This window comes from Sitophilus oryzae, unplaced genomic scaffold, assembly GCF_002938485.1.
Source record: "Sitophilus oryzae breed Bouriz unplaced genomic scaffold, Soryzae_2.0 scaffold_850_pilon_pilon, whole genome shotgun sequence".
Taxonomy (NCBI): domain Eukaryota; kingdom Metazoa; phylum Arthropoda; class Insecta; order Coleoptera; family Curculionidae; genus Sitophilus; species Sitophilus oryzae.
This window is the reverse complement of record NW_022147473.1, coordinates 303,219-375,307: the sequence shown is the minus strand read 5'-3', so window position 1 is coordinate 375,307 and position 72,089 is coordinate 303,219. Positions and strand designations below refer to the sequence as shown.

Here is a 72,089-nt window from a genome sequence, read left to right as displayed (position 1 = left end):
TATCTTTGAAACTATGAAAACATGTTTAATACTATCTTAGAAATATGTAATGCAATCAGAAAGGAAGCCAAAAATGCGATAATATACAGGGTATTCCATTTAAAAAAAAACCAGACGATCCACTACACTTTTTACACTTTTTTGAGCCATCCTATAGAAGTTAAAATATTTTCCTGAATTACATCCTCGTACATACTTTAGGTTTATACTTAAACAAAATTTTTAAGTTGTTTATTCTAGTGGCTACAGATGGCCGACTACGCATTATTGCCAGACCCTGTATATATGTACATTTGTATAGGAAATACCCTAAAATCCTATACCTAGTATATAATTGCCCTACTTTGAGAAAAACCACATACATACGTGCATAGTAACTAGTAGTGGGAACTATCGAATGAATACTATCGAAACATTCGATAGTTGCAATTCATTTGAATAATTCGATAGTAAGAAAACATTCGTTGAAAACTATTCGAATAAAAATTATCGAATAGATCCGTCATCTGCCTTGAAATATTGTATTCTAGTAATTCGGCAGCAAAAACCATTCATTTATAAAATTCATTCATTTATGAAATTCATTTATTCGTCAGGATCGATTATAATAAAATATAAAATCCTTAAGTGACTGACATACTGATTAATCACGATCCTGCTCAAACCACTCAACGTAAGAAGCTCAATTTTGGCATACAGGTTGATTCTAGGGTGTTCGATAAAAAGGGATTTTTCGAAATTCCAGTTCCAAGAGGGTGAAACCACCCCTCAAATATTACAATGTTTTGTATTTAAAAAACGGTCAAGTTTTCGAAAAAACGCTTAAACACGTATATTTTATTTTGTTTTTTTACATATTTTAAGATATTTTATAAATGTATACAGGGTGTTTCGAAAAATCTGGTCATTGATTAATCACGATTCTGCTTAAAGCGCTTGACGTAAAAGGCTGATTTTTGGAAAACAGATTGACTTTAGGGTGTAGAGGTTCGATAAAAAGGGATTTTTCGAAACTCGAATTCTAAGGGGGTGAAACTATCCCTCAAATATTAAAATATTTTTTATTTAAAAACCGGTGAGTTTTTCGGAAAAACTCTTAAACACGTATATTTTATTTGTTGTTTTACATATTTTAAGATTTTTTAAAAAATTATACAGGGTGTATATAATATTAAATATAATATAAAAAATCTTGACATTAACCAAAACGAATATATGTCGTTGGCAAACAAACGAGCTAGTTTGTAAAATATGCGAATTCTTTCAGAATAACAGCACTTTCAGTTAGTTTTTAAAATAGCTGGTTAATTTTAAAACTAACTGGTATCAATTTTAGCCGTAACATATACAAATAATTCATACCTCGCTCTTTAACACTTGCAAATTGACATTTTGATGACCTTTAAATTAATCTTCCTGTTCCCTTAAATCTGCGAAATACTTTCTCACCCTTCTGACCCTGTAATCCACTGAAATAATGCTTTATTTCCTTACTCTGTTCCGGCCTGCGATATTGCCTTTAATTTGACATCGATTGACATCGTTTGCTCTTAAATTTGCTCCGGTTTTGTTTGCCATTTGCATGTTTATTGCTTTTATTCAGCTCTGTCTGTCCTTTGCCAAGCCAAGGGAGAGAGTAGGAAAGGGTGCATTGTATTGGAAGATACTGCATTATATACTTCGCATCTTCTGGAATTTATTTGTTTCAAATTGGCTACTATGTATTCGATTATTGCCTTGAAATAGCTTAAAGTAAATCTGCGATATTTTACTTACAATTTAATTCCAAATAGGGTAATTACAAATACTGCTACTACTGCCATTACTCGCGGACGAGTATTTGACACGCATCAGAATATGGTTACGCAAGGCATTTTCTTTCATGAGTTTTTCTGTGACTGAAAAGCGTGATACGTGATGTCTCTCTGTTGCAGTCCGGACATTCAAAAATCTCATTGCTTTGTTGCGTCTTTACTTTTGGTTGTAACTTCTTAACTGAGTTTACAGTTCTTCTCCATTGTGTTCTGCTATCCCGTACTTCTTCCCAGCGCTGCTTTTTCCCACTGATTCTGCATATTTTCGTGGAAAATATCCTTGTACCTTTTGAATTGTCCACCTGGTTTCCTCTTACCGTCCATAAGCTCACCGTAAGGAAGATATTTCGGTAGGCGGTTATGTTGCATCCTGCATACCTGATAAGCCCTAGTCCCTCCAAGAAACCTTGTCCTAAAGTTTTAAAGCGTCGATATTACAGTTGTGACGACTTTTCTGTCGTTACCCAAATAGAATGAAAAAAGAATCCGTTGCTCAGGGTTAGAGGAAAGCTGGGTTCGTAGGTAAGGCTTCTGACTCACAGTGACTTTCTAATGTTGTTAAAAAATAAAAAAATGATAATATGTAGGTTGCAGAGATTTTAATATTGATGTTAAGAATTCAAATAGGTATAGTCAAAGACAGTGAAAAGGGCGCCACTTCGATAGTGGTAAAGTAAGAAACCAAAAAGAAAAATACGATATCACAACATAGCTAAAATAAAGTAATCAACAGCATTAAGGGTCTATTATGTTTATCAGGAATAAAAATCAGAAATAACTATCCTACATTAATCATTTATTGAAAACGAACACAAGTATTATCAATTAGAGTCAGTGATCCCAATAAAACCGCAAGTTATTTTAAATAGAATTGAATTTAGTAACTGTATTCTTTGAACTAAGTAAGCTACTTAATAAAAACAGGTGAAATTTATGTATGTCTCAATACGATGATGTTTCGAAACATGTCGTGTACAAAAACCTTTAGAATGAATACGTGTTAATAATTTTCATATAAAATATCATAGCTAAGTAAGAGTGTACTGTACGAATCAAATTATAACTTATAACGTTAAATAAAAAATAATTTTGACTACAATATGTGGGATAGTGTGGGATAGTGATAATTTACCAGGTTATTAAATCTGTTGTCTCAAAAATTATAAAATAAAAGTGTACCTTGTGTATCAAACTTAAGACTTATCTGTATATAGTTTCTCATGATGTAAACAGGTAGTTAGGTATTCTCCAGACTAACAGAAGTGGATGCAGATGACTATGGCAGGAGAAGTCTTCGATATCAATCAAAAGAACGATTGTAATGTCAGGAACACTGTCTTAAGGTCTTCATAGGTCCACACAAAATGAAAGTGGGTGAAACATACAATAATTACTGCATTATTACTGCATACCATGTGGTAATTACTGAGTACCATGTGGTAGTTACTGAGTACCATGTAGTAGTTACTGAGTACCATGTGGTAGTTACTCTATAAATAAAAAATAGTTCTCAGAACAGATACTCAATAAAAAAAAACAACTTACGGTCTGAAAATCAGCTTTACATAAATATATTCAAACCATATGCCGATCCAAACCAGTAATTAAATACTCAAATAAACGAAATAAAAAACGAAAATAACTGAAATAGAATTTAGTTAGATAGGGCTATATAAAATGGCGGATAAACTTACGGTGATCATTCCAAGAAGAATCCAAACAAATACGATCTATACCCTGAATTGCATACTTTACAAGGTTTTCAAATCTCCAAATCGGACACCCATGCAATGGAAATCGAAAAGTGGATTCAGAGTGCTTTTCACTGGAAAATTTGTCGGACGCCGACACACGCGTTTTTTCAGATCCAAATTCCCAGCAAGAAAAAGAGAGAGAAAAAAGTGATATCATATGATCGAAATCATTAGAACAGAAAATCGCAATCCACAGCGAAGTGAGATTCAGACAAGTGAAATGCAATTAAGGAAGTTTGGCATATAGCGAATAGATGGCGCTAATAAACAAGACAAGTAAACTGTAAGAAATGAAGTTTGACATCTAGCGAATAGATGCGCTAATACTAAGAAATTTAAATAAAAATAGATTTTTAAATTCAATTTTATTAAAGGAAATAAAAAATGCTACACAGTGCCAGACAGCACAGCAGGTGCTTTCTGGTTTCTTCTTTCCCTCCGTATTCTCTACAGTAGTCATCGTTGGAAATTTTCCATTTCACGAGGTTTACCCCCGTGGGGCAGTTTCCAGTGATGACACCTACAATTATACGTACTAGGTTCTTTTTTCCTGTAGTAGTTTTTTTTGGCCATTTTGATATCTTCCACTGTCAGTCCTGTGTTGCCACGTCTCTTGCTGCTTGGCCTTGATGGTAGTTCCTATAGCTTCCTACAGTGTGTTGATCGTCACAAGTGGTGGGCCATCTGCCACGCCCTCTCCCCTGGCCCCCTCTCTTCTGCTTCTTGGTTGCCCAGCACTTTGCTGTGGCCTGGCACCTAGCACAGAGTATTCGTGGTATTGACGCAGCTAGGACAGTGCTTCTCGACTGACGCAGCCAGGACAGTGCTCACCATTACAGTTTTCGATCTCACTGATTGCATGGTGATGTTTTTTAAAGCGCTCAAGCTGTCAGAGTATATCACGATATCTCCTATTGGTCTATCAGCGATTTTCTCTCGTATACACCTGGCCTCTTCCTTTATGGCCTAAACCTCTGCTCATAGAACATTACAGACATCCGATAGCCTTAAATATCGTTGGATGTCTAGTTCCTCTGAAAAGATGCCTATACCTGTGCCTCCTGAAGTTACTGAAGCCTTTGTGTAGACTGATATATATCTTTAGTGTTATTACTCGGTTGCTTTTTCATTCTTACTCTTAAAATCGTGTTTGGTGAGCATATAGTCCGTTTTCTGGTCTAACAGATGTGGACTCGTGTTCGCCATGATTTTCGCTATTACTAGCAATATCCCGTAGTTGGTTTGGTTTGGTCACAGATCGGATTCCCTTAATCTTAGGGCACCCTTAGCGGCCATATACTTCACAAGCCAGTCGATTGATTGCATGTCCAGAATTACTTCTAGCGCAGCTTGCGCTTTGTTGTTCCTTGCTCCACTTATACCTAGAGCTACTAATCGGTGCACTTTTGTGAGGCTTTTTCTGATTAATGGCAAACTACCAAGAAAAAGGTATATTGTTTCATTTACTTTTATTAATTAATCATTATTTACCACTATCAAACCAATATGACAAAAACTCTCTTGACTCCTAATTAACTTAGAAGTAACAGAAAGGAACCCAAGCAAAGAAACAAAGTCCAATATACTTATTGACCGAGCTTCACAAAAGATGTAAGCGTTTTTTTTGCTTGTACATTTTCCCTTCTTATTTCTCATATACGTTACACGTTATTGCCCACTTTTGTTGCTGCTTATAAAGATTGCCCGAGCACAAAAAGGAAAAATGAAGAAACTCGTGGCAGCGACGTCATTGGAGAGAGAGAAAAAGCAAGGAAAGAAAGTAGACATAAAGAAATGAAAGGCATCGAGGAAAAAGATCTTAATTTCAGATAGGTTACTATTGAAAATATTTCCAAAGGAGCTTATTATGAGCGAGTGGCTGGTTGACGATGTAATCATGGACGATTTTTAGTTGCATAAAGGAAAATGAGTTGAATTATGGGAAATTAAATGTAATGTAATACGTAACCGCGTGTTTACAATGCTGCATTTGCAACGGAAATTTGCTTCAATAGTTAAAAGTTATGACAAATATAAAGTTAACCAAAATTAAGATTATTTTGAATAGTCATTATCAATGTCATTAATTCATGAGTTTTAATTTTTTAATTAAAAAATTGTTGAAACTTCTTACTAACAGCTATTAAGCTGGAGGATTTGAAGCACATGTTTGAAAAAGTGACATATAATTCTGTTTTAATATAAATGTTATTTTCAATTTATTTCTGTAATCTGTACAGGGTGGCCCGAATTCGACGCTCATTATTTGGATTTCGGAAACCGTAAGAGATACAGGATCGGTTAAATAGAGGCAAAGTTGCGCAATTTGATTGCATTTTGAAAAATTCCGAATACTTCCGAATATATTCGAAAAAAAAAACCGGAATTTTCAATTTTGTTTTCTATTGTTTCCTGGCTTTATTTATTAAGATAACTCAAAATGAAAAACATATTTTCATCGTCAACTTAATTTTTTTAAATACGGACCTGATGTTTTTTTATTTAATTAAATCCTTTCATCACTCTTAAAACACTATACAGGGTGTCCCAGAAATGAGTGCAAATATTTTAACAGGTAGTATAATTCAACCGCAAAAAAACGCCTATAAGGTTTTTTTGCGAAAAAAAAATGTTGAAAATTTTATGTTTTTCTTGACATTTTCCGGAAAATTTTGAAAAACTTTTGAGTGCCACTGTTCACCCTCCGGAAATTCGTTTACCGTGCATAGAGAGAATCTCGGAGAGAATGCAATGTTGCCACTTCCTACCATACCCACATTCGAAATGTTTATAAATTCACAGAAATAAGTTTAATGGGCTACAACATAGTGGTAATCATAATAATAATTTTTGTCTTAAGCATAAGCACAGTCACAATCACAATTTTAATATGCGTTTATACAACATAGTCGCATAACTTGGAAGTACAGCTGATAAAGTAACCTAATTTTCTTATTTTTCTTCTTCCATAATCATTTTAGAAGTGTATTTTTGTTTAAATTTTATTACTCAGGTTTTTTAAACACGAAAATTATCATAATTATTATACATAAAAATGAAAAAAAAATAATGCCCCTAACCGATTTTTGTCGTAATCACAATCAAAAAAGTTACAATTTACGAACTTCAAGGTTATTAAATTATGCTTATGATTACGACTGCGATGTATAAACGGTCGTATCTAAAATAATGGTTTTAACTTTTATGATTGTGACTAAAATTGTGATTATAATTACGATTATGTTGTAGAAATACGAAAACTAAATTTATTCATATTAGTGGACATTGATAATACTAATTTTAGGAAAATGCTCAATGTTTTAAGTACTTTTTACAGTCGAGTAGGCTGAAAATTTAAATTATAACAGCTTCTTTTTTCGCCATATTAGGAATTTTTTTCAATCGTTTCAATCAACAATTATAATCTTTAAATATTAAGTTAGAGCTTACACTTTTGATGAAAATTGATCAGTATTCTTATCCAACATATACCATTACACATACACCCCAAATATCTAATAATCTGAACCGCACAAATCTATCACTTGCAAAATATTATTTAAAATGTTTCACATTAAACACTAAACTCACAAATACAACAAAAAGTGTTAAAAAAACTTGCTTTAATAACTACTTAAAACCTCTACTGAACTCTCCCACAAAAGAAAATTAATGATTTTACACCAAAAATGCCAAAACTTTACGCGATACACTTGTACATTACAATATACGTTGATTTTGGTTTGTTTACATTCCTTAAATGATTTTGGGAACCCCCGAGAAACCGTAAATACCGTTAAGAGCACGACTTGCCTTGCGCACCACAGTGCCGATTTTGTCCGTTCACAAAAAAACTTAATCCGTTATTCTATAGATGTCGCTGGTTTATCGATTTGAGTTAAATTTTGGTTTGGTTAATAAATTATAAAGATTTGTGATCAGCACGTTCGACTATCAGAAATCGTTCTAATAGTATCGAGCTTTTAAAACTCCAGAAAGTTATCGGAGATTGTCTTTAAAATGTTCGTTAGTGCATATTTTTGTGTCGGTAATCGTTATCGGTATCGGTAAATCGCGATGGCCTATGCAAATTCGAAGAAGGTGAATATGCTTCTAAACTCTACCTAAAGTGTGAATTTTGCATACTTCCTCCTGGCAGGTGAAGGGGCTGCGGTAAGTTTTTTTCTTTTAATTTAATTTGGGAAATGTGGGAAGTATGGCTACTAGCGATAATCCACTTAGTGTTATGGAATTTTGCAAGTAGTTTTTAAGACTTTCTAGTCGCGGCAACAGCGGGCGGCGAAAAAGGCGAGATCCGGGAAATTGCCGATTTCCCCCGGCGCGGCGGCTCTCAAAATGTGGCCATTTATTTTTAAAACTTTCAAAGTGAAATAACTCGGTTATTTTCAATTTATTTTAAAAATGGTAAAGAGAAAATATGTTTATTTTGACCAGATCTACCACCCCTTATAATATTTGCACTCATTTTTGGGACACCCTGTATATAGTCACTTTGATATTTGCCGACGCGACGTTTTGTAGAGAAAATTTCATCACCAGAATATTTTATACAAAAAAAAATAACGCAATACGGCATTTTATTGAGCATCAAATTGCGCAACTTTGCCTCCATTTAACCGATCCTGTATCTCTTACGGTTTCCGAATCCCAATGATGAGCGTCGAATTCGAGACACCCTGTACATTTTCTGTTTCCTCGATAGCCTGCAAATTTTGTGGAGTACCACCCAAAATACACACTTTTATGCAAATGCCCATAGAAAATGCCTATTAATGTTAACGCTTAAATTTATAAGAAGAGAAAAAAAATTGAACCTAACCAACAATTCTTGTTTATCTTTTTATTTAAAGGTATTAGGAAAAGTAGCCCTAAAGGAAGCCAAAAAAGCAATAATATAGAGGGTGTTCCATGTAAAAAAAATCATATCGATACACTCAAAAAATACATCTTCAACATATGTACCTTAAGTTTGCACTTACATAAAATTCTCAACTTATTGTTCTAGGAGCTACAGATGCCCCACGCACTATTGCCGAACCCTGTATACTATGAAATAAATATGCAAAAAAATGTACAAAAAAATGAAATAGAGCCTATAATTGAGAAAATTTGTCTGGTAATTTTAAATAACAATTATATATATTAAATACACTTTTTTTCTATGCAGTTGACATTAAATTTAAAACAATACTGCATGTTACACAATGTTATCGCTAATTTCAGTTTAAACAAATCCGCTCGAGCGTAAGATTTTTATTCGGCTCTTTGTTGGAACTGTAATTTCCACTCTGGATTTAATTAATTAAAAAGAATTGCAGCGGGAAAAATATGATTTGAAAAAGGCCCATTTTTATAGTTCTATTAATCAGTAGGTTCCGCTGGGCAGAGCAAATACCGTTTAATTTAGCGATAGGAATTTGAAGCGATTGCAGGGAATTGGAGCAGTTAAAGTTGGTAGTATTTAATAAAAAGTAGTTAAAATATGTATTTTTTTTACAAATTGGTATGAATGAGTGACACTTTTTTTATTATAGAATCGACAAGCGAATTATTTTTGTAGAAAAAGTATAATTTCTAGTGCATGCTTTTAACATTTGAAATGTCATTTTATTGTTGGATTAGTTACAAAAAATAGTTAGCTCCCTACCTTGGGTATTAAAATAAATTTAAACGTTTTTATAACGTTGTGCCGACGTTGGACTACTATTACAGCAAAGTAGGAAGCTTCTCCGACGTCGAATAAACGTTGTCTTGTAACCTTTTTTGCTTAAGTGAACATTAGGTGATTCGGACAATGTAGTTACAACGTTGGACAATATAGAGTTTTCCGACGTCAGTTTCAGGACCTATTCCAACGTTATGCAAACGTCGTCTGTTTTACTAATTCCAAAGTTGTTTAGATTTCCTTATTCTTACGTTGGTAGGACGTCGAGTCACTACCTTTTTGCAACTGTATTGAACCTAACCTTAAATCTTAAATTTTCACTTCATGGTTCTGTTCAGTCAGGTTCGGTCAGACAGTTCAGTGCTGTTTTTGTTTTTATAAAAAAACTTAATTAAGATGGGACATAAGAAAGGTTCATATAAAACTAAATTTAAATATACATCGACATATATTACCGATAGTTTGTCCACTCCCTCGTTTATTTAGATTATAGAGGGCGGCACAAGCTAGACTCTAAGATGACTAAATTAGGCAATCTTGCGACTAGTATACTACCTGTTAAGGCCGAACTGCGACTTTATTAGTCCAGTATGCGACTACTCGAACTACTCCATCTTAATCTCCAAAACAACAAAGTGAAACCCGCCATGTTGTTAAATAAGAAAATGTTTCGTTCCTAAAATATCAATTCCTGCTTTTTGAATACATTAACTTGAAACATTTGACCCTAAAAAACACGCGGAAACAATTTTTTTGACTGCGAATAAATTATTCTCATTTTACTAAAAAAAAATTCAAGAAAATTGTTAAAACTTCTTTAAATTTAAGGCCCATTAGTATTTTTCAAAGTAGAAACAATACATTTATCAATAAAGTTGTTTGTGTTTAACTTTTTTGCCTTGGGTAACGAGTTACAGAGTCGGTTAAAGTGTTTCAATAATTATGATCATCAAACATCCTCCACACTTAAATACTTTTGTTTTGTTTTCCTTCACTGCCATCTGACATATGTCTAACTAAATCATAAAAATAATATGTTTACTATAATTATCCCAATTTAGGATAAAACGCGACTTAGACGCCATATTAGTTTTGTATTTCTGTAAATTAGGATTTTAAACAACGTTGCAGTTTGTACTAAATTAGGCTTCTAGCCAACGTCGGTATCCAATGTCGTTTCGACCCAAAAATTATTCTCCAAACTAGTGCAGACTAGGGTTGGCACGAGGTTGTGCCGACGTTGCGCAATCGTTAAATCCCGAATAACTTATGACAAGGAATACAAAAATTTTCAAAAATGGAAGCAATTAATAAACGTGCCAGAAGAAATAAAGTTTTTAACCTATCCTCGCTGTTAAAGTATCATTTAATCTATCCTTGGTGTTAAAGTACTATCTTATCTACTATATTTGATAGATATAAGGCAATTTTAAGAGTTGCTACGGAAAAAAATATATATTTTGCTTCATAATATTTCTTTTCAATTAAAAAAAATAATCTCCTTTACTAAACAAACCTATAAAACTATAAAGCCTGTAAGTAACGACCAGACAAAATCTATCTATTAGACAAAAGCAAATAAAGCCAGGAACTTTGCAAAATTAGATTACCCAGGTTTCTCCATTTCCTGCCGGCGAGAGCCATAACGATCTGGACCGGAAAAATGCGACTTTTTCCGGGCGTATGTTAAAAAGGGCGTCCTGGGGGAACAGATAAAATTTGATTGGCACTTGGTTCGTCACGTCGGGTCTGTTTTTCCTTTTGGGATAAATGCCGGCAGCGGATAGAATGTGACAGATCCAGGTAAGAAGATTGGATAGTTGTCCTCTATTGCCCTCTCTTTTTTGGTCGATGTTAGTTTTTTTTTGTTTAATGTGTTTTTTAATTATTATTTATCCGATCTAGAGGCTTCAAATTTCACAATTTTGAGTAGTATATTTCATATTTTTTGCACATGATAGACACATTCTATCAATAAATTATTTTTTGTTATTCTTGTCGTAGGATTTTTGTATCTCTTTTAATCTATACTAATATATAAAATTCCAGTTCCAAGGGGGTGAAACCACCCCTCAAATATTATATGTTATATATTGTTAATGTATGTTTCAATTATTTATACAAATTCTGCAAGATCTATTTACAATTTTTAATAATATATTTCTTAATTTTTTTGGACATGAATCACATATTCTCTCATAAATGGTATGTCGCCTTATCTTTTTGTATCTCTATCTATTTGCTTGCAAAATTTTAGTTTTTGCTTTTGCTGTTAAAGGTTTTCTGTGCATTATAATAGTGGTATGTGTGACTATAACTTTATGAAACCTTACTTTAATTTAATAACATTTGTTTAAAAGTGACATAGTTTCGTTTAAATTAAAAACGTTATGTTAAACTTCCATAGTCTTTTATAATTCTATATTGCTAGATGATCTAGCTTCAGTACACTGACCTTGTGGTAGATTTGACACAAAATGGTATGCCATTCCATTCCATTTATAGTTTTGATGTAATGTTTCTTAAGTGAAATATATAGTGATATATTAGTTCTCCCAATGTAATATATTTTTCTTTTTACAGAAATTAATAACCCTTATCCAAGCAAATCGTATAGATACCCAGATTAATATCAAACACGCTCTAAAAATCTATTAAAGTTTTTTTGCCCTCCAACAAAAACACTACTAAGGAAGTCCGCTATAAAAGCAAACGATAGTTTGCGGTAATGATTTTTAATTAAGCCGGGCGATTAATAAATTATTAATTAATCAAAAAGGTAATTTAGTAGATAAAGTAGAGCGCGAGTTAAAATAGAGCGTGGTTGATTTCGTATTAAAGTTAAATTTATATGCAACGAACATAAAAGTGAGGTTAGATTACCTTAACGAATCTATTCTTGTAATATTTTATCTATTATACATGGTGTTCTATATTTGATACTAATTAAACTTTTAGTTACTTAATCGAAGGCGCGATTTTTAAATTGCCAACCATGGTAACATATTCGTAGCCGGGCTAACTAACTGGAATTTAAATTTCCCGCTGGAGATTCAGGTGGTAGGTCTGCTGTAAAAATGTCAAGTTGTCTCATTTATTTATATATTTCCTAACATTGTCATTCGTTTTGACACTTTAGTTTTGTATTACTAGTTTTTGGTTTGAAGTTTTGGAATGAATTGTGTAGTGATAACTTAAGCTTAAAAATTTTTACTAACAGACCTTGTAGTCGAACATTGTTCTTTTTAAAACCTCTTTTAGTACGAAGTGTACAAGATAGCTTAATAGCCACAAAAAACTCATTGCAACTTTATTAGAGTATTTTCAATGGGAAAAACGGTAGTAATGGCCCTTTGTGTCCATTAAGTGCTGTTAAGGAGGTGAGTAATGTTGATGTAAATAACAACGTGCATGAAAATTTCTGATTTTTTTGTTATTTATATAGGAAAACCGAAAATCCAAATTTTATTTTTTTTTCTTTTTTTTTCTGTGATATGTATTAGATTTTAAATCTGACATTTCGTTTCTTAGCAACCATCTTCTACTTAATTATTTTAAATACAAACATGGATTTCTTATTTCCTTTTTTAAAAGCTTATGATCTCCCTTCTCTGACATTGTATATTACCTTTACAGCATTTCAATAAAAAAGGAGATTAAAGAAATCGAGTGACAGGGAAAAATGAAATGTAAAAAGATAGAATTACATCACGACGTCACTGCATCTTGTATAATAAATGAAGCAATTTCCTCATGCCATCTTCCAGACAAGATTTTTCTTATTTTTTTCTCCTTCTGACTTCTCCAAGTGACGCCGCATCCACGTCTTTCTTGCTTTATGTAAAATTCGGCGAAAAACGTTCGTCTTATGTATTTGGAGGGAATAAATCTTATTTTTTGTTTTAGAGAGAGTTTATGGCGTGTATTGATTAATATATATTTTTTCTTTTGAGTAAGTATTGTTTTTTTTAAATGCCAAAATTAATAGTGTTTTCTTTGCGTGTAATCGATTTATAGTTATTTTTTATACAAGACCGAAAAGTCGATGAAAAGATTAATTCACGAGAGATGAAATCGCGAGTGAATTAATTTCTGGAGACAAATATGGCAATTTATCGTCGTGTGTGTATCGTTAAGTGTTTTAAAAAATATTCATAATTATTTCAAAGAATTTATTACGAGTAGAAAAAATATTGTGCGGGGTTGGCGTTGGTTTCTTGTAATTTGACAAATAAATAAAGCTGTCTCTTTAGTTGTCAGTTTTGAGTCAATATTTTATAATTCTCTTTCATGTCGATTGTTGATTGAATTGGAGCCAGAAATGGCTCAAAACGAAATAAGTAAATTACCAAACAAATATTCAGGCTGAGGCGACAAACGCCATATCCAAACTACTTCCATTTAAATCCCTACTTATGAAAAGGAATACAAACATTTTCAAAAATGGAAGCAATTAAACAACGTGCGAGAAGAAATAATGTTCTTAACCTATCCTCGCTGTTAAAGTATCATTTAATCTACCCTTGAGGTTAAAGTACTATTTTATCAACCATTTTTGATAGATATAAGGCAATTTTAACAGTTGCTATAGGAAAAATAAATTTATTGAATTTATTAAATCTAAAAGAGTAGAGTGGATACAAAGAGTGGATACGACTGTAGCGTTTTTTTAAACAACTACCTCTGCGAACGGCAGCTTTTCATCGGAGAGCAGTCGTGGATAAGGTATTTCACTAGAGAGAAAACATAACAATAAATAAAAAAATATAGATATTGGGCGCCAGGCATATAGAGTGTGTCCCATTTTGGTTGAAATCATAGGGTATTTCCGTTATTAGTGAAGATAGAAGGGTGCGGTTTGCACAAACCTGTCCCACTTTTTCGTCAAACGGAAGATGCTGCAAACAAAATTTTCATAGCCCTCTTCATTTCTGAGCTACAGTCTTTTCCAAAATTTTGCAATTTGGGACACCCTCTGTATCTCTGTTATTGTTAAAGGTATCGTAGTCTGTTTTTCTACCAAAAAAATATTTTTGAAAATATGAACTAAAGTTATGTTTTTTCAAATGGAACACCCTGTATATTTATAAATCATATGATCTGTCTTGCTATGAGCTTCTCAAAAATACCTATATATCACTCTATATTTATTTTCACTATTTACTGCAATATTTAAAATATATCATTTTCTGATTAGTAGGCCGTGATAAATAACAAAAAATCAAAATGGTATTTACTAAAATAGTCATATACATATTAAAATTTATTTGGGATTGATATATTTTACTTTTGAAATAACTGTTACCACTGAAACTGTGAATATATTTTCCTTTTTTTATAACGGGATGGGTTTGCAAATATCTAAATCTTGAATTATTAAAGCATTTTTTAGGTGTTCGATATTGTTGTAGTGCCTACGATATATTTCGTATTTCAAAAATTCCCAAAATCAGAAATCGAGAACGGCGAAATCCGGGAATCGAGGAGGCTATCAATATGCGTTTATCGGTTCCAATTCATTGATTTGAAAAATAATAATTTAACAGTATTCTAATATTTCCATAGTTATGGGGGGAATGTTCCCCATCTTGCTGAAAGTATATTTCACGTAAATTAGCTAAAGGAATATCTAAAATTTCCGATACGATAGATTATTCTTATGTATACACGTATTCCAAGATTCACAAATAGCAGTAGAGAGTTAAGTTTCCCTAATATATAAAGAATTTATTAGCGGCTCCCAAAATAAAACAAGAGACAGATAGCAGTATACTTTTAATAATTCTTTAGTTTCTTTTATTATCAATCATGGCCTACTAATAAATATGATGTTTTAATAAAAACTTTTAAATATTGCAGTAAATAGTGAAAATAAATATAGAGTGATATATATTTTTGAGAAGCTTATGGCAAGACAGATCGTATGATTTATAAATATACAGGGTGTTCCATTTAAAAAAACATAACTTTAGTTCATATTTTCAAAAATATTTTTTTGATAGAAACACAGACTACGCCACTGTATTCTACGTAAAAAGTTCTACAATAAACAATTTTCACCTTCTCGATAGCTTTAACAATAACAGAGATACAGGTGTCCCAAATTGCAAAACCCTGTAGCTCGGAAACGGAGAGGGCTATGAAAATTTTGTTTACGGCATCTTCCGTTTGACAAAAAAGTGAGACAGGTTTGTGCAAACCGCACCCTTCTATCTTCACTAATAACGGAGATACCGTATGATTTCAACCAAAATGGGACACCCTGTACAGAGAAAGAAAACACAATTGTATGTTACTTAAAACTAATGACTATATTTATTCATGATGAATTCTGATGGTAAATAGCATTGTACAATTTTAATAATTATTATAGTGGTTAAATATTATTACAAGGCGTAATGTAATGAAACCTAAGATCTAAATCATATTGTAACTACTAAATCAACATAAATGTTCTTAATAATATAACCACTAAATATAGTCTGTACGATATTATTTAAAATGTACGTTATTAACTTAAGACTGAAAATGTTTTAAATGTTAAATGTAAAACTATAACTTTAATCTACACTTAGCTGTTCTTTACGTAATCTTGCTTCAAACAGTAACAGCGTGAGGTGGTCTCGCATCTCTGTACTGTCTGTCGGCGATCCTGTTGGCCAAAACAACAAAAGGGGCCAGAATGAGGACACCATGAATCAATACAGCCGTAGCTACTGACTAGGCTTAGAAATGGGAGCGAAGCAGCATGGGGCTTACACTGTATCCATACTGTGGCAATATGGGGACACTACCCGTACCTTGGAACACTACTAGGACCTTGGATAATGTCCGTAACCTGGGCCATAAGCTTGGACCATAACCTTGGACACAGTCCATCCATAAGACAACGGTACAGGGGAACACTACCCGTACCTTGGATACTGCTGGGACCTTGGATAATGCCCGTACCTTGTATTTAGTCTGTACCTTGGACCCTCGAATTACTTCCGAGGGCTCGCTAAATAATAAAAAACATGTCCTTTCTTCCATGTGACATTCTGGAGGACAAAAGAAAAGGGACGCCAACGTGCCAGCAAAATACAGATACAAGTTAGGTTGGGACATCCAAAACTCTACCCTAAAAATACGTAGTAATAATAACGAATCAAAAAAGATAATATCTCATTTTTACCTGTAACTTCGAAATAGCAGCTGATTCAAATTATACAGCAAGATTTTTATAATTACAGTTTCTCGAAGCAAGAATTTTATTGACGGTGACAGTCGGACGGTCAAAGCCAAGTGAAGTTAAGCACGGAGAGAGTTGACAGAAGCGATGTTGACAGCGCCTCCACAGAACAGTGAAGCGATAGCAGGGTTGCCGACTAGAGAACGTAAAAATTACGCGTCAAATAAACTATCCGGCCTGAACGAGAGGGAATCCGGTGGTGATAGGCCAGACATCATATATTATAAAAAAAAAACATCATAAATATAAAAAAGACATGTAACGAACTAAAAACGTTACACGACAAAAGAACCCAGGTAGTAAATGTCATCAACAGAATCAAATCCATCAAGTGGCAATGGGCAGAACACCTGGCAAGAAGGACGGACAATAGATGGACCACAAAAATTACAGCATGGTATCCACAAGGAATCAAGAGACCTCGAAGAAAACCAAACTTCCGATAGGACCATGATATTAAGAAATTTGCTGGGATAACTTGAGCCCGCATAGCCAACAATAGACAACAATGGGCTCAACTACAAACAGAGTATCTGAAAATGTGAGGGAGGCTACACACTAATTGGAAATGGTTAAATAAGCTGAAAATGATTATTGAATTTATTATTTTAAGCAAATTACACATGTACTAAAATGTCGAAAAAGAACATTAAAAAGAGTACATCAACGGTTTTAATAGATATGTCTATGAAGTATTTTCTTATAGTTTTCGTTTATGTAATTGTTGTTTGTAATTTTTATGCTTTCTCATTTTTAGAAAAATTTGTTTACCACAAGTAAAACCATTGTACGAACTTAGAAAAGGGACAACTTGAGAGTTGTTTGAACTAACTTCATAACTTAACATTTTCTACCATTTTATAACAAAAATATTCTTTGTTGCAGGTAAGAACAAGTGAATGACAGAGGAATTCTTCTACAGAACGGTAAGCATTTCATGGTTGGTCGGTTAAAGTGTCGAATACGACATACGAAACCATACCTTGTACCATCCCTATCCCTAGGGATAATACAAGAGTGTTGAGGTGTTAAATGTTTACAACCATTCGGTGTCGTTGAAGAAAAGGGGCACTTCTGTTATGCTCTTCCCAACGACATTTTGAAGATCGACGAAGGTTGTAGCCTCTGACGAAACGATCCCGCGTTTTGGTAAAAAGCCCGATAACGGCATGTAGGACCATTTCTTTTCCTTTCGGATCTTTGCAGCTTTACCAAACCTAATTTCTTCTAATTCTTCTAAAACGGTCTTGTTAGATACGTGGTCTACTCAAGAGATTCTAAAAATTCGTCTGTATAGTCACAACTCAATGGCTTCAAGTTTCTTTGTGGACACTTCTGTCTATGTCCGGGACTCGGCACCATACAGGATCACAGATAATAATCTCTAAATTAAAAAAAAAATCTTTTGAAAATAAAAAAATTAAAAGTATTTTACAACTACACTCACCGGCACGAAAAAAGGGCAATTTAAAATGTTGATATATTTTAAAGTTTAATATATTTTGTTCTAGAGGACCGATTTTGATGATTTTTTAAGCAATTGGTAACTAAATTATTTGACTTTAATTATTTATAAGATGAAAGACAAAATTTTGATATTTTGGTGAAAGTTTGAAACACCCTGTTAATAAAAGCAAAGCAATTAAATATAATTTTATCATCTAAACACATCTTTTCTCGATAGTTAGTTTTTTGGTTCATCTTAATAGCTTTATTTTTGTTGGAGATATTCGCTTTTGAAGAAGGCACTAACATTTTCTCATAATTTTTACATTAACACCTTGCCTTTGCTTTGGGTCCCAGTCAACATACCTATGAAATAGTGTTTATGATTTATGTAATGTCACTATAATTGAAAAACCATATTAATATTGTCTGATGGCTGCTGGGTAGTTACTCTAGTAGAGATGGTTTTAATTCCATATGTTGTATCCGCTATAGTCGCTTTAATTGAAGATGATAGAGATCAAAATTATGCCGCTAACAGATTTAGGTGTGCACGAAGAACAGTGCAGTGGCTTCCTCGAGATAAATTCATATGCTAGACATCTAGAAACCTTCGTATGAGAACTTCGAATCGAGACGATAGACTTATTGTAAATTTATCGCTAAGAAACGGCCGTTTGTCAGCTTTTCAAATTTATAATGAATTGCACCTAAGGAAAGTACATGTAAGTGTACAGACTGTAAGAAGAAAATTATACGAAGCAAATCTTATATCAAGAAGGCCTGCTTCGGGAATACAACTTACTAGCTCTGATGACTAGAACCAAAAGCACAGGCATAGTTTTAATGTAAAAATTACGAAACAATGTTAGTATCTCTTTCAAAAGCGAATATCTCCGAGAAAAATAAAGCTATTGAGACGAACTACCTAGAAAGGATGTACCAAGAGGACAAAATTATTTTTAAAATCTTTACTGTCTTAAAATATTCCACAGGGGGTATCAAACTCTCAAACAGGGTAGGGTGTGTTCTTTTCAATTTAGAAAATGATACTAAAAAGCCAAATAATTTAGACACAAATTGCTTAAAAATTTATCAAAATCGGTCCACTAGTACACAATATATAAAACTCTAAAATACTTAAAAATTTTGAGGTGCCCGTTTTTCGTGCCGGTGAGTGTATATTTTTTCCTCTTCATAAATTTAACCATTTTTCTTAAACTAACTAGCTACTGCCAACTCAGCTTGCAACGCCCGGTAATCGTGCACCAAACCTTAACTTTAGAAAACTCCCAAAACTTCGACCTAGACTTTTAACATTCATTTAGTTAGTTAGCGAAAGAACGGCACGTTAAAGATAGAACGGGAGTTCATTAATTATTTACAGGATTTAAAGTTTTGCGCGATCTTTGCACTCGCCTCGCTCACTCTTTCTCATTAGGTCGATGGAGCGTCTTTCTTTCTTTCCCGCTCTCTGGCTCCAAAGCAAAGTTAGATTGGCTGTCGGATATTGGGAACTGCTTTTTCGCCAGCCTCATCTGCAGGATTAACTTCCACTTAACCGTAAAGATAAGGGTCTCATCGGTTTCTTAGCTGTAGAATTTGTCGACGGTTTTTCTAGGGATTGTGGGAAAAAACGCTTACTGTGTTTGTTTAAGGATTGAAAGGTATAAGTTGAAAACTGGTTTGTAATAGGCATTCAATATTCGATGTTTATAGTAATCTAGATGAAAGATTACTATGCTAAGGGCTGGCAAAGGCTATGCTAGTCTTGGGCCGAGATTTCCGTATGTAAGAAGAGTACAATGCGTTTATAATGTACTGAACAAAGAGAGGACAGTAAACACGTTGCCAAACGTATGAAATAAACCGAGAAACTGTGCACATCGCTAAGAGACGTGAAAGGGGATATAGTAGATTTATCGCTGTCCACTGGTTGGCCCAATCAGTACCTCTGTCAGTACCTAAAGTTCTAGGGAAAGGTGTACATCGTGCATTCAGTTTCACGATTTAATTACGTCTCGTGATACTTAATTTGTTTATTTATTAACGAGTCGTTGTAATTTTCCCTATAGCTTGAAAAAAATTAAGTGTAAGTTAGAAACACTTGCATTTTTGGTAAAAATAAGTGGAATTGAGTTGGTGTTCGACAGTGGTCGCGCTATTAGAACTCTGAATTCAAAAATCGATATCTCAAAATCTAGTAGAAATAATTGATTGTAGTTTTTTCAAAAACTTTCTTAATATTTCTGCTATATTTTCTTCGCAGACAGTATGTGAAAATCTTTATAAATAAAAAAGTTACACGATTGCTGAAAATTCCTATACACCAAAAGTAAATGGATGTGATGTTTAAAATTTTGAAAAAAAACAACCTTATCGAATTTTTCTTATTTAAACATATTGTAAAAAATCCGATCTTCAAAATAAATAGAAAAGCTTTAATATCTAAAGTGGTTCTTAATTTATGGCGTGTTATGTGTTAAAAAGTTATAATATAATTATAAAAAAATGGACACCTAAACGATATCCTTATAATTCCATTTGAGGTGCTCAGGAACATATCTAATGAATTTTCTAGTTATCTTTTCGAACAAAAAGTTTTTTAAAAATAAGCGGTCTGCGATCGTGATTTTACTTTACTTGATAGGGAAAGGCGTACCGGCAACGCCGCAACAGCACACCGTCGCATTTCTGTCACTCCGACCTAATAAGATCCCTATGCGATTTACTTCTACACATGTAAATACCGACCCAAAAGTAACAGTTGCCAGCACGGTATACTTTCACGCACTTTAAAAAAGCAACATGCTCAGTTCGGCACAACGCGGAAACAAGTAGTTATTTTGAAATTAAAACTGGAGTCAGACAAGGATGTCCCCCATACTATTATTATATGTATATACAGGGTGAGTTTCCTACGATGTTCTCTATGGGTATCTCGGAAACTACAGGAGATAGAGAGTCAGTTAAATGGAGAAAGCATTGCAGTTTTGTGGGGTCATAAATATGGCGCCTTTCAAATTTTCGAAAAAGTTCCTGGCTTACTAGATATTTTTCGAAAAAGACAAATTATGGCTATTTTAAAAATTGTCCCTAATTCCATTATAATCTATTTTAGACAAAAAGTTTTCAGATAAAAGTTGTAGATAATCCCAACCCTAATGAGATTGTGTTCTCCGATTTTTATAAAGCCTGTCATTTTTGACATATGACACAAACATATGTTTTTTTAAATGGAAACCATAGTTGGCCATGACTTCATAAAAGCGCCATTTTTAAGCTTTTCAGCGATATAAGCTATAATATGTTTCTATCACAAAATTACTGAGTTATAGCAAATTCTTATCTTTCTTGATTAATTTCACTTAGTTAGACATGGAAACAAGTTCAATCGTCGTTGTTCCCAGAAATGTGAAATTGTCACATCCAATCTTTGTAAATTAAAATAAATAAAAATTGTAAATAAGAGTTTTTAAAATGAAGAAAAGCGTGTAGGATAATAATCCTACACGCTTTTTCCAAGAGAAGTTGAACCAATAGGTTCAACTTTTTTGGCCATACAGTCTCGAGGATGAACGTTACGTTTTTTAGAGAACGGTTTTCAAGACATCTTAGAAAAGTTAACTTTAGATACTCGCGCTTTAATAGAGTGGTTCCAACATGACTTTCATTATGACATACCAAACCCCCCCCCACAATGAAAGAAATGTAAAAAATTATGTATATCATAATTATGTAGACTCATGGATAGAAAGAGGTGGACCATATTTACGACCCCACAAAACTGCAATGCTTTCTCCATTTAACTGACTCTCTATCTCCTGTAGTTTCCGATGCCCATAGAGAAAATCGTAGGAAACTCACCCTGTATATTATATCCTCTCTTGTTTATTATTGTCCTCGACACTGAAATATGGCGATGATAGCTGCCTATTTGCACAATCATACAACGATATGCAAAACATGATAAACAAACTACAAAATTCAGCCAATCAGTGCGTACTTACAATAAACAGAGGGAAAACCAAGTCGATCAGATTGAACTCGAACTTTAAACTAAATCTCGGACAGGTTGACTAGCGGCAACGGTACCGCCAAGCTACATCTCCGTCAGGTTTTGTGCCACGAAATTGCCCATAAGGTTCTTCTTAATCTTCTTCTTTCTTGAATCATCAATTTTACCCTTAGAATCTTCTCTTTTGCCGTATTAAGGTTGATTGTCACTATACCTTCCGTATCAGCTACCTTCCGTTTTCCTTCCGTTTACATAAAATATTACATCATGTAAATGAATAGGACAATGCACAGTATTTGTTTCGTTCCATATTCTTTCCTTCCATACATTTTTTTGGTGGACGGACTGAAGCGTTTCGGAAACAGCGTTGTCAAGTTCTTACATTTGTACCAGCTCTGTGAATATTTTGCTGATATTTATTTATTCTTTCACCTCTATTAAATCTATTACCTTTTTAAAAGATTCAAATTTTTAAAATAAGATATTCGTAATGTTATAAATTTTACAATAAAATGTATGTAACTGACACGGAATGGAAGCATTTTGAATAGAGTGAATACAATCAAAAATACGGAACGGATATGGAATGGAAACGGAAGGTATAGTCAGAATCAACCTTACCCTAATTAAATTCAAAACTACTTATGTTTCGTTAAATTAAACTTTTTTTACTCAAATCTCATAACCCTCTTCAATAACATCGCATATACCTTCGTACAAGCAATTTTATTAGAAAAACGAAATCTCTGTAAAACTATAACAAGTTTAAAATGCACAAGCACCCTACATCCCCTCAAAGACAACGTAGAACAAGCTAACTTTTTACGTTTTCATACCTTTTCTATATTTCTGGATTTTTCCACATTCCGCTGCATCCGGCAAAATAATCGCGAGTCGTAAAACTCGAAATTATATTTTCAATAGGGCACTTGCCCGCATCGCTCCTACTGTGGCCTCTTGCGCTGCCGCTTTTGATCAAAATTAAAAAAGTTTTTAGTATGCAAAAGTTCCGTTTAAGTGCGCAACTGCGGCATAAAATCGCGGCCGTAAAATCCACAAAGTGCGATTCGGTTCTTTTCAATGGAAGCCCGGCTAATAGAAAGATGTTTTAAAGAGCTATAACGAAAATCTGACATTCTTTACTTATAGAAGCGGAATTGAAAGAAGGCTCAATTCAAAAAAGAAGAAAAAGGGCTCAAAGCCTACTACCATAGTATAAGGAAACTAGTAGCTTTACTCCTTGTCAAATCCTTTGTTCTTTTTCTGCCACTTTATGTCTATGTCTGTCTATAACTAGGCAAAGTTGTAACGCAACGTAATAATAAAATAAAATTTTATTAATACATTACAGCGACGGTGCTGTTCGCCTGGAGAGCATTATAGGGTGAGTAAGGTTTGTGCTCAAATGAGCGCTCCTGAATCTACCTAATAGTTAAATAACATTAAAGATTCAGAAAACCGTTATTAGGAAAAGATGTTTGCCAAGATGGAACCTCATTCATGCAATAAAACAAATAAGTTTCTACTTTACTAAATCTAAATATATTAATTAAAATTAATGTTTGGTTATAAAATACGTTTGTTTTATAACAACTAAAAAAGTAATGAAATACGTTTAAATTTTGAAAATGAGGTTAAAATGTTATTTAAATTTGTAATGAAAGTATATAATTAAATTGAAAAGCATATAATTAAGTGAAATATTACAGATGTTCAAAGCTACTTATAAAAAATTAATAAAATTAAATCAGACTTTACTATCTATACCTTTTTATAGTGTACACCAAAATAAAAGTATACAAGTCTGGGTACTTAACCCAGTTAACTACAAATGCATCAGCAAGGCCACAAATCTTTGTTAAGTTGAAAAACAGGGTGGATGTCTCGACACCATGTAATCACGTGCAAGTGAACGTAAAAAAAATAAAACCATCTAAGCAAGAAAGGAAAACCAGGAAAAGTAAAAACCGGAAAGAAAAAACCCTGTGGACAATATTTAAATTAATATTTGTGGGTTTTAGGTTATGATACCTTACCCCAAAGCGTAACTAACAACGCATCCAGCTACCATCGACAATTAAAAAAAAATAGTAGATCCATTCCAAATTGTTGTCCAAATCTAATGAAAATTATTAAGAATCAGAATTGAAAAGGTAAAAAACGTGAATAAGTTAACTTACCCAATATCTGGCCACATGGCACCTCAAAAAAAAAAACAATCTATTTTGGTTCAGACAAATTCTTGTAAAAATTTATAAAATTATTCAACAGTATCCAAAAATTACGCTGGTAATCCCCACAGGAACCATACTGGCAAGGATTCCACCAGGAAAAAGACAATCTCCTCCCGATCGCCATGCCAATATGGCGATAGGAGGGAAAAGAACCATCATCGACCAAAATGAATCTCCAAAGATTTTAACAATGACATCAGAAAACGGAAGTTAGCGGCGTTGCCGTACTGACCAAATAAACAGGTATTTTGGGGAAAAATATTAGAAAGATAAATTGAAAAGAAACTGTCAACACTGCGTAGCTCACCCGCTGCTGTTAAATAAATATAAAATAATTATAAAGACATATTTAAATATTATAATTAATTAAGAGAAATTTATAAACAATTAATAAAAAGAGAAAGGGCTATTATCAAAGAAGGTAGCAAGTTTAAAAAACATGATACAAAATATAGTCGTGGCACTCGCCGTAGTTTCACAGGGATGTATTTAGGGAAATATGAGTTCACAAAAAAATAAAATAAAATAAATTGATCATCGAGTAAAAATTTGCTTGAAAACAGAATATTTTCACATTTTGTGTAAATAACAATTCTTCTGTATCTGAAAATCTTCTTATGGGAAGAAATGCGCAAAAAAATATATAAAGACATATTTTTATATTGTTATCTATTTCAAAGATTTTCTACAACTTTTGTTTTTAATTTAAAACAAGTTTAAGTTTAACATTAATGGATTTGTTTTGTAGAAATATACTGGTTAGGTGATTTTCATTGGATAACTAATACACTGAACAACATATTGTACTAAATATTAAAATTACAAATTTAAACTTCAATAATTACTAATAAACATTACAGAAATTTCAAATGAGGAAAGAAGCGAGAACAATGAGAAATAGCGTTACTACTTTCTCACGTAATAAAAGAAAAATTTTTTAGTTATTGTTACCGAGTCCCGAAGGTACCGAAAGAACCGGGAATTAATAATTTCGAATCCCGGTTCTTTGATATCTCAAATGCACCGGGAATTTCCGGTTCTGTCTTAGCCCACGGCCACACAGAAAGCGTTTTTTGCGTTTTTAGCGTGGAGCGGCTTTAGCGACTAAAACAAAATAACAGGATTATATAGGAGTGGCCACACCAAAAGCATGTAGCGTTCGGCGTGTCTCGCAAAAAACGCAAATGAAAACAAATCAGTTTGTTTTCTGTAGCGTCTTTAGCGATTTCTAAGATGAGACCCCGTCATAGGCGGACGTTATATTTAATAATACAATAAAAATAAATTAAATAGTAGACACTTTTTTTCATTTTAGGGTATTATCTAAAAATATTTTTATAAAGAACATCTACTGTTTAGGAAGATTCTATTAAATTCAAAAATTTGAAGGAAATGTTTGAAAAAGTGTAGTTTGAAATGTTGATAAAGTAATAAATTAAAGGAATATTTTCTTACGCGTAAAAAATAGTTTCCTAATGCGTAAAAGCTTTTTTAACAGAATCAAATAATTTTTGACGCGTAAAAAATCGTTTTTTACGTGTAACAAATAGTTTTTTTACACGTAAAAATTATTTTTTTCGGGTAAAAGAGTTTTTTACTAGAAACAATAAGTTTTTGACGCGTAAAAATTAGTTTTTTACGTGTAAGAAATAGTTTTTACACGTAAAAAATATTTTTTTTGCGCAACAAAAGGTTTTTTACCAGAAACAATAAGTTTTTGACGCGTAAAAAAATATGTTTTTACGTGTAACAAATAGTTTTTTACACGTAAAAAATATTTTTTTTTTGGTAAAAAAGTTTTTTTACTAGAAAAAATAAGTTTTTGACGCGTCAAAATTAGTTTTTTACGTGTAACAAATAGTTTTTACACGTAAAAATATTTTTTGGTAAAAAGCTTTTACCAGAAACAATAAGCTTTTGACGCGTAAAAGATAGTTTTTACGTAACAAATAGTTTTTTTTACACGTAAAAAATATTTTTTTTGCGCAACAAAAGGTTTTTTACCAGAAACAATAAGTTTTTGACGCGTAAAAAAATATTTTTTTACGTGTAACAAATAGTTTTTTACACGTGAAAAATATTTTTTTTTTGGTAAAAAAGTTTTTTTACCAGAAACAATAAGTTTTTGAAGCGTAAAAATTAGTTTTTTACGTGTAACAAATAGTTTTTTACACGTAAAAAATATTTTTTTCTGTTAAAAAAGTTTTTCTGCCAGAAACAATAAGCTTTTGACGCGTAAAAAAATAGTTTTTTACGTGTAATATATAGATTTTTACACGTAACATATAGTTTTATACGCGTAAAAATAATTTTCTACCAGTAACAAATAGTTTTATACGCGTAAAAAAATAGTTTTTTACGTGTGACAGTATTATTCGCGTAAAATAATAAAAATAGTTTTTTACGTGTAACAAATGTTTTTTTACACGTAATAATTTAATTCACTTGTACAAAATTTTTATTAAAACATCAATATTTTTGATAAACATGGACTGCTCACAAATACACGTCGCGTCACTACGTATTTCTAAACCGTTAACACGTTTCGTTACAACGAGCTCGTGTGTCAGGGCCGTCTCACTAGCTTGTATGTCACGGCCTTGAATTTTTACTCCCAGCGCGCGTAAAGAAGTTTCACTCCAAAATGTTTCATAAATCATGTCCTAAAATTGCATTAACAACTAGAAATATTTACTATTCTATTATATAATTATAATTATTTATTATATTATATTATAATTATAACAAGTACTAACCACAACAATACAACATAAGAAAACTATACACATATAAACTAAAATTCGTAAAATAAATGGCAAATAATAGTTATTATTTTTACACACACTACTGGCACTACAGTAGATTGTGTTTGTCTCCGAATAATGCCCCGGCCCGTCCACAATTCAATCCCAGCATCTTTTATCTTCGTCTTTTCAACGCTAACGCGCCGATCTCGCCTATCTCTTTCTCACAGGATTGATTGTTGGACGGGCCGGGTATCCACAAGCTTGCGACGTTACTAATTGACATCTTGAGACGTAAAAAATGCAAAACGCTAAAAACGCTTTCTGTGTGGCCGTGGGCTTAGATTTGTGAAACTATTCCTTTGTTAAATAATCTTTATGCTCTTTAATTCGAACATTTAAGGATCTAGATGTTTCACCAATGTAAAATTTATCGCATTCACATGGTATTTTTTATATTACATTTTTTGTTTGTTGTTCTGTATTCATTGGTTTAGTATGTGATAAAATGGATCTCAGTGTATTTTGTGTTTTGAAAGATGTTCTATGTTATATTGTTTTTATTTCTTCTTTTATTTTTTTAAGTTGTATATATTGTGTATTGTTATCATTGTATCTATTATTTGGGGTTTGTATTTCGTTTAATGTTAAATTAATTTTATTTCGTTTAATAGAAATTTATTTAAATTATTTTACATCTAAAAACAGAGACTCCTTAAAAAAACAGAAACAACCTAACTGTTTTAGGGGCCGGGCGGAGCTAAGAGTCTTGTTGCTCGTTCAAAAACTTTTTCCCCAACCTTTTAAAGAAACACGATTAAAAACGTCGACAGGAGTTTAAATTGCTAATTGCGTCTTTTGCCAAAGACTTTTTAGGTCGGTCCGCAAATAAATTTAATTTGTGTGTGTTTCTGTTTCTTTTTTCACGTTTTTTCTGGTTTCTTTTCGGGAATTGGGGAGTTTACGACAGAAGTCCTGCACGTTGTTCGTTTAAATTACTGGTAATTAAAAGCCATAAATTTTTCGGCTGCGAAAGGTTTTACAAACCGAAATAAATTATTAATTGTTTTGTTTCTTGGGTCCTTAATTTGGAGATTTTTTGTCCTTCTGTTTTGGGTTCTAAAAAGAGAAATAATGTTCTTTGCGACATATAACGTAAGTAATTTGGAATTGTAGTTCAAATAAAAAAGGAAATGTTTTTTTAACCAATTTAAAAAAAATAGTACGTAGAGAGGTTGCTGAAATGGGGGTAAAGTTGCACAATTTGATGCTGATCCTTAATGATACTGATGATTAATTCCGAGAATTTTTTGCGTTTTTACTCTTATAGTTTTCGAAATCCCAATTATGAGACAACGTCGCTCCCTTTATCATTGAAACAACACCTATAGAGGAGGTAAATAATTTTTCTTACTTTGATAGTATAATCTCAACCAACGGAGGCACAGAGCAAGATATCATAAATATAATAAACAAGGCCAGAATAGCATTTGTAATGCTCAACAATATTTAGAGATTTAGGCAGCACTCCCAACTCACTAAGTTTAGGATTTTCAATTCGAATGTCAAATCAGTATTGCTGTATGGTTCAGAGACCTGGAAAATTACATCGCCATTAATTAACCAGCTCCAGGTTTTCATAAACCATTGTATGGGAAAAATTGTGGGAGTATTCTGGTCAAATACTATCAGAAACGAGGATTTGTGGAGTTTGACCAAAGACAGGTGTATAACGAGATCAACCTTAGGAAATGTAGGTAGATTAGTCACACTTTAAGGCGAATCGGCAATAACATCGCTGGCAGAGTTATTGCGTGGAATCCACAAGGTAGTAGAAGAACCGGTCGTCCAAGACACACATGGCAAAGGACAATTAAAAAGGAGATCGAAGCAGTAAACTGATCATGGCGAGATGTTAAATCAATTGCCAGCAACCGAAGTTGCTGGAGAGCGTTTATTGAAGCCCTATGCCCCACGCCCCAGGGGTAAAGAACAACAAAATTATGAGGCTAGAATTTGGGAAGCCTTGTAAGAGGTGGTCCAAAAGCACAGAATTAGCAGCGCCTCAAGAGCATTCTGAAAATAAAAAGACAGGGTTTTCTACAATCATGACTTGAGCACAAAAACGAAACTTGCAGTGTACCGAGCAATGATAATACCCATGCTCCCATGATGGTTATATAGAAGCGAAACCTAGGTGTCTTACTGCCGGCACATGAACGCATTTAATAAGTTGCAACAGAGACACCTTAGACAAATAATGTTAAGAGTCAAATGATACCACCATGTCTCTAACGTATTCGTCTTTAAAAAAGCTGCGAGGACGCTGAAGTTATGATTACAAAATCGCGCTTAAAATGGGCTGGCCATGTATGTAGGATACAGGAAAACGTTTAACCGAATAACTTCTTTACTGTGAGCATGTAAACGGTAAGAGGAAGCCGGGTAGACAAAAATTACCAGAATATTTTCCATGAAAACTTAAAGGGGATCAGCACTTCCTCCCACATCAGTGGGAGGAAGCAGCGCACAATAGAACGCAATGGAAAACAATTGTAAACTCAGTTAATAAAGACAACTAAAAAGTAAAGTAGCAACAAAGTAATGAGATTTTTGAATGTCCGAAGTGCGGACTTACCATACAAGGTTTGGTCTTCTTTTAGGTCTCATAATTCCTCGTGGATACCAATCTGTAACTTTTATGATCGATCTGTTGTCCGTCCTTGCCAGGTATCCTACCCGTTACTAATTGAGGGATGTGATTCTGAGTCAATTAAATCGTGAACATTGGACATTCCTTTCATTACACACTTAGCCATCTAAAGAAAGAATTAAAAACTAGAGGAAAGAACCAATTAGAGTTCTACTGATAAACTAAAATAAGTCTTAGATTAAACATTTAAAACAAACTCAAATCTTAGCAGAAATAACACGATATAAAGTCACACAGCCTAAGTCACTTGGATTGATTTGGACACTTTGTTTAGGTTATGCTTTTGTCATTACAATTCTCGGCATCCTCTGGACAGTTTAAGAGTTCCAAACTACTTCAACTGACTTTGGAAATACTATACATTACAAATCCATCTGTTAATTATTGTATTGTACCTTTAAGTATGTGAAACTTGTAAAAAATAAAGTCAAAAAAGTCGTTTGAAAAGTTGTTTGTTATTTATATGAATATAATACATTTTATTTATTAGCTAATTATCAGCTAATGTTTTTTTTTTCCATAACAAGGGGCCGTCCTCTGCCGGAAACACTGCGACCTGTGAAGCCTATTGTGTTTGTCCCCCTTTTATATCTGCACCCATTCTCCTATCCATGTGCCCTGTACTAGCTTATGCAGGTCCATGATAGGATGGGAGCATAGTTCCTCCGGTTCTAGCCTAGCTTTCCCAAATAAAAAGTGTCGCTTGCGATCCAGAGCCTCGCAATGACATATTATGTGCTCCGCTGTTTCAGAATCTTTATCGCAGAGTCTGCAGCAAAGACTTCCTTGATACAGGTTGAGCTTGTTCAGGTAACACTTGACAGCCATGTGTCCTGGCAAGAGGCTTGTTGTAATCCGCACTTTATTCCTGCTAAGCATTAGCAGTTCTTTTGCGGTTTTAGAGCTAGGTCCTTGGATAAAAGCCTTGCTGTGCCTGTGCCCTTGTCTGTTTCTCCAATTGACATTGTGTTTTTCCCTGATCCAGAGTCTTAGTGCACTACGGGCCATACATTTGGGTATTCCCAGTACTGGCTCTGGACCAAGATAGGATCGATGATTCCTGAGTTAGCTCATCGGCTTTTTGGTTGCCTTGGATGCCGCTGTGGCCCGCACCCAGAATAATTTAATTCTGTTCCTTCGTGCCAGAGCTCCCAGTTCACCCAGGCATTCCCAGACGAGTCTCGACGATACCTTTGGGTTCATAAGCGCCCCAAGTGCCGCCTGACTGTCTGAGCATATATTGATGAGCTTACCTGAATAAAATTCCCCAAATACTCCAGCTCCTGTTCCTTCAGCGGTCTTTGACCCGTCTGTATACCAGGTTAGTCCATCCTGAAGGAATGTTATATCTGTCCACATTCTTCGATCCATTTTGTTCACCTCGAATGGTTTGTGGTAGTGATAAAGAGGAGTCATTTGGTCAGATCTCATTTGGAGTAGAGATCCTCCGATAGAATTTCCCATCTTTAAATGTCCTGTTTCTGTCCTATTTCCCAGAGACAAGACACTTTGTTGTCGATAGAGTCCTATTCTTGCCTCCGCCTGGATCACTATGTGAAGAGGCGGAAGGTCCAGAAGCGCCTCCATTGATGCAGCGGGCGTTGATTTCATTGCCCCTGTTATGCTCAGACAAGCAAGTCTTTGCACCTTACAAAGGCTGAGCATCGTTGTTTGTTGCATTACATTAGGCTACCATACCAAGGATGCATATGTTACTGAAGGCCTCATCAGATAATGTTAGAGTGTAATCAAATATAGGTTGTAAAAGTAATATTATTACAAATAGGATAATCTACAGTATATCCCCGGATTGTCTTTACTAGAGGAAAAACTTTTTAATTATTGATATTATAAGAAAAATGCATAAAAATTTTTGCTTTTTCTAAAATGGTTAATGTCGTTAATAAAAAAAAATTTAATACCATTTTAGAGAAAATTAAAAAAAAGTGAAAATATGATTGTAGTCCTATAAACCAAAACGCGTTTCTATGATAATATAATTTCGTTTTCATTTTTTGATAGATAGCTATTATTATTAATTGATAGATAGCTATTATTGATAGAGCTTTAAATAACGTCATATTTTTTGCTTTTTTAAAATGTTAAAGAAGCAGCAAAATTTATTTAGTTCATTGCTACGGAAAGGGTGTAATAGTTATGGGAAAATGGAACACTTTAACAGCAAAAAATAAGACTTTAATCAAAATTAATAATAGCTATCTCTCAAAGAATGAAATCGAAATTATATTACCATAGAACCGTCTTTTGATTTTTAGAACTTGAAAAAATTCAACCATATTTTCGTAGGTTTTGTAATTTTAAAACGGTATGGAAATTTAAAAAACTATAAACGGAATTATTCGTTTTAGAACAAGCAAAAATTTTTATGAAGAATTCATTTTTCTCATAATATCAATAATAAAAAGTTTTTCCTCTTGTAAAGACAATCCGGAGACATACTGTATATAGGTTTTTACACTCAAATGGTTTATTAAAAGTTTTTTGGGGTCTAAATTAGATATAATTGGAATAATTCGAGTTAACGTTATTTCCAGGTGTACATACTTTGTACTTAAATCATTTTCCATTGTTTCACCAAGTTTTCACCTTTGTCTACTCTGTGTAGTATCATCTGTCAAACGTCTAAAATATTGATTACCTACCCCAGTTCTAGCATGTTTTAAATAAAGAAAACAGTCAGGGATGGCAAAGCACCTAGTTTTAGATTCCGGTAGGGCTAATATATTTAGCTAGATTTCAAACATTTCTCTGTCTTGTCTTAGCTTCGAAAACTATCAGAATCTCATTCGTATGCTACATTAGAACAGACTTTGATGTATGCTAACTTAGGAATTTATACCTTTTCTTGTACCCTCTTAATATTTTAACCTTAAGTTAGAAAAATTTGTTGGCCATTTGTCGAAATGAGCAAGAAAAATAAAACAGTATAATTACTTAAACAGATAATGATGTTTCCGACGACAAATTCAAAATTTTAGTGTGATTAGCTCCAAATTGACTAACTCCCACAGGAGTCTCATCAGCTCCTGGCTTATCCTGAGGTCGGAGAGTGGATTTGGAGGGAAACGGCCATCAAAGTTTAATTTCTGGCGATTAGCCTTTAAATGGAAGTCCGGTGTAAAACCGCAAACACGCATTTGGTTGGATACAGAGTGTCCCAGGAAATGTATTATTAATACAGAAATTTTACGTTGGGAGTGGAAAATGCAATTAACTCTTAAAATATAAATGGATACAATTAAACAGTGAGTGTTATTTCAAATTTCAGATATCAGCAAGAAGATAGATTGTAGATGTAATATTATATAGACTTTAAAGATCTATTGTGTTGCCCTTCCTTGAGTTATAACTCATCACGCAGTTTCAGGCCTTTGAAGAAAAAACAAGTATTTGAGACGGTTTTACAGAGGATAGTTCTCCATCTCCAATATCAGTCGTTTCAAAGTTCATGGCACGAATGGTTGTCGTCTTGGCGCACTCAGTGATGAGGTGTTCTGGTATTTTCCCATTTTCTCAACAGAATCTGCATTCACCGTTGTTTCTTAGCTTTAATCTACTGAGGTGTTCATTGAGGAGACTGTGTTTTGTTAAAAACCCCATGACAATCCAAAAATTCTTCCTACTTAAATCTAGAGAAAGCTTTGATTTTTCTCGGTTGTAGATTCTTCGAGTTTCTTAGAGCGTTGGGGAAATCCTATTCTAGGTTACGGATGGAGTCTTCCAGATTCCTGACTTCCGCTTTAACTTGGTTTCCACTTGGGAAGCAGAACGATTCTGGTCCAGTTAATGGAGTGTTCGCTCCTTTTCTAACTAGATCGTTTGCTTCTTCATGACCTTCTATCCCTTGTTAAGTTGGAACCATGAGTAGAAGGAATGTTTTCTCTTCCTAATTTGTTCAGCTCCTCTAGGCATTCTCTGACCAAATTTAAATTGATGGTTCCTAAGTTAATTCGAATACTTATTAGCTAGGGCAATTACATAAGAGAACTGTTCGATGACGGTGGCCCCTCTTTTCACTCCCAAATAGAAACTGAAAATGGTCCAGATATAATGATCTCAGAAATCGAGAGAGCTTTAAAGAACACCAAAAACGGGAAAGCAGCTGGACCGGACAACATCTACCCAGAATTGATAAAACTAATAAACGGAGACAATTTAAAGTTATTGGTAAACCTCTTCAATTCTGCATACAATACCGGAAACATACCGCAGGACTGGCTAAGGTCGACATTTATACCTATTCCTAAAAAAACTGGTGCAAAAAGATGTGATGAGTTTCGTTTAATAAGTCTGATGAGTCAAGTCCTAAAGCTGTTTTTAAAGGTTCTGCATAATCGAATCCGAAGAAAATGTGAGCTAGACATAAGTGAACAGCAAAGGGGATTTCGCGAGGGATTTGGGACGAGAGAAGCCCTGTTTGCGCTATCGGTGCTTTTGCAGAAATGCAGAGATCAACGAAAGGAGGTACACCTATGCTTCATAGACTATACGAAGGCCAAACCTAAAAAATGTTAAAAAGCCAAACAAAATGCCTCGGAATGGATCTGATATACCTAAAGAACTACAAACACAAATTAACAAACTAAATACAGCCAGCAATAAAGTGGGTCTCAAAATAAATATAGCAAAAACTAAAGTAATGTAAAACGAACTAGTAGACAGAAAAGACATACTAATAAATAACACAAAACTGGAAATAATAGAAGAATACATATATTTGGGACAACTAATACACAGTTCGGAGATCTCTACTCCCCCCTCTAACTTTTCACTACACCTTATACTTTACAGAAACAAATTTTATATATAACGTGCTCTTATTCCTATCATTACGACCAACTAAAATATTAAAACACTTCCATAAACTTTACATCCCAACTTTACGAGTTAGCTAAGCACAGACAATGGGGCTTATATAATATTTATTCTAAAATTTAGTTTTCTATAACTCCGAGGCAACTGTGCCTTTGACAGTCATGTTCGTTTGACAAAGTGGGCTCTATCTTTTATGCTCTATTTTTATTTGTATCGTCGTCTGTCTCCGAAATGTGCTGCCTTAATAATGTAAGGAAAAGGTACATTTCGAAATTCGCTTTTAAATATCCCGATGTCGGAAATATTAGAAGAAAGTTTTATGTTTCTTGGGCGTTCGTTAGAGTAAACAAAGAGTTATTTATGGAACAGGTTGAAAGCGTATGATATTGAGAACTTCCTTATAAGTTTTCTATTTTTACTGCTCTGTCTCTGTGTATTTTGAAACGATTTTTTAATTATCAACCATTTCCAATTATGGTCTACCCTCCCTCACATATTTAGATACTCTCTTTGTAGTTGGACCCATTGCTGTCTCTTGTTAGCTATGCGGGTCCAAGTTATCCCTGCTAATTTCCTAATTTCATAGTTTCATCTCAAGTTTTTTTTTATAGATCTTTTTATTCCTCGTTACCACCATGCAGTAATTTTTGTGGTCCATCAATTGTCCGTTCTTGCCAAATTTCCTGTCCATTGCCACTTGAGGGATTTGATTCTGTGGATTCCTGGATCTTTCGTCCTATTCACTCTATCCTTTAATGGTCTTTCGTGGTTAGGTTAGGTTAGGTTAAGTACTTCATGCTAACCTTTGAATAAGAAGACTAAGGAAGGAGCATAATGCTATCCATGTATTCATGCATGGTGGGCGGAAAAAGCGCCATAAAAGCACTCTAGGGTGGGGATCCTTGACAGTTCTGTTTGACGATTCATTTGACACATTTGAATTTGATTTGAAATTTTGTGGATTTGTCAGTCTTTACGGAGCTTATTTTATGTTATTTATTATTTATTCTACTACTGATAGTTGTATAAAGGTAGTAAATCTAGATGGAAATTGTGGCAGAGCTTAAATTAACAGTGACACTATCGCGATTTATCGAAAAAGACTCTAAAATAGTTGGTTGTGTAGCGTGCGGTAGATCTCGGCAAAAATTGAGTGAAATAATGGAACAACTTTTCGCTAGTAAGTGACTATATAATATACATACGTGTAGTAAACCGATCATTTATGAAATTCACTTAAATTAACTAAATTATATATTTTTCTTGCATTTTAGCTTTTATTTATTACTTGTCAAAGATTAGATGTCAAAGAATTTAGATACGTTAATTTGACTTACCTGCTTCAGTAGCGTATCGGATGTTTGTGTTAATAAATACTTATTATAACTTATCTATTTTTTATTAGAATTATATATTTTTATAACAATTTTAATAACTACCAACATTTATTCACAACGTAAAATAAAACAACAAATTATTGAGTCTACCCCACGTCTACCCTACATCATAGTTTTACATTTTAAAAAAAAATAGAATACACTGATAAACCGGAATTTAAGTCGGCCATATTTGAGGCCCATCGCGGTGTACCTAAGATTTTTGATATGCTCCTTCCTTAGTCTTCTTATTCAAAGATGCTAACTTAATTCTTTGGTTGATTTCTGGTAGTTTTTTTGATCATTTAACTAAACCCGTACCAAACAAAAAACAATCAAATCAAATTTCACTAATATAAACTGCGCATCATAATCCTCGAAGTTGTGAAAAACGTCGACAGAACGAAAATATAAAATCTAATTCGATTACACGTGACATTTTCATAAAACTGGCAGAAAAATGTCGTAAAGTTTTTGACACTCGCATTCAAGTAGGTTATTTTAATGCTGATTTCGACGTGGTTCCAGATGGGGCCAGTTCGAGAAAGATCTATATAAGTTTTGGCGTACGAATGTATTTGAGCGGTCGACGTTGTTTAAAATTGAAGAAATTTACGGTCAGTAACTTTAAAATTTGCATCTTAAAACTTGCAATTCAACTCAAATATAAAATAGGAATATTGTAATATGACGTAAAACATTGTAGAGAGAATATATTTTAGGGTTTTGATGTTGTTAGACCCGATATTTTTAAAATGGTTTGTTATAAAGTTCTACCATAAAAATAAACTATACTTGTTTTAAACAATAACTTCATGTTTTTTTATTTTGATTTCAAACGGTATGGAAATTTTGAAAAGTATAAACGGGATTCACCATATTAGAACAAGCCAAAATTTTTATAAAGACTGTATTTTTCTTAAAATGTCAATCCTAGATCATAATAATATATACTTACGTGAATAAGTAAATCACTATGGAAACTGTCGCAAATATATCTATGACTTCCATTTATCTTCTTTTTTTGTTACACACGCGGTGCTTCTACTCTACCTATTCTTGTCGAGGACCTATCATTCGCGCGCCAAATTTGAACATTAATTTTAAAAATTTAATTTGTAAAATGCATATATTTGAACAATAAATTGAATGTTTACTGTAACAAAAATTAAATTATATAAAAAATACATTTAGCCACTCCGTACGAATATCAATATTCTTAGTAAATCTAACCAGAGAGCATGCATGTGGTTTAATATAAATAAAAGAACAACTGAATACTTTATTTGCCTATGAAAAGGTAACTCGGGAACCTTTATATTAGAACTTTCACACACTAAACACTTTTTAGTCATTTTTACTAGTATTTAGAAAGTCCAACGAAAAAAAAAAATATATAATTGCACAAACTTAAAATTAACTTCTCACTGAATACACTTGCATCTTTGGCTATATAAAAGCGGTCGATAAAAGAGTGATTAATAGAATCTTTAAATTAAAAAACGCACAAAACAAGCGTCGTTACACAATGGAAATAAGATTATGACGTATGATTATGACAATATGATGACAATGAAAAGTTGGTGTCCATGACAATGTATAATTTGTACCTTCTAAATCGTATAAAATTGTGATTATTTTGGATATACGTACAACTTTTAAGGCGCATGCGCAAAGTAAGGTCCTCGAGAAAGACAAACCTATTGAACGTTTCATAAGTGCAATAAAGAAGGTTTGAAAATGGCATGTCGTGATGTTGGAGATATATTTGTAATGTTTAATTTAAGTAAGGCGTTGATTTATCCATCCATATATGTATATGATCTAGGGTGTCAATAGTAAAAAAGTTTTTTCTCTTCTAAAGATAATACAGGGACATAATGTAGTTGTAAATGTCCAAATTAGTTGTCCAAGTTTTATTTTTGATTTTTTATATGTATATCCTCATTTTCAACTGCTATTCTTTATATTAATCCTTAATATAAGGAAATCAATAAATAAATACACTATAATATGCCCGGAATCTTTCCTTTTATGCTCTGTCATAATAAATTACCATTAGAAAGGAATCTATTATCTTATTATTGACTTTTGCGTAGTTTCTGAGACGAAGAAACTTCTGAAAAGATTTATCCAACTTTAGACATATACACTATACTTGACAAATTCTCTTTTTGGGGTTTGGAAGATTTATATCGAGTCATTTTTTATTAGTCTTGGAGAATTAAACTTCCATTGTTAGAGTTAAAGTGAAAGTTATAACAAATAACAAAGCCGAGATAAGAAATATGGGTTTGGATATTAATGAACTTAGTGAAGGGTAACAGAAAACCATTTTAATATACAGGGTTGCTCACTACATACGACACGGATTGTTGTAGCTAAACGATTAGAGTTTTACAAATTGTAAGTTTTGGGTTCGTTGAAAGACTATTAGAGCTACAATTTAAAAATATTTTTACAAGATACAGAGTGTCCCAAATAAATGAAAAATATCAAAGTTTAATTTTTTTTTTATTAATTATTTTATTACATTTCTAGTTTCTACGATCAAAATAAAGGTAAATTTTATTAGGTTTGTCACACTTAAACTTTACCGTTTTTGAAATATATTCAATTTTGTAAAATTGCAGTAAAATATTTTATGGCATATTTTTTTAAGGGTATCAAAGTTTTTAATACTAAATATTTATTAAAGTTTATTTATTGATCAGGTATTATGTTGCAAAAATACAAATAATACTACCTCTTAGAGAGTGTCTAAAAATTTATTTTAAATAATTTCTAGTTTTAAATGGCAATAACTTGTTTAATTTAAATGGAACACCCTCTATATTTTAGAAGAATCTGATGCACATTTTAATAGTCTATCAAATTCTGTTATTCCATTTTTTTATCTATCCCTTCAAGTTTTCGTAGAAAATGCATTTTCTTATAATTTAGATCTCATTTATCAATATACCCATGGAATATTGACATATTAGCTTAAAACGATAATATTACTAGACCATTTCTATACAAAAATAAATCTATTTAAATCTTTGTAATAGAGTATATCAATTAAATATACTACCATTATTTCCGCCCAAAAATTAGTTAATTACATACTTAATTGTTTTAGTTAATAAATTATTCTAAATAAATGTGGATTTGAATCAGAAATCAATATAATAATAAGTTGTGAAAATAAACGTCTCTCTTATAAATAAACATTCGTCAAAAAATTAAACTAAATTTTTAAGGTGTTACTTTTTACCACACTGACTAATACACATACAAAAGTCAGTTTTTTAGTATTTGGATTTATTAATTATTATTATTAATCAACGCAAACAGTCAATTAATGTAGTTTGAATAGTGGTATCATGTTAATTGGTTATATCTTTAAAAATAATCTAAAATGAAGTCTAAATTAAAATAAAATGAATTTTCTACGAAAACTTGAAGGGATTTGAATTTTTATTATTGCAACACAAAATTTAGTAAATAGAAATACTTCAGTACAATATTTGGTTTCAAAAACTTAAATGCGCCTAGAGAAATGAAGTATTAAAATTATTACTGTAATTTGACAAAAAAACGAAATATTTCAAAAACGGTAAGATTGATATTTTTTATTTATTTGGGACACTCTGTATCTTGTAAAAATATTTTTAAATTCTACCTCTAATAGTCCTTCAACGAACCCAAAACTTACAATTTGCAAAAATCTAATCGTTTAGCGACAATACTCCGTGTCGTATGTGGTGAACAACTCTGTAGATGTAGGAAATACAACACACATAATATTTTGTTTCTTTATTGTTATTTATGATAATTAATGTCTCTGTTACGTCTATATTAAGCTTCACTGCTTTATTTTTTCTTCGGAGAATAAGGAGGGATTGAACACAGACCTATTTCTACATCAGCAAGCCTCGAGAATTCCTCGCCCTAAGCTCTTTACATCAACCAAAACAATTAAAGATGCATTAATTCGAAATGTCGTAGCGTGTACCAAGTTAGAAACGACGGAATTCGAGAAACCCTTACACCGCTATGGCCATAAATCTTCAGCAAAAACCCTATTAACTGCTGTTAGTTAAAACATTTTCTTGTATGGCGCCGGGTCTCGATGCATTTGTTATTCGAAGATGTATTGTAAGAATGGGGAAATTTACAGTTTTTGCACCCAATTGTCTTTAGGAAAAATAATAAATGGGTAATTCTATTCTGTTACATTTCATTATTTTTTTTAGTTCTATTTCAGTTCTTTAAGAAGTTCACAATGTCGCTGATGTTGGCTTCTGCTGCTTCTTCTAGTCCCTCCAAAAAACCTTGCTTTTGGCACCGCGGTTCTCTATGGTTTCTTCTTCCTCTTCGCATTCTCTGCAGTAGTCGTCGTTGGAAATACTAACCATAAATTAATCCAAAAGAGAATTTATAAGATTTAACATTAAAAAGCAAACAAAAGATTTCAATATAACACTAAACGAGCAAAAAATAAAAGAAATATCTGAAGTCAATTACCTCGGCATAAAAATTCATAACAGTTTAAAATGGGGCACATATATAAATAGTTTAAAAAAAAGAAAACGACAGAACTTAAAATCATAATACCACCAAATATGAAGAAACCAAAATACCATGCATTATTTTTATCAAGGAATATATATAAATTCTATAGAAAATAACACTGAAGTGTCTTTATCTGACCGGTTAAAAGATTCACCAATCATATTTTTAATCATATCTCAATTTTTTCAAATGGAACGAAGATTGACTCATTAGCATATTTGGAAAAAGCATTTTTTTTTTAATAATATTTAACCTAGATAAACTAACACCAACAGAAGAAGTATACCAAAAAACATAAGACAGTTAATAAAATATCGTAATATATTATTTCTACACAAAATCAAAAATAATGTAATAAAAACAAATATTTATTTAAAAACTAACAACAAACACACTTACGAAACTAGAAGAAAATCAGATATCAGAACAGCCAAGAGAACTCAAAAAAAAAATTCACAAAAACTAACAACAGAAACTACCACAATATATAATATGTTATCAAAAGAATTAACACAATTAAATTATAAAAATTTTAAGAAAAAAAATAAAAACATGATATTTGAGAAGAGTGTATAAACGTAGACGACATAGACCATTTTATAGAAAAAAGAACAATGCCTTCGATCGACTTGCCCAGGGAGAGTTTTAAAAGTCTTCAAACTTTTGCAGATGACGGAAGACGCCACCAACAACTGCCACGAACATAAATCTTTATAATATTATTGAATTTGAAAAAAATCTTCCATCTCACAAGGTTTACCCCCGTGGGGCAGTTTTCAGTGACACCTACCCGGTTCCCTTTGTGCTCTAGTTAGGATGCCAACTTTCAAAATAAAAAAAAAGAGGAAAAGAGGGAGGCGATAAATTTTTTGAAACCTAATGTCCAGAATTTACCAAAAAGTTATGTCAACGGTATGCGATTGAAGGGCTTTCTTACTTTACTTTCTAAAAAATATTTATACTCAAAACTTGTTAAATAAAACAAACCATTTTCAACAAAACTTTTTGTTTCAAAAAATAAGTAAACATAAATATTCCTTCGTTTTCTATTCTCTAGAAAAGAGTGGGAGTAGCGAAAGGCACATATTTTGTAAATTATTGTGGCGATAGATAAATATTATTTTAGATTTTGAGTTTCATATGTAAAAAAGAGGACTATTTTAATACCTGAGAGAAAAGAGGACAGTGAGACAAAAAGAGGACTGTCCGATGTCCTCTGGAATAGAATCTATCCATATAACAATCAACGGTTGTCAACCCTAGCTCTAGTAGTTGTTTTGTATTTTTGCTAGCTACCACTGACCACAGTCTTCGAGTTGTAGCGTTCACCTGATGATGTTTTCCACCACTCTAAAGTTTTGTTTTTTACTAGATTAATGAAAGTAATGTTACGTTTTTTTTTGTTTTGCCTTAACTCAGAGTATATTAAAGTTAATATTATTATAAACCTGTTTCCTGCAATGCAATATTTCAGAAATTACTTTTAACAAACACACGGCAAAATACACAACTCTATTAAACTGGTCGTTTTATTTTTTAAACGAACAGCCAACGAACGCTAGAATTACTTTTTGCTCTTTTTTTGTATGAACCATTCCTATTATAACTTCGGCGGGACTTTATTAACAATGGCGGCATCTATTTTAATTTTTTTATGATGCACAGCATGCCGGCGAATCATAAAAATAATTTCGGAAAAATAACTGGGTACAGCGGAGGCGGTTGAGAATGTTAAAAAAATTAATTTTAAATTTTATTATGAGGAAAGTTCTCGAAACGTAGTAGGGGCTGACGTAATAATATTTTAATTAACACAGATTTTCTTTAGACTAATAAAATTTGTTACTGTTAGACTTGGCTTGCAATAGTCTGATACTAGACAGCAAATAGGAACAATATGGTATCAAACAACATAGAATCAAAAAATTGGAAGTTTATAAAGAAACTTGTTGAAATCACACGACATGTCCATTTCAACAAGTACGCCAGCACAAACCGGTCGTCCCGATATTGTCATTGCTAGTGATTCTTTTTTCTTTTTAAGTTCTTTTACTATACTCTGCAATACGATTTCTATGTTCTTTATGTTTGGCCATCCATAAATTCCAAAACAACATCATTTGAAGACTATACGGGAAAACCAGTTTTGTCCATTTTAATTGGAGCCGAGAAAAATGCAATTTAGTGTTTTTAAAGAAATATGTTATTTTCTGTTGATTAATTAGAAAAATATATATTACTACCAATTCTGAATTATTAATACTGTTAATTATCGCTATATTCTGAAATACCGAAATATATATATATATATATATATATATATATATTACTACCAATTCTGGATTATTAATACTGTTAATTATCGCTATATTCTGAAATACCGAAATAAAAATGTCAAAATGCAAAACAAAACAGGGGAAAACCGGGGATGTCCAATTAAAGGTTGTATAAAACCTAAATCTAAACTATTATTTTTTTGTTGTAGGAAGAAAATTAATATTTAAGTAGGTTTATATTAGAATACATAAATTTACTACATGTAATAGTAATTTGCTTGTATGCGTGCGTAAAGACATCCCTAGTTTTTGCCATTTACGCGTGGACTACTCTTGTTTTTCCCTTGTACAGCAAAATAACCAAGCTCTAATATCTCTGGGACTAAGCGTTTTATTGCTTTCTTTTTTTCTCGAATGACGCTAACATTTGCCTATAAAGTTGTATCGCAATCTTAATTTCTATGAAAATGCGACATATCTGGTTTTTCCCGTGTAGTCTTCATTTGTCCACTCTATTTATTACCGAAAAAACGATTTAGGTATGTCTCCAATATTGAAGTTATTAATGTAAATTTGATATTATACGATAGATCTCGATAAAAGAAACATTTTCTCTTTATCGTTTTTCAAATAAGTCCAAAATAACGGAGTTATTTTACTTTGAAAATTTCCAAAAACAATGATTTTTTGCTACAATTTTGAGAACCACTGGTTCTTTTCTGGATTTTCTTTCTTGTAATTTTAAACTAATACCTATGTTGCCATATTATCAAGAAATTATGTTTTTTGACTAAAACCTAAAAACATTTCCAAAAAAATTTCCAAAAAATTTGGAATTTTCAATTTTTTTTTTCGCGAAAATAGGCCCCATAGGCGTGTTTTTGGGGTTGAACTATACTACCAGTTAAAATACTTGCACTTATTTCTGGGGGACCCTGTATATTCTATAATAGTTTTAACCTTTTAAATTAACTCGAAAAACACTACGACCCGAGAAATAAACGAGACATACGCTATAACAGTACAATTATTCGCGCAGTCGTTTGAGAGTCTCGGCAAGTAATAGCCAAAGCTGGCCAAGGCTGCACTTGGCAAGTGTACGAATAATTGTGATTTTGACTCGGTTAGGAACGCGGCCAGAGACAAATAATTGCACAAGGAACCCGTTCTCACGACATGCGACATAGCGAGTAAATTCCAATAAAAAATGTTATATATTTTCTTTACTAGTTTTATACAATAAATTGCTATATCCTGTTGTCTATAGCTTGTTATTAATATACAGATTACTCACACAAAATTCTATCAAAAAAGATAATAAAAGATATAAATAAACCAAACAAACAACTAACAGATATCGCTGTATTTTCTCAATCTCTCGGCACAACATTAACGATACAATATATCCTAATCATCTCCGCTCGGAGCAGAGAGCTCATTCTTAAAAAGCGAAAAATAAAACTGAGCCATTTGTTTTAAAAAATTATCGTGCTAGCTGCAGTTGACGGCACGTTATATTTCCTGCGCCCGTTAGAGGCGAGCAATGCCGGCTGCCTCGGCCTTAGGGCAGGAACAAACAACTTCGGAGATACATCGCTTTTTATAGGGTTGCCGCCCTTTATTACCAGTCCATTTTTAAACCGGAACTTTTGTTTTTGTTTCGATGTTGATTCCGGTTTGATTCTCACGTATATTTTCTGCTGTTTCTGGAAAGAAACGGACTTGGTTCGCGTCGAATTAATCATTTGTAATGGTGATGATAAAGCAAAGCAAGAATTTCCATTAACATACAAACTGGATATAATTTTCTCACATTTATGTCAGTATGAGAAAAAATTCACAGTCCTTTACAAAGATGCAACCAGGGGGGCATTGAAAATGATGAATAAAAACGTAAAAATATGATTAGTGTTAATATGAGTGTATTACATACACATGTTTAAATAACGAACTTAACATAAAACAACAGATTTAAAGATTCACTGAAAAAGTACTAATGATAAAATTAAATAAAACATTATCAATAATAATTATACGATCACACCTATCCGTAAAACAAGCAAGCAAAAAAAAGAATTCTTACGGAAAGTTACACTTTACGATATAATTTTTTAACTGTTAAAGGCAAACCCCATTTAAACACAAAACTTTTTAATACCTACTACTGTATCTAAAAGACTTTTTTTTAACTTACTAAATTCTTAGCCACGCTTCTGTTTTTCTTGGCTGTTGTGCGTCACGTCACAGATTAACAACAGGCCCATGTTTGCACCACAAGGCGCTGCTGCAGACCACTAGGTAGACCGGTCGTAGAAATTTATGTTATACAACTTGTAGTCAGTCTACACAAATATTATCAAAAAATTTTTTTCTTTTAAAATGTGTTCAGATTTTGTAAAAAGTATAAGTCAAAATCGCAAAACTTAAATTTGATATGAGTTTCTTAGTGTTTAACTAATATAGTGGCGAATTACAAAAATTCCTTTTCAATGAAAGTTAATGAGTTAAATAAAATAATTTAATAAATTACTAGCTTTTTCTCGCGACTACGTTCGCGTTACACCTCGAATCGTTCATGCATTGATTTAAATGATTTTTTACTTCTTTATAGAGAGCTAGTGAACATATAGATGTTTTTTATTTTTCATCTTTTTTTTATTTATTAAGAGCACTAATACTCTCTTTATAGGTTATTTTTTATTCTTTGAAGGATAATTGAGGAAGATATATTTCCTTATGATGTCACTAAATAAACCCTTGTATAAAATTTTATACTGTCTGGTTTATAATGTTATAGTATTGCATTTTCGTACAGCAAACTTTCATTCCCTATTTTACTCCCTAAGGGTATAAATTTCATAAATTCGCTTTACCTTTGTGCCAATTTTTATGTGTATAATCCAGACGTCACCAAGTTTTATATAAATTTTTACTAACTTTACCCATTTGGTTGATGAATTTCAAAAATTTCTTCTAATTCTTTTTGTAGGATTTCATTCTTCTAGACGAAATAGTAAGGAATTTTCATACAACAAACTGTTCCGAGATAATTTTACTCTCTAAGAGGATGAATTTCCTAAAATCGCTTTGTGTAGCTAATTCACTAATGTCGTTTAAACGAACCTTTGTGCTAATATTTATGTATCTAAAGCTGGCGGCATGAACTCACTCTAAAATATCTAAAAACGTAATATATAATCTAACTGACACACCACTGACAATGACAAATAATTTATTTCTGGAGGTATTGTGTGTAGGTGTTTTTCAGGTATTTGTTTTAGTATTTAGTCGTTTTACACAAAGAAATAGCCATTAAGCACTATAAAAATACTTCATAACAAATCTACACATATATACCTTTCATTTAAAAAAAGAATCATCAAGATTGGTAAAGCGGTTTCGGCGGGATGGATGCAACAAAAAAACCTTTGAGCTTTTATATATGTATGGATTAATTATTTTTCCAACATATTTTACTTTGCAAATTTTTATAAATATTCAGACTCGCCAATATCGTACTCCACCGTGTCTAGCCTGTTTAGCCAAACGTAGGCCGATTCCTCTTCGGCGGCGTCGTGACCCTGGCCGAAGGAAGAGTCTTGAAGACGCTCATCCGCGCATAGGAATAAGTTGAATGCGTAGCGTATTGCGTATTAATCGATTCTGAAACTTTCTATCTCGTGTATAACATGTTACGCAAGTTTATTATTTTAATCTCGATTTTAATAGATAAGCATGTGAAATGCCACCTGAATATCTTCCGCCATGACATGTTTTTACTTTTTTGTTATGGTACAGTGATTTATATAAACTTTATTCAATAACGTATATTTTCCTCCATTTGTGATTTTTTAATTTTAAGCGAAAATTAAGTATAACATTTTAGGAAAAAGAAACACTGTAATATTTATAAGAATAAGAAGAAATTAGTCTTATTTTGAAAGGAAAATATAAAAAAAACTCTTTCTATAGAAAAAGTCTTTATACTAACCAGAATCCGGTGACATATGCGCGGTCTCACCGGAAACATTACTTATTACTTCGCATAACTTGAAGAATATCTACTTTTAATAATGAACACTTCTTTTCCGTGTATTCTTGCTGATTTCTCAACCGTTTTGATGCTATTCTGCGTCGAAGGACCAATGATTTGTTTGAATATGATTGTGCAGTGGACTGTTGATTTTTGTGTGTATGTTGTGGATTGAAAGAAGTTGTAACTTCTATGAAACTTTATTTTTTATGTGTGATTTACAAGAATGTGTGTACAGTTTTTTTCTTGAACATGGCTGCTATCTTCTATGTCATTCCCTACGTCACCAATATGGCGCGCTTTATGCGCTAAATTCAAATTCTCTATTAAGTAACAAACAGGAACTACCATCAAGGTCAAGCAGCAAGAGACGTGGGCCCGCATAGCCAACAATAGAGAACCAATGAGCTCAAATACAAAGAGAGTATCTAAATATGTGAGAGAGGCTACACCATAATCGGAAATAGTTGACTAAGCTGAGAATGATTATGATGATTATTATAATTTTTTAATGATATCAATTAATTGTGTGTAATTTAATTATTGTTTTGGACCTGAGCAACTAAAAGCAATTTCTAAGATAATTTTTGGAGCTGAATCCAAATCAGCAGTCCATTTTTTAGATTGGTTCTAGTTTTCGAAATATTCAATAAATTCATTATTTTACTATTTTTGGCCGTTAACGGTTATTTATTGAATTAAACAATATAAATCAGAAATGAACAGAGGTTGAACTGAGTCTTTTATACTGCTTGGGATCTGTTTCACGGATTAGGGTCCAACAGTAATCGCTCATCATGCCTTCGTCCCAAAATTCTTGGTATCGCTTTCGATTTTGCTCTCCTTGCTCGTCGCTCGTGTCGCCCAAGTTTTGTGGAAAAAATCAAGATGTGAATGCAGAAAATGTATCTTGAGAGACATTCGAGCTCCATTCTTGTGGTGATTTTGCAACAAATTGTCGATTACTTGCGGATTACAACCGGTGATTTATGATTACCGAGAAAGTTGTGAACAACACATTGAAACGATGCCCATGCTGCTGCCTCATCAAGCGTTAAACATTTTGTAAACGTTGCGTCAGCCATTAGTTTTCGAATATCAGGTCCGACAAATATTCCTTCTTTGATTTTTGCGTATGTTGGAAACAACTTGGTTAAATACTGGAAAGCCGGTCCTTCGCGATTGAGCGCTTTGACAAAGTTCTTATTAAGGCCAAGTTTAATGTGAAGAGGTGGCAGTAAAACGTCCTGTGGGTTTACAAGTGGTACAGAGGACACATTTTGTTGGCAGTGCTACTGCCATGCGCGAACTCGAAAACTAGAGCCAATCTTGACAAACGGATTGAAGATCTGAGTTCAGGGCATCGAATAACGTTAAGAATCGTTCTCATCTGCTCGGGTCCAAAAGTTGACCCGAATTTGTAAACTTGTGTAATCATCAAAAATAAGTCAATTTTCCTGTTAAATTTGTTAAATTTAACTTCAAAAGACACAAATAAAATATTTTATTACACAGAAACTCTGCAGTAAAAATAAACCATGTTACTCAACTGAACTTATCGAAGAGGAATGAAGTAAAAGGAATAAAACGAATCAACATTAATTTGATCTATTTAGCTTTAGTATTATTGGCATGTAATGCGAAGCCGTTCAAAGAATCCCCGTTGCAGCATAATAAAAATAAAAATCGTAATTCGCTTCAAATATACCTGAAGCCTTTTTTAATTTAAACCGGTCTATTTAAAATATTTTAACGTTTGGAATTCGCAGTAGCAGGATGTTAATAAATTACTTCTTTGATATAGGGAAGACTTATATTGATGTAAAACTAATGAGTTTTATACGTTCATACAATATATTTTATTTAATTTATAATTTATGGTAGTATAAAATTCAGAAATCAGTGATGGTTCTTTCCGAAGTCCAGAAGTTGTATCCGCTATAGTTGCTTTAATTGAAGTTGATAGAGATCAAAATTATGTCGCTAACAGATTTAGATGTGCACGAAGTACAATATAGTCGCTTTCTCGAGACAAGTTCATATGCTAGACGTACAGGAACCTTCGCAGGAGAACTTCCAGTCATGGTAGAACACACAAAAGTGTGTACTACTAGTCATGACCTATGCATGCAAAACCTGGACACTTAAAACGGACATCATAAGGAAACTGCAAGTCGCACCACGCTCAATAGAACGAAATATGCTGGAAATATCCAAGAAAGACCGTAAAAGAATAGAGTGGATACTACAAAAGACCTAGGGAATAGATGTCATCCACACAGTAAAATCCCTCAAATGGCAATGGGCAGGTCACCTGGCAAGAAGAACGGTCAACAAATTGACCACAAAAGTTACAGCATGGTACCCACGACCTAGAAGAAGGCCAAACCTGAGATGGGACCATAATATTAGAAAATTAGCGAGTATCTGAATATGTTGGAGAGGCTACACCATAATTGGAAATGGTAAGCTGAAAATAATGATGATAATGAATCATAAAAGAGATAAAAATTATTATTACCATGTCATTGAATTCAATGACATAGTAATGTCATTAAATAATAAGTAATGTCATAGTAATGTCATGTAAATGACCTTCCACTAGCTTAGAAAATATTTATTGTTCACATCGAAATAAACAACCAAAGCATAAAATACATGATACACACTACAACATTTCCACTGGGCAATTTAATGGCCGAATTGTGTTACCTCAATTTATAATGCATGTTTTATTTATTATTTATTCATTTTGAGCGCTATAAAACTTTTATTTATTAATCTATATTATATTTCTATAAAATATCGGTTATATTTCGATATGCCACGCTAGAAGTGTTAACATAATGGAATTTCGGTCTGTATTTCGCATAGGTGTATTGTTAATTTTAATTCACTTTTGATGTTGGTTGTGTTTTTACTGGCCGTTAAAAATTAAATTAATGCAACCGGAAAAGTCAGCCATAAAATATATTTTTGTTAATCTTTTTAACTTATTAATTATTTCAATGGATATAAATTTTAAATTTGCTAAATTTGTTTAAAATAATGATTTTTAAGGCTTTAATTATTTTTTAAAACTCTCAATCCCTTTTAAAAACTTAAACACATATATTTCATTTTGGTGTTTTACATATTTTAAGATTTTTTAAAAATTTATACAGGGTGTTTCATAAAATATGACCATTGAGTAATCACGATTCTACTTAAACTACTTGACTTTAAAGCCCATTTTTGGCAAACGGATTGACTGTGAGGTGTAGAGGTTCGATAAGGAGGAGTCTCTCGAATCTCAAATTCCAATAGGGTGAAAACACCCCTCAAATATTACAATATTTGTTCATCTCATGATATGGCCCAAATAGGCTGCTTTCCTCTTTTTTATTATGTCGAGGAGTTCTCGGTCCTTGTTCATTTGGTTTAGAACTCGTTCATTCGAGACACGGTCAGTCCACGGTATTCGCAGCATTCTGCGATATACCCACATCTCAAATGCTTCCAACTTATTCATTGCGCCTACTTTGAGTGTCCACGACTCAGCCCCGTAGAGAAGTGTGGAAAGTACGTAGCACTTGAAGAAGTCTTTTATATGGATGTTGAGACGTTTATCGCACAGTAGGTTCCGCAATTGTAGGAAGTTTTATCTAGCCATCTCAATTCGAGCTCTGATCTCAATGTCTGGGTTTAGGTCTTCACTAATCCAACTGCTCAAATATCTAAACTTTGAGACTCTTGCTATTGGTGTCCCACCTAAAAAAAACTCCTCTGCTTAAACTGCTTGATGTAAAAAGCTTATTTTTGGCAAACGGATTTTTCGAAAGTCAAATTCCAACGAGGAAAAACTACCCCTCAAATATTACTAAGTTATATAATAATATCGCTATATTGTTTTTTCTCTTGCTGACATAAATGTGAGAAAATTTTATCCAGTTTTTATGTTAATTGAAATTCTTGCTTTGCTTTATCATTACCATTACAAATGATTAATTCGACGCGAACGAAGTCGCGGGTACACGCTAGTTATGTCTATATAACTGGTACGATTGATCAAATACATACACTAAGAGAAACGCAGCCGAACAAAAGAATATGAACTTCCACTAGCCATAGCCACTACAGACTTTGAGTAGACTTTAGACCCGATATATCCTAAGGCAATAATAGAAGCCCTTACATAGAAATTCTCACCAATATTATATACAAAGAAGCCAAAGCAAGAGTAATGATATAAAAAAACAACCCCAGAGTTCCCAAATGGTAAAAGAGTACAACAGGGAATTTTCCAGGAAGAAATGTTCCGTCAACTAGACTGGACCAACAAAGGATTAAAAATAGTTGGAGAATATCTTAACCATCTAAGCTTTGCTGATGACACAGTCCTAATAGCCAATAATAGTCCTGAAGAACTTCTTCTTTCAGTGTCTATCCTCTATGGATGTTGGCAATCATGTTGGTCCATATAATCCTATTAACAACCGCCCTGAATAAATTCATTCCCGTCGTCATTCCTGTCCACTGCCTAATATTTTCAGCCATGATGTTCGTCGGCGTCCCTGACCTCTTGTACTATCAATTTTGCCCTGCAGTATAAGTTGGATAAGTTGGAATTTATCATTACGCATTACATGCCAGAGGTATGCCATTTTTCTCAGTTTCACACTATGTAGAATTTCTAATTCCTTTTACATTCTTTGGATCACGGTCTTGTTTATGACATGGTAAGTGTATGAAATCCTGAGTATGCGGCGCGGCGATAGCACCACATTTCAAAGGCTTCCAAGCGTTTAGATGTAACATCTGTCAAGGTCCAAGCTTCTGCTCCATATAGGAGCGTGGAGAATACTAACACCTTAGGACTTGTGTTATTGTAGCAATACTCAGACGCATGTTGCATATGATTTTTCTAAAACGGTTAAAGACGGTTCTGGCTTTTTCTATGCAGCATCTGATCTCTCGTGAGTGATCCCATTCCTTGTTCAGGCTGCAGCCCAAATTCGTGATTGTATCTGCTGTTTCCAAAGTTTCGTTATTGGCCCTAAACTGATGGTACTACGCCTCATCATTTTTACTAACTATTAGAATTTTGGTCTTCTTGCTTCATATCATACATATCACATCAGCGCTTGTCTAAACATTATTTCGGATGAAGAACTACAAACACAAATTAACGAACTAAATAGGCCACGAAAATGAATTTAGCAAAGGTCTCAAAATGAATTTACCAAAAACTAAAGCAATGTACAACAGAGATAACTTGGGCCCGCATAGCCAACATATACAGCAATGGACTCAACTACAAAGAGAGTATGTAAGGGAGGCTGCACCATAATTGGAAATGGTTGAATATGCTGAAAATGATGATAATTATGATGATGAAATAGAAAATATATTTATTTTGACCAGATAACCTTACCTAACCCACCTTTTAAATACTTGCACTTATTTCCGGGACACCCTGTATAATAGATATTATATTAATAGTGGGTATATTAGTTTTCTTTAGAGAAGAACTTTTTCAACGGTCTAAGACACTCGAAAAACTTCCTCAGAACTTACGACCGAGAAAAATCAAAGGTTTTCCTTGATTTAAATAAAAACAATCTTCAGATTTTCACGGGGTTTCTAACAGGACACTGTCTCCTAACGACCACCTGAGTAGGCTGAAGCTGAGAAACAACGGCGAATGCAGATTCTGTGGGGAAAATGGGGAAACACCAGAACACCTTATCACTGAGTGCGCCGAGACGACGACCATTCGTGCCATGAACTTTGGTACGGCTGATGTCGAGGATGGAGAGCTGGCCTCTGTAGAGCCGTCTCAGATATTGGCTTTTGTTAAAGCCCTGAGACTGTCTTATGAAAGTGGAACACACAATAGATTTGTAAGGTCGCGGTGATTAACTCCCCTCCTAAACATTCTACATTCTTCTACAATAATTTTCTAAAAAAAAATAGTGTATTAAAGAAACTTTTCAAGTTTTTCACAGAAATAGATCACCGATACTGAAACCTTGAAATATTTTAGAGAATTTAAAAGCACAAAGTTCGTTTGTGATTTTAATCCCCACAGAACGGCATAGTCGCTATTCCAAGCATATCTGCTCCTATTTATTCGCAACTCCAACAAGGATATTGTAAATCCGACTGGCGTAAACGTTTCGAGCGTTTGTTATGACAAGATCTGCATTTAATATCTGGAATGTCGACGACTGAACGAGTAGCGTTACGCGACGCTAGGTAGTAATTGCTTTCCGAGCAAACAGAAAACGTTTATGCTCGCAAGGAGGTTGCCTTCCGAACGTCGCTAAGTCGTTTGTGAATTTTAATCGGTTGCTTATTGTTTCTCAAAATTTCGTGTTTTACTTCATGGATGTGAATAATGAATATAATTATCCTCTTTGATATCAATAATGTCTGTAATAATTAAGTAATTTTTATGAAGTAGTAATTGTTAATTTTGAAGTTTAACCTGATATAATATCATTTCAACAGGATGTCAATGGTTTTTATAGACGTATCTGTTTAAAAAAAACTAGTAAAGTGCTCTTGAATAGTTGTATTTAGATATTTTAAATATTTTTTTTATTTATTTGTCCTTTTATTACAGCATTTTTTGTCTCTTAGGCAAATTTGTTTATTAGTAAATCACTGCTGACAATTTGCTCTGTTGAATTAACCAGTGTTTACAAAAAAATAATTATTTTATTTTGTAGATTTTCTTACAGTACAAGTGGCAAAATACCCATTAGACCTTTTTGAAGAGATGGGTCATAGACTAATGTCATGTACTAGAGATAGATGGGACACTATATAAAACAAATAAGTCATTTAGAGCCACCTAGTGTTCCGGAAGGAACTAATGGAGAGTTTTGGCATAACAATTTTAGCGTTCCGTTACTTATTAACTACATCTATCTATCTATCTATTCAGCCTCTTCGGTCCATCGTTGGACATAGGCCTCCCCCAATCTCTTCCATTCTTCCCTCTCTGTCGCCGTGCTCATCCATCTTGTGCCTGCATGGTTTCCTCAGATCGTCCGCCCATCTCATCTGGGGTCTTCCTCTACTTCTTCTATTCTCCCAGGGCTATTCTCCCATTTCCATCGATCATCCTTCTGTCTGACATTGTGACCGGCAAACTTCCATTTTAATTTTGCTACTTCACTTCTAACATCCCTTACTTTAGTTTTTCCTCTGATCCACTCATTCCTTTTTCTATCTACCAGCCTTATATGTAGCATTTGTCTTTCCATAGATCTTTGAGATTTTGTTACCTTATCCATATTTGATTTTGTCAGTGTCCAGGTCTGGGATCCGTAAGTAAGTACAGGGAGTACACATTGATTATATACTTTGGTTTTGAGGTACTGTGGATATCTTTTGTTTTTTAATATGTAACTTAATTTTCCAAATGCTGCCCAGGCCAGTCTTACTCGTCCTTTATTTCAGCTGTTTGGTTTTCGGTTTTCTTTTTTCAGTTTAATCATTTGTCCCAGATATATATACTCTTCAATTTGTTCTATTTTTTCTTGGTTTATTCTGGTTGTTATGTTTTCATCTGTGTTTGTTATGATTTTAGTTTTAGTGTAGTTCATATTTAGGCCTATTCTTCCAGCCCCTGAATCGAGTTCTTCCAGCATTTCTATCAGTTCTTCTTTCTTTTCTGTTATTAAGGCGATATCATCCGCATATCTCAGGTGATTCAAGTATTGTCCACATATTTTGATAGCTTTTTCTTCCCAGTCTAAATTTTTGAAAACGTCTTCTAATGCCTGGTTAAAGAGTTTAGGGGATATTGTATCACCCTGTCTGACACCTCCTATGAAAATTGGCTTTGTTCCTTCGTGGATTTTAATTGTTGTTGTTGCTTCGCTATATATGTTGGCTATTAAGTCTGCGTATAGTTAATAAGTGGTCAACTGTACTGTATCCTTTTCTGAAGCCTGCTTGTTCTTTTGCTTGGCATCCGTCAAATTTTGTTGTTAGTCTATTGGTTAATATTTTCGTGAAGAGCTTATAAATTACGTTAAGGAGTGTTATAGGACGATAGTTTTTTAGATCTGCCCTATCACCTTTTTTATGTTATAGATTCCTTCCAGTCGTTTGGGATTATTTTTTCTATTAGGATTTTATTCAGGACAATATGAAGAGTATTAACTACAGCTTTTCCGCCGTACTTTAGCATTTCTTTTGTTATTCCGTCTTTTCCAGGTGAATTATTAACTATTAACTACATACTCCTTGTAAATTACAAAATAATTGATATGGACTTTTTTACTACAATTTATGTTTTATTAAATCATTAAAAGTGTCCCTCCCTCATAGGTGCCTTCTCTGTTGAGGTTGGCGATTAATATGGCATATGACTCTCTGTCCAGAGCTTGGTGAATAAGGGTGTTTCCGTCGGTGTGGGTCCAATCTCTTATGTTCTGTAGCCATGATTTATTTTTCCTCCCTATGCTACGTTTCCGTCGATTTTTTCCTTCTATTATGAGCTGTATTTTTTCATTTTCTGAGTGCCGCATTATATGTCCAAGGTAGGAAGTCTTCTTGATTTTAATTGTGCCTGTTAGGTGTGCACGAGTTTTCATTCTGTTTAAAACTTCACAATTTGTTGTTCCGGAGATTCAACTTATCCTCAGCATCCGACAATAAAATCGTCAGCATCCGGCAACATTTCAAACGCATTAAGGCGTTTGATGTTCCTTCCTGTTTTAGCGTCCGTGTTTCGCATCCATATTGAAGTAGGGGCCATATATAACATTTTAATATTCTTCGCCTCGTTGATATAGCTATTCTCGGATGGTATAAGAACTTCCGCATGTTGTGGAAACCAGCCCTAGCTATTTCAATCCTTCTTATGGTTTCCTTAGAGTCTAGCTGCCTGTGTACTTTCCTGCCCAAGTTAATATATCTCTGAGTGGTTTCGAGATGGACGCCGTTTACCATTATGTCGCTGTTTTGATTGTCTTGCGGATGCCTGGTCGAAAATCATAGTTTTTCTCTTGACGGTGTTAATCTCTAGACTCCTAATACTTTCTTCTGTCAGTTTGTCCATTAGGATTTGCAGCTGGTCTTCGGATTCTGCTAATACCACGGTGTCGTCTGCGTATCTTATATTGTTTATAACTTTTCCATTTATTTTAGACCCTTCTAGACAATTTTGAAGAGATATTCGGATTATATATTCGAAACTTTGAGTCTTTTTTCTTCTTTTTTAATTTGCAAATCTGGTCTCTGTGAAGAAAGTGAATGCCTTCTTTAAAAATATACATTTTTTATAATTTTTAATATTATTCCTACTTGATTAAAGAGTTTTGCGTTTATAACACTAAAGACCGTTCATTACCAAACCCTCACATAAACCCAACCTTCCTGGCATTACATTCTCTAATTCCAAAGGTCAAATTTCGCAGATATCCATCTCGAGCTCCGGTATCTAACCTTACTCCAGCCTAAACAATGCAAATTAGTAGGTTTTAATTAAGTAAACTGGCTTCGTTTGAAATTTTTATCACGTAACCGGCTCTTAGTTTGGCCGATTCTTCCAAGCTCCGAGCCGTTCAATCTCGCTCATTAATCGCGGAACGGTCCTGATCCGGTCCTGAGATAGCGTTACGTCCGAAACGTGAAATAGACAAAAAACAGAGGTAGAATATCTAGAAAGTAGAGGAAAAAATACTGTGCATTTGTACAACGCTTAAAAAAAATCTGGTGGTGTTATTGAACCTTAGATTAAATAATATTGAAAAGAAATAAAAATTATATCTAAGTAAATTTTTATCTAAGTAGTATTTTGTTTATTATTGCAATACAATATCTCATCAATAAATACACTTCAGTAAATATTTAGTATTAAAAACTTCAAAACCCTTGGAAAATGAAGCCTTAAAATTTTTACTGCAATTTCATAAAACTGAAATTACTTCAAAAACAGTAAGGTTTAAGTGTGATAAACCTTAATCAAATTTACTATTATTTCAATCGTAAAATTTAAAAATAGAGTAATATACAAGGTGTCTCATTTAAAAAAAAATACAACTAAAATATTTTTTACTTATTTGGGACATTCTGTATCTTGTAAAAATATTTTTAAATTGTAGCTCTAACAGTCCTTCAATGAACCCAAAACTTACAATTTGTAAAAATCTAATCATTTAGCTACAATATTCCGTGTCGTATGTGGTGAACAACACTGTATAAATAAAAATTTTAATCAATTAAACATGCCTACGTTTAGTATGAAGCTACTGCTTATACAGGGTGGTCCGAATTGTATTCCGGAAACTTCGGCAGCATATTCTGAAGAGAAAAATAAGTAAAAAAGTTCGTATAAATGTAAGTCTTAAAATGCTTAGTTTCGGAGATACAGGGTGTAGAAGTTTCATTTTTATTTCGATTTTTTCCAAATCATTTTTGAAGTAACGTAAATATTTGGATGAAAATCGATGTCTAGGAGTTATTTAACATGAGAAATTTGATTTTGATATCGATATGACTCCTATTTGTAAGGGGCGCCACCTACATGTGTTCTAACTCTTTTGAAGAGTAATAACTTTTCGTCCGTACCTGTATAAAACTACTGAGTGAAAAAATATACATTTCCGTGATTTTCTACGTAAAAAATGTATCTTGGTAAAAATCGCTGCAAGCAATCGTTCTCAAGATATTTAGAATGGAAATAGTCAATACATGTCATTATTGACAAAAAATAAAAGTGTTGGGTAGATAAATTATTTGACTGATATGATAAATTTGGGTACTTTTTGTTTTTTTAATAAATAAATTTTTCTTCGAAAAAATGATGATAAAACAGTTTCTGTTGCCCTTTTAGCACAAAAACATTACAAATTTATGATTTCAGTCTAATAACTATTTAGTCAACATGTTTAATTTATGTATTGATAATTTCGATTCAAAATATCTCGAGAACCATTACTCGTAGCGATTTTTATTAAGAGACGTTTTTTACGTAAAATACGTCGTAAATGTATATTTTTTCACTCAGTACTTTTATACAGGTACGGACGAAAAGTTATTACTCTTCGAACCAGTTAAAGAATATGTAGGTGGCGCCCTCTATATGTAGGAGTGATATTGACATCAAAATCAAATTTCTCATGTCAAAAAACTTCTGGACACCAATTTTCATCCAAATATTTACGTTACTTCAAAAATTATTTGGAAAAAATCGAAATAAAAATTAAACTTCTACACCCTGTATCTCCGAAACGAAGCATTTTCGGACATACATTTATACGCACTTTTTTTCTTCTTTTTATGTGCAGAATATGCTGCTGAAGTTTCCGGAATACAGTTCGGACCACCCTGTATACTGTTTGTTAGTCGATCAACGTAATAAGCAACGAATCGAAACCTCCTTCTCACAGTAAATACACCCAAACCCTTTAATCAACTAAAAGAAATTAAAGTGTATTTGTCGTCGTCAGCCTCGAACTTGCACGCCACCTGTCTCTCAATTAGCATATTAAACAATCAACTCGCCCACACACCCCAAGTCTTATCGCATCAACCCCTCGAGGGGTGAGGGATCCAGTGTTATACCCTTAATGTTCCAGTGTGTTCACCCCACACGCTTTTAATCAATAGGCCAGACAATACCGGAGCTTCCTTGCCTGTCGTTGCCTTCACACTAAAAACAAACGAGTGTAGGTTGCCCGATTTTATGTGTACGTCGGACAGTGGTTCGAAATTTGTTTTTAACCAGACAAAGAATGTTTTCCTTTTTTTTTGTTTTACACCGCAAGAATGGTTGTTGTCTGGGCGCACTTAGTGATGAGGTGTCTCCCCATTTTCCCCACAGATTCTGCATTCGCCGTTGTTTCTTAAACGGCCTACAGACGTAACGATTTATCATGTACGCATGCAGTACGATATCCATCGAAACTGCCGCATTAACGATAAATCGTAGCGTGTTTAGGGAAATTGGATGGTTTACAGTAAGCAGTCGTCAAATCGTTTGCAGTACGGAGCTTCCGTAAAATATCGTATCAACGGGTCGTGTCTGGGGTGGGGTTTGAACGCAAGTCTGAACGTGTGGAGTGTATTGTCTGCCGCAGCGCGCAGTTACGATATAGTTTTTATTTATTTTTGGTTTAGTAGAAGACTTTATTGATTTATATAGAGAAAACAGATGCCTATGGGATGTGAAATCAAAAGATTATGCAAATAAAATGAAAAGTTACGACTTACAGTTACAGAAATTTCCAGTTACGAAATTTTGTTTATTATTTTTTTTTGAATATTTCTTTCTCTCCAGCAGCCACTTTTTACACCATTTGCCACGCCCTTTTCTAATTTGAAGTTCAATAAAACACAAAGTTTACTTAATCTGGATGAGTTGCATAGAGGCCACTAGCTTTTAATTTTAACAGCCGGGTGGTCGGGGTTCAAAGATATTAATAAAAGGGCGCCACGAGATTATACTCTATGAATTTTAATACTAAATATTTAATGAAGACTGACCCCCAATGATCAGTTAGCTAATGTTGCAATAATAAAATAATACACATCGGGGTTCAGAAGTTAATAAAAGGGCGCCACAGATTATACTAGCTATGAACTCGGCAATAAAGATGTAACTATTAAGTAGACTTCAACACTAACCTCGAACTGTTGAGTGCAACTATCATGAACTTCAAATATTCCGATAACTATTTGTACCTTGGCGACTCTTAACTTTAACTTGTGAGACTAGACTGTAAATAAGACTACTAAAAACTCATTTAATCAATATATCCATTAAACAATGAAAAAGTTTATATATAAAGTAATAGAATGAAATGTAAGAGAAATGTAAATGTAAGTTAATAAAAGCAAATTGAAATGTAAAAACGAAAAGAAGATACAATTTAAATCAAATGAGAAATAATTAAAACTTATGACGTCAAACCCCCTTATCTAACTTAATAATAGATACAATCAAATTGGTTTATACCCATAAATCTAATCTAATTATACAAATATCTAATGAGTCTTTACTACTCGATTTAATATAAATAAATAATAGTTTGGTCAGAAATCAATATAATAATAAGTTATCAAATTAAAGTCTCTGTTGTTATAAATAAGCATTTATTAAAAATGAAATATCATTTTCAAGGTGTTACTTTTAGCTACATGAAGGCTAAGGTTGTTACAACAACTCAGTGTACTGTCACTGGAGCCCACGTATTAATCAGCAGAGGTACAGGTGAAAGTAGTAGGTGTGTTGAATTTCAAATGGTGAACATAACAAAGCCTTAAATAGTTTATTGGTTGTCTTAGAAAAAGAGCCTCAATTATATAGAACAAGGACTAGCACAACGTGTTTAAAAAGTTGAGTTAATAAAGGTAATAAAGTAGGACTAATCAAATCTGAACTTTACCTCAACGAGGGTTTAATGATGTCCAACGGGTACCTCTAATACGCGCAACAGGATGGAATTCTGGACTGTTCAACTACGGTCTGGATCGGTACTCTTGCTCTACAATTATGAACAACCAAATAAGATTTAAGAAAGATTAACTTAAACTAATCTTTTCTACACCACGTGGGGCGCGGAAAAGTCGAAAACCACACAACAATATGAACAAAAATCAGTTTGAGCATCGACTTACAATAGGCAGAAGAATAAATAAACTTCCAGTAAAATATTTAGTATTAAAAACTTTGATACCCTTGGAGAGAAATGAAGCCATAAAATTTTAGCATACCTTGGAACTGTTCAGGGACTTCTTAATCGTGGAATCGGGATATCGGTCCGGAAAAATTTATTTATTTAATCCCTTTACGAAATTGGTCGGTGGTCCATGTAAACTTAACAGGAAAATCTAACACGTTTCTGACCAAATGTGTTTCGGAAGCCTTAATAGTCCTTCACACGAAAACCCACTATTCACCATTTGTAAATGCTTCACGAAACGGCAGCCAGTTCTTCACGACGATATTCTCGGTCAGGGGAGTACAGAAATATATCGGGTTGCATAATTATAAAATTTAAATAAAATAATATTTAACAATAAAATTATAGTAAATATGATGCAAAAATAATAGTTATTTGCGATAATTTATGAGCTAGCACACAGAGGTCGTTGCGAGGAAATTTGACTGTTACACATTCCTCTTTGATTTTTTTTGTTCATCATCTTCATCTATCAGCAATACCGCAGCTACAAGCACGGCAGCTTTCTTCTTTGAAATTCTTGACATAACGGTAGCCCTTCTCGACGAAAAGTGAATAATCTGAACTGCGACAGTACAATGTGTGGCATCGTCTGTACAAAAAATGGCTGTACTGCAAGCCGTACGATTTTCTTTACGATCTGCAGTTCAACGCGCAATACGATAAATCGTTACGTGTGTAGGCCGTTTTAGACGCGGTCGTATCGTACGGAAGTACAGCATGCAGAAAATATGTAGTACAACGTAGTAGTAGATACGATAGGTTTGATAGTTTGTGTGCCAAGCGTTTCTTCTGGAAATAAAATCTTAACATTTTTCGTGGCAAATTAAGTACAATACAGTTCATAAAAATGGAAAATGGAAAGTTTTGGTCAGAATTTATAGAAATATATCGTTCCCATACATGTTTTTGGGATGTAAAATGTAACGAATACTTAAACAAACATAAAAGAAGTGCAAGTCATGAGAATCTATTGGAAAGCTTATAGAATAAATAAAAGCAGGTGCTACTTTGGAATATTTAATTACAATTTTTGAGAGTGCTCTTCATCTAAAACGACCACAATTACAGCTATTGTCCTTTTTGACAGACACAAAGCCATGGCGACAAGATAAAATCAACTGGAAAACGATTTATTGTACAATAGACTAGAAAACTGGTAGTTTAAGTTTATGGACAACAGTGCATCCGATTTGTCGTTCAAACGATCGAATCAAATTTGTGTTGTACAACTTGTAGTACGATAAATCGTATAATGTGTGGCCCGTTTAATACGGACACTGTGTATGCTAAATTAAATAAAAAAGTACATTCTTTGCTAAAAGAAAACATTCTGCGGAAAGAATTTTATCCAATTATCTCCTAAACTACGCCGCTCAGACGGTTCGTTAATTGCCAGAAAAGTTCGCTTTGTTTCTGTTCCACTTCTCTGCTTATCTGTCTTCGCTTCCTTCCGTTTCTTCGACACCGGTAAACCGCGTTAATGAGCCGAAAACGAAGTAGGGCCAAAAATAGAAGAAACAAAGAAACCTTAAAACGCTGAAGAAACGGTGGTGTTGGCTCGCACAAGTAAACGCCCGCTTTGCTGAGAACTGTTTTTATTACTGGTAGTCTAGATCCAGCTCTATGATTATTAATCGTAACGTATTTTTAATCAAAACCCAATTTTTACGTATATTTATGAATAGGAGAATACACTTTTCACAGGGTGCCTATCAAAAACTTGCCGCAACTATGGTAAAAGCCCAATTACCGTCACTGTCCTAATTATCGTCATATTTCGATATTTAAAAAAAAGAAACTCAGGGAAAAGATTCCATAACAAATAATTTTAAACAGTTGTTTTATATATCTGAAAACGCTGATATCAAGTTGGACATTGACGAGAAACCGCACATTTCTTATAAGCTAAGCAGAGCAACAGTTTTCTTGATTTTCTTTCACAGGAATGTAATTTAGTATACTAAGGTCTAAATATAATTAATTACCAGTGTAAGAGATTTTCTATTATATGTGTTTATATAAAAGTGTTTTTTTCAATAATATTAATAAAATGGGTGACGGTTTTTCGTCGCCCATTTTATTAATATTATTTAGTGTCGCTACGGAGCGTGCCGTATCATCGGCACCACTGACGAAGATTGGGTCATTATAGGCAGAGTTGATCAAAAAAATAAAAAAACTAAATCACCACAATACACCAAAACACTTTTACTTCTACACTGGACGCGCGTTTTGCCAACTTGTGCTAACTTATTTCGCTAAGCTTTGATTATAATCATCTGCTGATGGTGCTAACATGGTTAGTGAAACGCGCGTCCAGTGTAGAAATAAAAGTGTTGCGTATTGTGGTGATTTAGTGTTTTTATTTTGCTGTGTAACACCAAAGGTTCCAACTAAATGTCTCCTAGTGTCATATTTAATTTTCTTTGTAAGTCTTTTACCAAAAATTGGATTTAACTGAATTGATATTCTCTTTTATGTGATTTATTAATAATTATTGAACATAGTTAACCTATGTTTAATTATTAATAACTAATTTTGGAGACGACATCAAATTTTTTTGATAATTTATATGCCAAATTAAAGCCATTTTTGTGCTTGATGTTATAAGGCGGTGCCTTAAGCAAATGGTTTTATATAAGGATTATTTCTTTCCTTGCAAGTTTATTAATGTTCTTAACGTCTTAGTAAATTATTTTTCTGTGGGAATTGTGTAGAAATTTATTTCCATAAACATTAACTGCCCCTCGTTATCTACCGATTTATCATTACCAGCACCTTAAATTTTCGACTCTCCATTCTCCTATGTTCCTTGATGATAATTCCATGCCCATTAGTGCCATCGCTCCACAATTCATATAGTCCCAAGTCAGTCGGTCACAAATTGCAAACCAACGACCAATCGTAGCTGACAGCGATGCCACGCAGATCATCGACGTGGGGTGCCCCACTACCGCTGTGGGCTCGAATCCTTTAAACAACAAACACACGAGCCATAAGGTAATTAAACAAAGTGTCCCTACCCAATGGCGCCGAGTTAAGGGCTGCTAAAATATGCCAGGCTCAATGGTGCAGTATCGGTATATTGTATGCTGGAGATGGGTGATCAATATATACGTGGATTTAGAAGTGTTGAAGGGTATTATAGATTTGAAAATTGTTAGGGGGATTCTCCCCGATTGAGCGCTAATTATCGGTTTATGGTTTTTATTTAATTTAAAGTAGTGTTCTTATCTTTTCTGTTATTATTTTTTATGGATCATTTGGTGTTTCATGTGTTATTCACATCATCGATCTTGTTTTTTACGCCCTCTATTTCTTTATTTGCCTGGCCTGGTGCTTTCAAAAAAATATCGTAAAACAAAATCGGCAAAAAATACAGCGTAAAACGAGAGACTCCTATACAGGGTGAGTCAACGATAGAGCAAAGTCTCTTATCTCATTTGTTTCGAGGTTTACAAAAATATATTAAATATAAAAGTTATAGAGACGGTTAAGATAGATATTCTAAAATTATTATAGAGTATACAGGGTGCTTCAAAAAAGTGTGGCGAAAACAACATATGATTTTTTAAATGCAACACCCTATTTTTTCTTTTATTTTTAGATTTTGCGTAAAATTCCATAACTTTTTTATATACAATGTTATATTTCTAAAATTAATAGTTTTTGTAATATTTAAATTTGTTTAACAAATGTTAGATTGCAGTGTCATTATTGCATCATTATTTGCCATAATTGAGGTTTTTACCCATATTTTTAATACAATTACGCTATAACGTCATAATTGTCATGACAAAATGTAATAATTCTCAAAATTTCTTGTCTGTTAAGCAAGTTAAGAACAAAATTTGGACTTTAGTTTAATTCGTTATAATAAATATAAATGGTAGAGATAATAGTTAAAGATTTTTCTGAAATGAATTAGTCAATATGACTGATATACACGAACAAGCCAAGAAAAACAATTTTTTTTGTTCAGAACTATATATTATATAGTACTTTGCTAAGTAGTATAAGAATAGATGTAGATTATCTAGAAAACATCTTCAGTGTGCAATGGGACGGTTTCGCGGAAGTAGTAATATTGGCTTTACCAAATGAACTATAAACCTATATTACTACGAGAAAAAATCTTTACTGTATGTCGAAGAAAATTCCTATATCAGTAGTATTCAACAATTAGGTAATTTAGTATTACCCTAATCTGTATCTATTCGCCCCTACGGAAAATCCGTGTATCATCTTTCATAATATAGAAATACACCAAGAAAGTCACGACTGCGATTTTAGTTTATTTGAATAATGTTAATTAATTTAAACTAATACCAGCAATTATAACTAATTACATATTAAGCTACTTGTTAAAGATAAGTAATAAATAGTTTGTTTTGTCATGGCAATTATGATTTAATAGGGTAATTGTATTAAAAATATGGGTAAAAATAGAAAAAATTGGAATAAATCGCAAACTATTAAAAATAGGTATATGACATATTAAATAAAATTTCAAGAGTTTCGTAAAATCTATCAGAAAAAATGATAATATATAGGGTGTCCCATTTAAAAAAATTGGGATTTTTTAATTTTAAGTAGTTGAAATTCATAAATACAGGGTTGTTTACCACATACGACACGGAATATTGTAGCTAACCCATTAGATTTTTATAAATTGTAAGTTTTGGGTTTGCTGAAGGACTATTAGAGTTACAATTTAAAAATATTTTTACAAGATACAGAGTGTCCCAAATAAATAAAAAATAACAAAGTTGTATTTTTTAAATGGAACACCCTGGAATTAAAAATCTTCCGTAATACGGCCCTACGCGCCACCGGTGGAGGCTATGCATCGACTGAATGAGGCTGACTGTCGGTCGCTTAATTCAGTTAGCGCATCGTCGGAGTGGGGCGTTTTAAATTCGAGCGTGGGAAAAATTGGCGAGTGTCAAAGCTATGTTATTCTGTAAGCTGTGACCATGCAATCAGTGAGATCGAAAACTCTAATGGACTGCCAAGGAGCACTACGGGGCTACTCTGTTCTGGGTGTTAGACTGCAGCAATGTGGTGAGTAATCAAGAAGTACACTCGCCAGAGAAGGGGCCAGGGGAGAGGCCATGGCAGATGACCCACCACTTACGAACCATCCCACAACTGACCCACCACTATAGGAACCATCAAGGTCAAGCAGCTAGAGACTTGGGTCCGCATAGCCAACAATAGAGAGCCAATGGGCCCAACTACAAAGAGAGTAATAGTTGAATAAGCTGAGAATGATTATGATGATTATTATTATTTTTTAATGATTTCAAACAACAACAGTCATCAAAAATAAGTCAAGTTTCCTGTTAAATTTGTTAAATTTAACTTGAAAAGACACAAATAAAATATTTTATTACACAGAAACTCTGCAGTAGAAATAAACCATGTTACTCAACTGAACTTATCGAAGAGGAATAAAGTAAAAGGAATAAAACAAATCAACATTAATTTGATCTATTTAGCTTTAGTATTATTGGCATGTAATGCAAAGCCGTTCAAAGAATCCCCGTTGCAGCATAATAAAAATAAAAATCGTAATTCGCTTCAAATATACCTGAAGCCTTTTTTAATTTAGACCGGTCTATTTAAAATATTTTAACGTTTGGAATTCGCAGTAGCAGGATGTTAATAAATTACTTCTTTGATATAGGGAAGACTTATATTGATGTAAAACTAATGAGTTTTATACGTTCGTACAGTATATTTTATTTAATTTATAATTTATGGTAGTATAAAATTCAGAAATCAGTTTTTTCCGAAGTCCAGAAGTTGTATCCGCTATAGTTGCTTTAATTGAAGTTGATAGAGATCAAAATTATGTCGCTAACAGATTTAGGTGTGCACGAAGTACAATATAGTCGCTTTCTCGAGACAAGTTCATATGCTAGACGTACAGGAACCTTCGCAGGAGAACTTCCAGTCATGGTAGAACACACAAAAGTGTGTACTACCAGCCATGACCTATGCATGCAAAACCTGGACACTTAAAACGGACATCATAAGGAAACTGCAGGTCGCACAACGCTCAATAGAACGAAATATGCTGGAAATAACCAAGAAAGGCCGTAAAAGAATAGAGTGGGTACTACGAAAGACCTAGGTAATATATGTCATCCACACAGTAAAATCCCTCAAATGGCAATGGGCAGGTCACCTGGCAAGAAGAACGGTCAACAAATGGACCACAAAAGTTACAGCATGGTACTCACGAGGTATTAAGAGACCTAGAAGAAGGCCAAACCTGTGATAGGACCATAATATTAGAAAATTAGCAGGGATAACTTGGGCTCGCATAGCCAACAATAGACAACAATGGGCCCAATTACAAAGAGAGTATCTGAATATGTTGGAGAGGCTACACCATAATTGGAAATGATAGATAAAAATTATTATTATCATGTCATTGAATTCAATGACATAGTAATGTCATTAAATAATAAGTAATGTCATAGTAATGTCATGTAAATGACCTTTCACTAGCTTAGAAAATATTTATTGTTCACATCGAAATAAATAACCAAAGCATAAAATACATGATACACACTACAACATTTCCACTGGGCAATTTAATGGCCGAATTGTGTTACCTCAATTTATAATGCATGTTTTATTTATTATTTATTCATTTTGCGCGCTATAAAACTTTTATTTATTAATCTATATTATATTTCTATAAAATATCGGTTATATTTCGATATGCCACGCTAGAAGTGTTAACATAATGGAATTTTGGTCTGTATTTCGCATAGGTGTATTGTTAATTTTAATTCACTTTTGATGTTGGTTGTGTTTTTACTGGCCGTTAAAATTAAATTAATGCAACAGAAGTCAGCCGTAAAATATATTTTTGTTAATATTTTTAACTTATTAACTATTTCAATAGATATAAATTTTAAATTTGCTAAATTTGTTTAAAATAATGATTTTTAAGGTTTTAATTATTTTTTAAATCTATCAATCCCTATTGGCTTGTTATACATAATGTATCAATTCCATCTTTTATTATTTTTCATTAGTTTATTCTACCGCCTTGCCTGATGATTTGATAGCTACAAAAATGACATTAGCGTGAATATTTAAGACGATAATATATGTATATTATATCTGTATAACTACTATCTGTACGATTGATCGCATACATACGCTAAGAGAAATTATCAGCCGAACTAAAGAATACGAACTTCCTCTAGCCATAGTCATTGGCTTTTGACTCGGTATTAAGGCAATAATAGAAGCTCTAGCGAATCAAGATATTGACAGGTCTTACACAGAAAATCTCGCTCATATATATAAAGAAACCAAAGTAAGAATAATGACATATAAAAGAACCACAGAGTTCCCAACTGGCAAACGTAGTGCGAGAGAGAGACGCATTATCCCCAAAGCTGTTTACAGGAACACTTAGAAAAAATCTTCCGTCAAATAGACTGGAACAACAAAGGATTAAAAATTGATGGAGAATATCTTAACCATCTATGATTTGCTGATGACATAGTCCTAATTGCCAATAGCCCTTAAGAACTACAAACACAAATTAACGAACTAAATTCAGTCAGTAATCTCAAAATGAATTTAGCAAAAACTAAAGTAATATACAACGAACTACCAGACAGATAATACATTCTAATAAATAGAACAAAACTGGAAATAATTATAGTAATAATTATAAATATAATAACAGGGTTGGCGACTAGGGAACGTAAAAATTACGCCAAGCGTGCCAAATAAATTATCAGGCCTGAACGATACGGAATCCGGTGATGATAGGCCAGACATCATATATTATATATAAAAAAGACATGTAACGAACTAAAAACGTTACAACACCTTAGTTTATCGTAGCCAATTCTGCAACGTAAGTGACACTAACGGCAGAGCATGTGGACAACATCTTGAGACCCTGATGCACCTAATGTCTGCTTGCCCCGTACACACTGCCACCACCTACATCCAACGGCACAACGCAGTGTGCTATACGTGTGCTATAAGTTACGTGTGCTATATTACCATTTACGGCACCAATACGGTATTGATGAGACAGCGATAGCTTCGGACGGCACTGAGGCGGTCGGTGTTGGAGAATGGCAACTGCCGAATATATTGGAATCACGCATTTCCCACCATAACACGCATTCAGGCTAACAAATCTTCTCAGAGTTAGATGTTAGACAAACAGTGCAATTCCATACACGTTATAGAATTTTTCGCCCCAGCAGAAACTAACATCGAGATCAAAAATACAGAGAAGAAAGCCAAATACCAACAACTACTAGGAGAGTAGTACGCGGACTTTATTCTGAATGTAGCGTGCATCTTGTAGTGTTAATTATCGGCATTTTGGGTGGAACAAAAGACACTTTAATAACGGAACTACACAGAATACCAAACTGTAAAGAGTCATCCGAAAATCTGGCCACCAACATGCAGAAAGCTGATATCCTGGGATCCCTAAGACTTTTGAGACAGATGAGTTTGGCTGACGATCACTGACCGAGCGGACGCAAGGAGTGAAAGTCTACGTTTAACCATCCGCATGACGTCTTGTGGAGTCGAAGCTGCAAAAAAATCGTGTATTAAAGAAACTTTTCAATTTTTTACATAAATAGATCACCGATACTGAAACCCTGAAATATTTTAGAGAATTTAAAAGCACAAAGTTCGTTTGTGATTTTAATCCCCACAGAACGGCATAGTCGCTATTCCAAGCATATCTGCTCCTATTTATTCGCAACTCCAACAAGGATATTGTAAATCCGACTGGCGTAAACGTTTCGAGCGTTTGTTATGACAAGATCTGCATTTAATATCTGGAATGTCGACGACTGAACGAGTAGCGTTACGCGACGCTAGGTAGTAATTGCTTTCCGAGCAAACAGAAAACGTTTATGCTCGCAAGGAGGTTGCCTTCCGAACGTCGCTAAGTCGTTTGTGAATTTTAATCGGTTGCTTATTGTTTCTCAAAATTTCGTGTTTTACTTCATGGATGTGAATAATGAATATAATTATCCTCCTTGATATCAATAATGTCTGTAATAATTAAGTAATTTTTATCAAGTAGTAATTGTTAATTTTAAAGTTTAACCTGATATAATATCATTTCAACAGGATGTCAACGGTTTTTATAGACGTATCTGTTTAAAAAAAAAACTAGTAAAGTGCTCTTGAATAGTTGTATTTAGATATTTTAAATATTTTTTTTATTTATTTGTCCTTTTATTACAGCATTTTTTGTCTCTTAGGCAAATTTGTTTATTAGTAAATCACTGCTGACAATTTGCTCTGTTGAATTAACCAGTGTTTACAAAAAAATAATTATTTTATTTTGTAGATTTTCTTACAGTACAAGTGGCAAAATACCCATTAGACCTTTTTGAAGAGATGGGTCATAGACTAATGTCATGTACTAGAGATAGATGGGACACTATATAAAACAAATAAGTCATTTAGAGCCACCTAGTGTTCCGGAAGGAACTAATGGAGAGTTTTGGCATAACAATTTTAGCGTTCGGTTACTTATTAACTACATCTATCTATCTATCTATTCAGCCTCTTCGGTCTATCGTTGGACATAGGCCTCCCCCAATCTCTTCCATTCTTCCCTCTCTGTCGCCGTGCTCATCCATCTTGTGCCTGCATGTTTCCTCAGATCGTCCGCCCATCTCATCTGGGGTCTTCCTCTACTTCTTCTATTCTCCCAGGGCTATTCTCCCATTTCCATCGATCATCCTTCTGTCTGACATTGTGACCGGCAAACTTCCATTTTAATTTTGCTACTTCACTTCTAACATCCCTTACTTTAGTTTTCCTCTGATCCACTCATTCCTTTTTCTATCTACCAGCCTTATATGTAGCATTTGTCTTTCCATAGATCTTTGAGATTTTGTTACCTTATCCATATTTGATTTTGTCAGTGTCCAGGTCTGGGATCCGTAAGTAAGTACAGGAGTACACATTGATTATATACTTTGGTTTTGAGGTACTGTGAATATCTTTTGTTTTTTTAATATGTAACTTAATTTTCCAAATGCTGCCCAGGCCAGTCTTACTCGTCCTTTATTTCAGCTGTTTGGTTTTCGGTTTTCTTTTTCAGTTTAATCATTTGTCCCAGATATATATACTCTTCAATTTGTTCTATTTTTTCTTGGTTTATTCTGGTTGTTATGTTTTCATCTGTGTTTGTTATGATTTTAGTTTTAGTGTAGTTCATATTTAGGCCTATTCTTCCAGCTGCTGAATCGAGTTCTTCCAGCATTTCTATCAGTTCTTCTTTCTTTTCTGTTATTAAGGCGATATCATCCGCATATCTCAGGTGATTCAAGTATTGTCCACATATTTTGATACCTTTTTCTTCCCAGTCTAAATTTTTGAAAACGTCTTCTAATGCCTGGTTAAAGAGTTTAGGGGATATTGTATCACCCTGTCTGACACCTCCTATGCAAATTGGCTTTGTTCCTTCGTGGATTTTAATTGTTGTTGTTGCTTCGCTATATATGTTGGCTATTAAGTCTGCGTATAGTTAATAAGTGGTCAACTGTACTGTATCCTTTTCTGAAGCCTGCTTGTTCTTTTGCTTGGCATCCGTCAAATTTTGTTGTTAGTCTATTGGTTAATATTTTCGTGAAGAGCTTATAAATTACGTTAAGGAGTGTTATAGGACGATAGTTTTTTAGATCTGCCCTATCACCTTTTTTTATGTAGGATGATGGTTATAGATTCCTTCCAGTCGTTTGGGATTATTTTTTCTATTAGGATTTTATTCAGGACAATATGAAGAGTATTAACTACAGCTTTTCCGCCGTACTTTAGCATTTCTTTTGTTATTCCGTCTTTTTTGAGGTGAATTATTAACTATTAACTACATACTCCTTGTAAATTACAAAATAATTGATATGGACTTTTTTACTACAATTTATGTTTTATTAAATCATTAAAAGTGTACCTCCCTCATAGGTGCCTTCTCTGTTGAGGTTGGCGATTAATATGGCATATGACTCTCTGTCCAGAGCTTGGTGAATAAGGGTGTTTCCGTCGGTGTGGGTCCAATCTCTTATGTTCTGTAGCCATGATTTATTTTTCCTCCCTATGCTACGTTTTCCGTCGATTTTTCCTTCTATTATGAGCTGTATTTTTTTCATTTTCTGAGTGCCGCATTATATGTCCAAGGTAGGAAGTCTTCTTGATTTTAATTGTGCCTGTTAGGTGTGCACGAGTTTTCATTCTGTTTAAAACTTCACAATTTGTTGTTCTGGAGATTCAACTTATCCTCAGCATCCGACAATAAAATCGTCAGCATCCGGCAACATTTCAAACGCATTAAGGCGTTTGATGTTCCTTCTTGTTTTAGCGTCCATGTTTCGCATCCATATTGAAGTAGGGGCCATATATAACATTTTAATATTCTTCGCCTCGTTGATATAGCTATTCTCGGATGGTATAAGAACTTCCGCATGTTGTGGAAACCAGCCCTAGCTATTTCAATCCTTCTTCTGGTTTCCTTAGAGTCTAGCTGCCTGTTTACTTCCCTGCCCAAGTTAATATATCTCTGAGTGGTTTCTAGATGGACGCCGTTTACCATTATGTCGCTGTTTTGATTGTCTTGCGGATGCCTGGTCGAAAATCATAGTTTTTCTCTTGACGGTGTTAA

The 72,089-nt window shown here is 33.4% G+C and overlaps 1 protein-coding gene across 1 annotated transcript; it reads right to left on the bottom strand.

The window, feature by feature from the left end:
* Nucleotides 1-54,163: 54,163 nt before the first annotated feature.
* On the bottom strand, nucleotides 54,164-70,341 carry LOC115889821. Its single transcript, XM_030909899.1, has 3 exons — nucleotides 70,241-70,341; nucleotides 55,665-55,831; nucleotides 54,164-54,612 (listed from the first exon to the last, which is right to left on the bottom strand). Exons 1-3 carry the CDS (start codon nucleotides 70,339-70,341, stop codon nucleotides 54,164-54,166), a joined length of 717 nt encoding a protein of 238 aa, XP_030765759.1.
* Nucleotides 70,342-72,089: the final 1,748 nt, after the last annotated feature.

What these genes read in the sequence shown, in the direction of transcription:
- LOC115889821 (XM_030909899.1), bottom strand. Translation starts at nt 70,341, where the DNA reads ATGGATAAGGTAACAAAATCTCAAAGATCTATGGAAAGACAAATGCTA. An exon ending in TGGATCAGAGGAAAACTAAA is followed by an intron (nt 55,832 to 70,240) that starts GTAAGGGATGTT and finishes AAACAATATAAG; the next exon opens with ATACGCAGACGACACCGTGG. An exon ending in ATCAAAACAGCGACATAATG is followed by an intron (nt 54,613 to 55,664) that starts GTAAACGGCGTC and finishes AACTATACGCAG; the next exon opens with ACTTAATAGCCAACATATAT.